The sequence below is a fragment of the Melanerpes formicivorus genome, unplaced genomic scaffold (assembly GCF_026170545.1).
Source record: "Melanerpes formicivorus ecotype bairdi unplaced genomic scaffold, bMelFor1.0.p_v2 SCAF_13, whole genome shotgun sequence".
NCBI classification, from domain to species: Eukaryota; Metazoa; Chordata; class Aves; order Piciformes; family Picidae; genus Melanerpes; species Melanerpes formicivorus.
In genome coordinates, this window is record NW_027142365.1 from 18,919,115 (window position 1) to 18,988,869 (window position 69,755).

The window sequence follows — 69,755 nt, forward strand, 5'->3', positions numbered from 1 at the left end:
CAGCAGCACCACACAGCTTGGTGTCATCAGCAAACCTGCTGAGGCTGCACTCAGTGCCACTCTCCATGGCACCAACAAAGATGTTAAACAAGGCAGGGCCTAGTACTGATGATCACAACAGTGTCCAGACTTGGGGGCTTCCAACTCCATAGGATACTAAGTTGTGTTGCCCCAATATTTCCACTGAAACAAAGCCATTTACTGCAGCTGAATGTTTTGTCCTGTTTTTGTTGGGTTTTTTTGGTACCTGTGCTCAGAGAGGCAGCTGTGCCTCAACACTGCTCCCTGCTCCTTGCAGCCACTGTGATCAGTGCAACTGATTTGGTTTACAGGCTGGCAGCTGCTGTATGGATTTTTCAACAGGAGCTATAGGAGATTGCTGCCACATGCTGAGCACCATGTATCAGCACACAGCACAGCCCTACATGTGCATTTTCCAGCTGTCAGCAGAGCAGGTGTTATAGGAGACAGAATTCTCACTCATTTTAGGTGGATTTTGGTCCTCTCACAAGTAAACTGCAGCAGCACAGGCTGGGAGGTGATCTGCTGGAGAGCAGCCCCATGGAGAAGGACCTGGGAGTGTTGGTGGGCAGCAAGTTCTGCATGGGACAGCAATGTGCCCTGGGGGCCAAGAAGGCCAATGGGGTCCTGGGCTGCATTCAGAGGAGTGTGTCCAGCAGAGCCAGGGAGGTTCTCCTCCCCATCTGCTCTGCCCTGCTGAGACCTCACCTGGAATATTGCATCCAGCTCTGGGCTCCCCAGGTCAGGAGGGACAGAGATCTGCTGGAGAGAGTCCAAGGGAGGGCTACAAGGATGCTGAAGGGACTGCAGCACTGCCTGGGGAGGAGAGGCTGAGAGCCCTGGGGCTGTTCAGTCTGGAGAGGAGAAGGCTGAGAAGGATCTGATCATTATCTATCAATATCTGAGGGCTGAGGGTCAAGAAGGAAGGGACAGAAACACACTTGTGCCCTGGGATAGGACAAGGAGCAATGAATGGAAACACCAGCACAGGAGGCTCCACCTCAGCATGAGGAAGAACTTCTTGACTGTGAGGGTCCCAGAGGCCTGGAGCAGGCTGCCCAGAGAGGTTGTGGAGCCTCCTTCTCTGGAGCCTTTGCAGCCCTGTCTGGATGTGTTCCTGTGTGACCTGTGCTGGATTCTATGCTCCTGCTCTGGCAGGGGGGTTGGACTGGAAGATCTCCAGAGGTTCCTTCCAACCCCTAACATCCTGTGATCAATCTTGTTTTTATGAGCCTTGCTTTTGCTTGTTGAACACAAGTAGGGGTGGTGCAGCAGCTTTAGAGCAGATGTAGATCTGTAGCTCTTCATCCACAGCTTAAGCTTTTGGAGTTCAAACTGTAGTGTCCGTTCATGAGTGCTCTGTAGCAAGCACAACACCATGTTAGAATATAGCAGGCAGCAGATCCTGTGAGCTGGGATGCTTGTGAATTATGGAGAACACAGGCAGGAAAGCAGGATGGTGAATGTGCAGAGTTTCTGTGTTGACCTTATCAAAACCCATGAAAGATTCTGTAGTCTATCAGAGTCCAAACTGCTGCAGCCCTGAGTACAGCTGCTGGCCAGTGACTGAGTGGCAAAGCTGAACACTAAAAGGAAACACCACCAGCACCCTGCAGAAGGAATGGCTTCTAACTCCCTGTAAAATGACACAGCTCAATGAAAATTGGTTTTGCCCAACAAAGAACTAAGCTGAATGGGGCCACCAGAATGCACCCCAGGGAGGTTTCTTTCTCTGCTATTCCCTTCACCATTACTTAACTCACTTGAATCAGAGGATCCTTTCAGTTTGGAAAGATCTGTTAAGATCACCCAGTCCAACCATCCTCTCTCTCTTTACCAAGGCTGGAGCTAAACCATGGCCCTCAGCACCACATCTCTGCCTCTTTCAAACACCTCCAGGGATGAGGTTTCAACCACCTCCCTGGGCAGCCTGTGCTGGAGAACCCTTTCAGGGAAGAAGTTTCTTCTAAGCTCCAACCTAAACCTCCCCTGGGGCAGCTTGAGGCCATTTCCTCTCATCCTATCCCTTGTTACCTGGGAGAAGAGACCAACTCCCACCTCACTCCAACCTCCTTTCAGGGAGTTGTAGAAAGCAATCATAGAATCAAAGAACATTAAAGGTTGGTGTGAACCTCCAGAGATCATCCAGTCCAAGCTCCCTGCCAGAGCAGGGTCACAGAGGGCTGCAAAGGCTCCAGAGCAGGAGACTCCACAACCTCTCTGGGCAGCCTGCTCCAGGCCCCTGGGACCCTTATGATAAAGTTCTTCCTCATGTTGAGGTGGAACCTCCTGTGCTGGAATTTACACCCATTGTTCCTTGTCTTACTACTGTGCACCACCTAACAGAGCCTGGCCCCTTCATCCTGACACCTACCCCTCAGGTATTGATAGACACTAATCAGACCCCTCTCAGCCTTCTCCTCTCCTGACTAAACAGCCCCAGGGCTCTCAGTCTCTCTTCACAGCAGAGCTGTTGCAGTCCCTTTTTCCTCATAGCTCTCCATTGGACTCTCTCCAGCAGGTCTCTGTCTCTCTTGAACTGGGAAGCCCAGAGCTGGACACAGGATTGCAGCTGTGGTCTCAGCAGGGCAGAGTAGAGGGGGAGGAGAACCTCCCCAGCCCTGCTGGCCACACTTCTTGATGCATCCTAGGATCCTGTTAGCTCTCTTGGCCACAGGGGCACATTGCTGGTCTCCCTGCAGCCTCCTTTTCTCCAGGGTAAACATCCCCAGCTCCCTCAACTGCTCCTCACCAGCCCTGTCCTCCAGGCCCTGCATCAGCTTCATGGCCCTTCTCTGGACAATCTTAGAGAAATGAGTTGTAAAAGGCAGCTTTGCATTTGTCCCTTGAGAAGGATTATATAGGGAACTCCTACAGGGCTGAACTTCACTTAGGAAGAGTTTCTACTACTGTTAGGAAGTTCTTCCCCATAAGGGTGGTGAGACAGGTTGCCCAGGGAGGTGGTGGAAGCCTCCTGCCTGGAGGTGTTTGCAGCCAGGCTGGAGGTGGCTGTGAGCAACCTGCTGTAGTGTGAGGTGTCCCTGTCCATGGCAGGGGGTTGGAGCTGTCTGAGCCTTGAGGTCCCTTCCAAGCCTGACAGTTCTGTGATTAGGGGAAAAAAAAGAACCTTTGTGAACTTGAGGGGCTCCTAGCAAGAGTCTTATTTAGTCAGTGGTGGTGGAGGAGGGGAAAGAGTAAAAGCAAGAGGTCTCCAAGAGCCCTCTTCCCATGGAGGCTCTGTAACTGCTGCTACTAGGAACATTTTGCTCTCTGTCGTGGATCAGGAATTAATAGCGGCATTTTCAGCACTCCATTTTTGCTTAAAACTGACCCCAAATTAGATAGAACAGACAAATAGTTGCAGCATCAAACAGCATCAGCCCTGGCTAGGTCCATTCCCTCATCTCCCAGGCTGCCTAACTAGAGGAGCACGTCTATAAGCAGTTCAGATTGTCATGCTGCTTTCTCTCCCACACCTCAGAGGCAGCAGCCGTGCCTCCAGCCGCTGAAGGGTGTGTGAGGAGATGTGAAACCCAGAGTGAATGCTCCATCTTGTGGCAGATCATCGTCTTCCCCGTTGAGAGACGTGTACTTGCAAACCCCAAGATTATGTAATCCTGGTAGCACTGTTGCGTAATTCTCTTCAGACTGAAAATGTGTGTGGGGGGAAAGAGTCTTTTATTCCCCTAGGAGTAGAACAGAAATCCCTGCACATGTGTAAGTGGTGGTAAAAAGCAGCTGCACATTGGAATCCCTAATTTCACAGGATCACAGAACATAAGGAGTTGGAAAGGACCTTGAAAGATCATCCAGTCCAAGCCCCCTGCCAAAGGAGGGTCACCTGAGGCAGGTCACACAGGAACACATCCAAATGGCTTCTGAAAGTCTCCAGAGCAGGAGACTCCACAACCTCTCTGGGCAGCCTGCTCCAGGCCTCCAGCAGCCTCACACCAAAGAAGCTTCTCCTCATGATGAGGTGGAACCTCCTGTTCCAGCCTGTACCTCTTGCTCCTTTTCATATCACTGAGCACCACCAAACAGAGCCTGGCCCCTTCACCCTGACCCCCAGCCCTCAGCTATTGATAGACATTGATCAGATCCCTCTCAGCCTTCTCCTCTCCAGACTAAACAGCCCCAGGGCTCTCAGTCTCTCTTCACAGCAAAGATGTTCCAGTCCCTTCATCATCCTTGTAGCTCTCTGTTGGATTCTCTCCAGCAAGTCTCTGTCTCCCTTGAACTGGGAAGCCCAAAACTGGTCCCAGGGTACTGCTACCTGGGAATCTAGACCCAAGCCTGGAAACAAGGAGCATCACACCTCACAGTCCAAACTGTGAGCCCCCCACCAGCCTTTGGTGCAGCCAGCCCTTCCCTTGTAGGGCAGGCATGGCAGCAGCATGATGTCCAATAGCCATTAGCTGGTAGAGATGGCTGCACCCTGCACAGGAAAACAGCACCAAAGTATGCTGCACTCAGCACTGATGAGGCCACACCTTGAGCACTGGGCTCACTTTGGGACTCCTCACTCCAAGAAATTCATTGAGGTGCTGGAGCAGGTCCAGAGAAGGGCAAGGAAGCTGGGGAAGGGTCTGGGGAACAGGGCTGGGGAGGAGCAGCTGAGGGAGCTGGGGGTGTTTAGTGTGGAGAAGAGGAGGCTGAGGGGAGACCTCATTGCTATTCCTGAAAGGAAGACAGAGCCAAGTGGGGATTGATTTGCTCTCCCTAGTTTCCCTAGTTGCCTTCTCCCAGGCAACCAGCACCAGAACAAGAGGACACAGTCTCAAGCTGTGCCAGGGGAAGTTTAGGCTGGAGGTGAGGAGAAAGTTCTTCACAGAGAGAGTCATTAGCCATTGGAATGTGCTGCCCAGGGAGGTGGTGGAGTAACCATCACTGGAGGTGTTCAAGAGGGGATTGGATGTGGCACTTGGTGCCATGGTCTAGTCATGAGGTCTGTGGTGACAGGTTGGACTTGATGATCTTTGAGGTCTCTTTCAACCTCAGTGATACTGTGATTCTGATTCTGTGTGACTACAGGAGATGGCCTCAGGTTGCACCAGAGGATATTTTGGTTGGACATCAGAAGAAACTTCTTCCCTGAAAGGGTTCTCAAAGCCTGGCACAGGCTGCCCAGGGAGGGGGTTGAATCCCCATCCCCGGAGGTGTCTCGAAGAGGCAGAGCTGTGGTGCTGAGGGCCATGGCTTAGCCCCAGCCTTGGCAGAATTAGGAAATGGTTGGACTCAATGATCTTAAACTACTTTTCCAATCTGACTTTATGGTTCTCTATTCTTTTCCTCTCAGAGTCCTAGACAGAAAAAACAAAACCCAATCAATCAAACAACACAAAAGCAAAGCAAGCCAAGCCACCAACAGCAGAGGAATACTGCCCTGGAGCTATTTCCCGTGTATAGAGTACTGCCTTTAAGGGCTCAAAGCAATATTGTTCTTTGTGGGCTCAGGTTGGTTTATCTCTTCACTCTCAAAGTAATCATTTTCCTTCAAGAGCTTTTGCTTCATCTCCACAAAATGCTTTAAGAGATATCACAGAGAGTGAACACTAAGAACAGTTTAGTTTATCCTCCCTGATAACTCTTGACTGAACACATCAGGCTACATCTGTATTACTGGAGCCTCACCTGCACTACCAGAGTGAAGCCTGGGTTCAGGTCCTCTGCAGCTTGCTGCAGCCATACACCAAGTCTGTGTCAGGGTAAGAGTAACAAACTCCAGTCCCCTAATCACATATTTTTTTCCCCTGCCCCCAAAGATCACACAAATCAGAACTTCAACCTTGGGATTCTAAGGCTTTGCTACTTTTCATTCCCAGTGCAGTGATCATGGAATCAGAGAATGGTTTGGGTCAGGAGGGATCTTAATGATCATCTTTTTCCAACATCCCTGCCTTGGACAGGAACACCTTCCACTAGTCCAGATGGCTCAAGGCCTCATCCAGCCTGGCCTGGAACACCTCCAGGGAGGAGGTATCTGTCTCTGAGTGGAAGGCTGTCCCCACTGTTTCAGATGCTTACATTGTTTTGGACACTTTTGATACTAAGCTACAGTCATCATAGAATTATCTTTTTATAGAGTCACAGAAGCATTCAGGTTGGAAAAGCCCCCTGGGGTCACCAAGTCCAACCACTGACCCTGCTCTGCAAGGGTCACCCCTGAACCATAGCCCCAAGTACCACATCCAAACCACCTGGAAACACAGACAGGCTTGGGGACTCCACCACCTCCCTGGGCAGCCTCTGCCAATCTCTGACCACTCTTGCTGTGAGCAAGTGTTTCCTACTGTCCACTCTACCCCTGCCCTGCTGCAGCTTGAGGTCATTCCCTCTTGTTCTGTCACTGATTACCTGGGAGAAGAGACCAGCACCAACCTCTCCACAACCTCCTTTCAGGCAGCTGTAGACAGCCAGGAGGTCTCCCCTCAGCCTCCTCTCTTTCACACTAACCATCCTCAGCTCCTTCAATCACTCTTCATCAGATTTCTTCTCCAGGCACTTCCCCAGCTTCTTGACTCAGCACCTTGGTATCACCTGTATTGAGGTGCCCAGAAGTGGGCACAGCACTGGACACAAGACTCATGACAACAGCTCACAGCAAAGAACAGCAAGATGGTCTCAAATACTGTAGCTATCTATGAAGTGCCAGGGGTGATCGTGAATGCAGAGTGCAGCTCCACTGCCTACACTGACTGAAAGAAGAGAATTGCACAAAACACCTAAGCCATATCCCCAAGCATCACAGAACACATCCAGTTGAAAGAGACCTCCAAACTCACCCAGGCCAACCTCCACCCAGCACTGCAGGCTCAGCACCAAACCATGGCCCTAAGCACCAGCTCCACACACTGCTTCAACACCTCCAGGGATGGGGACTCCAGCACTGCCCTGGGCACAACATTCCAAGGCCTCAGAACCCTTCCAAGAAGAAATATTTCCTAACATCCAGCCTGAACCTCCCCTGGGGCAGCTCAAAACCATTTCTTCTGGTCCTGAAGCCTTTTTCTGCTAAGCACAGCCTAGATTGGTTTTAGAACCACTTCCTCAACCCCCCAGCTCAGGCCCTGAAGCATTGATTAAAACCGGTGAGGATATCCATCAAGAGCCAGTTTCATTTTTAACACTGCATTTATCCCAGCAATCTCATATGGAAAGTGTGACAAGGACATTTATAACAGGCACAAGGAGAGCACCACATGAGCACTCTGTGATTAAAGCCTCTCAGATATCCAGCACCTGGCCACAGCTCTGAGGTGCTGCACAAATGAGTGTTCAGGCAGGGTTCTGCAGTCAGTGTGATCAGCTGGACACATCCTTCCCCTTGGGCTTGCTCTGCTGCTGGGGGCTGAGAAATTAGATTTCTTTGCCATTCATCTAGTGGTAAATAATTAAGCATTGATCCCAAACCTGTTACCAGGTTTTGCTGAATCTCTTAAGCTCACTGGAAGCCACCAACACTTAGGAAGACCTAAAGTGCAACCAGAACCACAGAATTGTTTTCACTGGAAGAAGACCCTTCAGCTCAGCCAGTCCAACCACTCTAACTCTGCCAAGGCTGAACCATGGCCCTCAGCACCACATCTCTGCCTCTTTGAGACACCTCCAGGAATGGGAATTTAACCACCTCCCTGGGCAGCCTGTGCCAGTGTCTCACCACCCTCACTGGAAAGAATTTCTTCCTAATCTCCAGTCTGAGTCTGCCCTCCTCAAGCTTCAATCCATTGCCTCTCAGCCTCTCACTACAAACTCATCAAAATTCCCTTCCCAGCTTTCTTGTAGGCCCTCCTCAGGTATTGGAAGGCCACTCTAAGTGCTGCCTCCCACCCACACAGTTCTGTTTCCTAACCTCCCTGGCTCTGCTGGCCACACTTTTGTTTATGCACCCCAGGATGCCATTGGCTCTCTTGGCCACCAGGGCACATTGCTGTCCCATGCAGACCTTGCCGACCACCAGCACACCAAGGCCTTTCTCCTTGGAGTTAGAATGGAATGGAATTAACCAGGTTGGAAAAGACCTTTGAGACCATCAAGTCCAACCTCTCACCCAACACCATCTGATCAACTCAACCATGGCACCAAGTGCCTCATCCAGGCTCTTCCTAAAAACCTCCAGGGATGGGGACTCCACCACCTCCCTGGGCAGCACATCCCAGTGGCCAATCTCTCTTGATGGGAAGAACTTCTTCCTAACATCCAGCCTGAACCTCCCCTGGCACAGCTTGAGACTGTGTCCTCTTGTTCTGGTGCTGGGTGCCTGGGAGAAGAGACCAACCCCCACCTGGCTACAACCTCCCTTCAGGGAATTGTAGAGGGCAATGAGGTCTCCCCTGAGCCTCCTCTTCTGCAGGCTAAGCAACCCCAGCTCCCTCAGCCTCTCCTCACAGGGCTGTGCTCCAGACCCCTTCCCAGCTTTGTTGCCCTTCTCTGGACACCTTCCAGCAACTCAACATCTTTCCTAAACTGAGGAGCCCAGAAATAAAACTACTTTGGTGAGTCAATCATGAGCAGAGATGAGAGCTAATGCAGATCAGTGTGATGAAGACTGACAGCCCCATTACCAGAGTAGAGCCATTCTTGGCAGGAAAAAGATTAAGCATGATGGCACAAAATAAAATGGAAGAAAAAGAACTGACCAGTCTTTATAGAACATGGAAGTTCTTGGGCTTCAAAATGTTTATTGAAATCTTCTGCAAACAGAGGCTTCCATGGGGGAAAAAGAAGACAAATCACAGAGGTGTTGCCACCTTCTAATGAAAGGGAAAAAATGTTTATGAAAAGTGTTTTTTAAATTGTTAGTAAAATCTGCTGCAGGCAGAGGCCTCTGTGAATAGAATTAACCAGGTTAGAAAAGGCCTTTGAGACATCAAGTCCAACCTATCACCCAACACCATCTGATCAACTCAACCATGGCACCAAGTGCCTCAGCCAGGCTCTTCCTAAACAACTCCAGGGATGGTGACTCCACCACCTCCCTGGGCAGCACATCCCAATGGCCAATCTCTCTTGCTGGGAAGAATTTCTTCCTAACATCCAGCCTAAACCTCCCCTGGCACAGCTTGAGACTGTGTCCTCTTGTTCTGGTGCTGGGTGCCTGGGAGAAGAGACCAACCCCCACCTGGCTACAACCTCCCTTCAGGGAGTTGGAGAGAGCAAGAAGGTCTCCCCTGAGCCTCCTCTTCTCCAGGCTAAGCAACCCCAGCTCCCTCAGCTTCTCCTCACAGGGCTGTGCTCCAGACCCCTCCCCAGCTTTGTTGCCCTTCTCTGGACACCTTCAAGTCTCTCAATGTCCTTCTTAAATGGAAGGGCCCAGAACTGGACACAGGACTCAAGGTGTGGCCTAACCAGTGCTGAGCACAGGGCAGGATGACCTCCCTGCTCCTGCTGGCCACACTCTTCCTGATGCAGGCGAGGATGCCATTGGCCTTCTTGTCCCCCTGGGCACACTGCAGGCTCATGTTTAGATGTCTGTCAACCACTCCCCCCAGGTCCCTTCCTGCCTGGCTGCTCTCCAGCCACTCTGACCCCAGCCTGTAGCTCTGCCTGGGGTTGTTGAGCAAAAAAAACCAAAGAATAAGAGAGGTTTTGCCACCTCTTAAAGGACAAAAAAATTCTTTATTAAAGTGTTTATAAAATTATTATGAAATGATTATTAAGATCTGCTGCAAACAGAGGCCTCCATGAGGGGAAAGAAAAGAGAATCAGAGAGGTTTTGCCACCTTTTAATGCACGAAAAAATAATGTTCATTACAAGTGTTTATTGATATCTGCTGCAGGCAGAAGCCTCCATGAGAAAATAAAAGGAACTAAGGAGGTTGTGCCACCTCCTAAAGCAAGCAAAAGAATTATTTCCTGCTCTCTCCTACACACATTCAAAATACAGAGGAATTGTTTGTGTAAGAAAGAGGAAACTTAAAATGGGAGGAAGAATAAACAGCTCCCAATTTACTGCAGGCAAAATCAACAGAATGAGAAGATAATTGCTGGGTAAATGCAAACCCCAGCACTGCCAATTAATGATCTAGAATTTAAAGATCATTTTAGGCACAGATCCACCAGAGATTAGTTTAGTGGGCAGTATGGGAAGGACTTGGTCATCATCCAACAGGATGGCATTCAACAAGTCCAAGTGCCAGGGGCTGCACTTTGGCCACAGCAACCCCATGCAGAGCTACAGGCTGGGGTCAGAGTGGCTGAGAGCTGCCAAACAGAGAGGGACCTGGGGGTGCTGATTGACAGCTGCCTGAACATGAGCCAGCAGTGTGCCCAGGTGGCCAGGAGGGCCAATGGCATCCTGGCCTGCATTAGGAAGAGTGTGGCCAGCAGGAGCAGGGAAGTCATTGTGCCCTGTGCTCAGCACTGGTTAGGCCACACCTTGAGTCCTGTGTCCAGTTCTGGGCTCCTCAGTTTAAGAAGGACATTGAAACACTTGGAGGTGTCCAGAGAAGGGCAACAAGGCTGGGGAGAGGCCTTGAGCACAGCCCTGTGAGGAGAGGCTGAGGGAGCTGGGGTTGCTTAGCCTGGAGAAGAGGAGGCTCAGGGGAGACCTCATTGCCCTCTACAACTACCTGAAGGGAGGTTGTAGCCAGGAAGGGGTTGATCTCTTCTCTCTAGCACCCAGCACCAGAACAAGAGGACACAGTCTCCAGCTGCACCAGGGGAAGTTTAGACTGGAGGTGAGGAGAAAGTTCTTCCCAGAGAGAGTTGTTAGCCATTGGAATGTGCTGCCCAGGGAGGTGGTGGAATCCCCATCCCTGGAGGTGTTCAAGAGGGGATTGGATGTGGCACTTGGTGCCATGGTCTAGTCATGAGGTCTGTGGTGACAGGTTGGACTCGATGATCTTTGAGGTCTCTTCCAACCTTGGTGATACTGTGATAAGCTACACGTGGACAGCAATGTGCCCCTGTGGCTAAGGGGTCCAATGGAATCCTGGGCTGCATCAGGTAAAGTGTGGCCATCAGGTCAGGGTTGATCTCCTCTGCCTCTTCTCTGCTCTGCTGAGACCACACCTGCAATCCTGTGTCCAATTTGGGGCTCTGCAGTTCAGGAGGGACAATGATGTACTAGAGTGTCCAACAGGAGCTATGAGGATAATGAAGGGAGTGGGACATCTCAGTTGTGAAGAGAGACTGAGAGCCCTGGGGCTGTTTAGTGTGGAGAAGAGAAGGCTGAGAGGGATCTGATCAATGTCTTCAGTATCTGAGGGCTGGGGGTCAGGATGAAGGGGCCAGGCTCAGTTTGGTGGAGCCCAGTGATAGGACAAGGACCAACAGGTACAAGCTGGAACCCAGGAGGCTCCACCTCAGGTAGTCGTAGAGAGCAGTAAGGTCTCCCCTGAGCCTCCTCTTCTGCAGGCTAAACAATCCCAGCTTAACTTCATGATTGTAGTCCATGACCACTGAAAATAAGTTCACTGCTTTCCAAGAATGGAGATGGAGTCCCCCTGAGCCCATGCTGAGCAGGGGCTCACCTCCTCTCTGACACTTGCCACTCACAGAGAGCTGTACTCCAACTCCATCACAGAATTGTTAGGGTTGGAAGGGACCTCAAGAATCAGCCAGCTCCAACCCCCCTGCCATGGCCAGGGACACCTCACACTACAGCAGGTTGCTCACAGCCACATCCAGCCTGGCTGCAAACACCTTCAGGCAGGAGGCTTCCACCACCTCCCTGGGCAACCTGTGCCAGGCTCTCACCACCCTCATGGGGAACAACTTCTTCCTAATATCTAATCTAAATCTCCCCTCCTCTAACTTGGATCCATTCTCCCCTTGCTGTCACTGCCTGGTAGGACAAAGCAAGAGCAGTCACACACGTCATGAGTATGTTGGTTCAAAGTAAAGACAATTTTTTTTCTATTTGAACAGGCATAACCAATTCTTCAGAAGCATCTAAGAAATAGAGGTACAGCAAGATGAGATCTGAGCTTCACTGCCCATAGCACACTTTACTGTCTGACACTGCCTGCTGTGAGACACAAAACAGGGAAAGGCTAAACCTCTTTATTGTAATCACAGACTCATGGAATGGCTCAGGTTGGAAGGGACTTCACAGTTCAGCTATTCCAACCTCCCTGCCATGGGCTGGGACACCTCTCAACTAGACTTGGCTGCTCAAGGCCTCATCCAGCCCGGTCTTGAACACCTCCCGGGAGGGGACAGCCACAACCTCCCTGGGCAACCTGTTCCAGAGTCTCAGCAGAGACTCACCAGAGTCTCAGAGTCTGACCCTACTGTGTCTCAGCTTCAAACCATTCCCCCTTGGCCTATCTCTAAACACCCTGATGAAAAGTCCCTCTGCAGCCTTCACAGTATCACAGAATCACCAAGGTTGGAAGAGACCTCAAAGATCATCGAGTCCAACCTGTCACCACAGACCTCATGACTAGACCATGGCACCAAGTGCCACATCCAATCCCCTCTTGAACACCTCCAGGGATGGGGACTCCTCCATCTCCCTGGGCAGCACATTCCAATGTCTAACAACTCTCTCAGTGAAGAACTTTCTCCTCACCTCCAGCCTAAACTTCCCCTGGCACAGCTTGAGACTGTGTCCCCTTGTTCTGGTGCTGGGTGCCTGGGAGAAGAGACCAACTCCCTCCTGGCTACAACCTCCCTTCGGGTAGTTGTAGAGAGCAATGAGGTCTCCCCTGAGCCTCCTCTTCTCCAGGCTAAACAACCCCAGCTCCCTCAGCCTTCCTGTAGGATCCCTTCAGGTACTGGAAGGCAGCTCTGAGGTCTCCCTGGAGTCTTCTCTATTCACTTTTATAGAATCATAGAACTCCTGAGGTTTCTCCTCATCTCCACTGTAATAATATAGAAGTCTTGAAAACTCAAAACCTTTACTTAGAAGCTTAGGAAGGAAAGGACAGGACCAAAGAAACAGCAGAAAAACGATTCAGGAAGTGACAAACAAAACTCAGAGTTGAGTCTCCATTTCTTCTGTTTGGTTTGAAGAAGAGGAGGCTAAGGGGAGACCTCCTGGCTCTCTACAGCTCCCTGAAAGGAGGTTGTGGAGAGGTTGGTGCTGGTCTCTTCTCCCAGGTGATTAGTGACAGAACAAGAGGGAATGGCCTCAAGCTGCAGCAGGGCAGGGGTAAGCTGGACAGTAGGAAACATTTGTTCCCAGCCAGAGTGGTCAGAGATTGGCAGAGGCTGCCCAGGGAGGTGGTGGAGTCCCCAAGCCTGGCTGTGTTTCACGGTGGTTTGGATGTGGTGCTTGGGGCTATGGTTTAGGGGTGAAGTTTATAGATCAGGGTGAACAGTTGGGCTTGATGATCCCAGGGGTCTCTTTCCACCTGAATGATTCTGTGATTCTCTTCTCCCAGGTAATTAGTGACAGAACAAGAGGGAATGGCCTCAAGCTGCAGCAGGGCAGGGGTAGACTGGACAGTAGGAAGCTTTGGGGAAGGAGAGGAACCAGCAGGAGGAACAGATGGACTTTCATTTCCTCACATTGTGTATGTAATGAGAAGAAGAAAGCCCTATGAGGCATTTTTCTTCCACCTGGAGAAGCAGGTAACATCCCAAGCACGCATTTCTTTTCCCCTGGTTTATCACTTCAGGCAGTAATAGGCTAGATGTTTGTCAAAGAACTGCAGGCAGGGGAGTGGCTGATATGGTTCCTGAGGAAGGCTGAAGAACTGAGAAGTATAATTAGCTTCTTTATTGTTCACAGCTCCCTTCCTACTAATTAAAGGCAGCAGAATAACAATGCAAACGGAGCTGTATCAGGGAAGGGAATATCAGCTCTGCTTAAGTTTTGTTGCCATTTCCTGTCGCCCAAGCAACACACATCAGTGCTTGCTGGTTAATAAATAATCTTTATCTATTTCTCTTCTCCTCAGCAAGCTTTCAAAGCTTTGATTTTTTCCTCTTTGCTTGTTGCAGAGCTGAGGGTATAAAACCTGTATCACAGTCTGGTGCGGGGACAGGACAATTCTTTCAGGGCTTTCTGCCTTCCTGTGATGCTTTTGACTGATCTAAAGCATCAGTGCTCGTTAAAAACAGACAGGAGAGCTGAAACTTGGGCAGCAGGGGAAAGTGGGCTTGTCAATCCACCTTGGGCTTCTCGTTTTCTCACACAAGGCTGTTGCCATTTTGGGATCCATATCTGTAGCATAAGCTGCAGCAGGCTATTAAGGGCAAAAGTAATTTTTCTGTCATGTTGGCTGCAACTCTTCAGCATTTCATTAAGCCTGCAAGAAATGTTCACAGGTATCTCCCTCTCTTCGTGGGAAAAAAAAGAATGGAGTCCCTTTGAACAGCACCAACTTTGCAATCAATCCTCTCATTGATTTTGTGACAGAGTCTGAAGACTGAAGAGAGAGAGTCATTGTGCTACTGAATGGATGTGACTGGATGCCCTGAATATCTGAGGGCCAGGATAGCATCTAACCTGCAGAGAGGAAGGATGATCTGGTGTGGTACCTCTTGCCTGGCTCTGAGAGGAGAGGCATGTGCAGCTGCTGCTCCTGCCTGCCTCACTCGGGCTGCTGCACCCCAGCCACAAGCAGGACTCAGATGCCAGAGTGGGGACAGACCTTTCCACAGAATCACAGAATCAGCCAGCTTGGAAGAGACCTCCAAGATCATCAAGTCCAAACCATCACCCAACACTAACTAACTAACTAATCAATTAGACCACGGCACTAAGTGCCTCATCCAGGCTTTCTTTAAACACCTCTAGGGACATTGACTCCACCACCTCCCTGAGCAGCACATTCCAATGGCCAATTCCTCTTGCTGGGAAGAACTTTCTCCTCACCTCCAGCCTAAACTTCCCCTGGCACAGCTTGAGACTGTGTCCTCTTGTTCTGGTGCTGGTTGCCTGGGAGAAGAGACCAACCCCCACCTGGCTACAACCTCCCTTCAGGGAGTTGTAGAGAGCAATGAGGTCTCCCCTGAGCCTCCTCTTCTCCAGGCTGAACACCTCCAGCTCCCTCAGCCTCTCCTCACAGGGCTGGCTTCCCAGGAGGGTTCAGGCAGGCAGGGGGGTGAGAGGACAGTGGAGGTAAGGAATGGGGTTAGTTATTTTGTTTCTAATCCAGTGGCTGACTTTGCAATAAAATAAACCTGCTCCTGTTCATGTCAAGGCAGAGGAAGAAAGAAGGCAACGAAGGATTTTTCCTTTTGACTCTGAGATGTCCAGGAAGCCTTGGGGTAAGCATCCTCTCAGATGAGCAGGAGAACAGAGAAGTTCACACAAAAGTACTGCTCAGTTGACCACAAATACAAATCTTGAAAGCTAGAAGCCAAAGAACAAGTTCTGCACCGGGAGGGTGGTGGAACACTGGCACAGGGTGCCCAGGGAGGTGGTTGAGGCTCCATGCCTGGAGATATTCCAGGTGAGGCTGGACAGGGCTCTGGGCAACCTGATCTAGCTGGGGATGTCCCTGCTGAGTGCAGAGGGGTTGGGCTGGATGAGCTTTGGAGGCCCCTTCCAACCAAGCCATGCTGTGATTCTATGAAGAGGTTGTTGGGAAAGGTCAGACTTGCAGGAAACAGTGATCAAAAGCAAAGGGAAAAGACAAACAGAAAGCAGCATGGGAACTACATGGGCACACAGGATCTGGACCTCAGAGGTCTTCCTTAGCTGGTCAGATTTGACCTAGTTTCCACATGTCACAGTTTCACTAAACTTGTCCCACAAGTCACCCACAGCTTGATCAGAGCTACCATGGTAGAATAGTATGGAAAACTAATCTTGTGGGGAACAACTGAAGGGGCTGGAGTTGCTTAGTTTGAAGCAGAAGAGGCTGAGGGGAGGCATCATGGCTGTGTACAGCTCCCTAAAAGGAGGTTGTGGAGAGGTTGGTGCTGGTCTCTTCTCCCAGGTAATCAGTGACAGAACAAGAGGGAATGGCCTCAAGCTGCAGCAGGGCAGGGCTAGACTGGACAGGAGGAAACATTTGTTCCCAGCCAGAGTGGTCAGGGATTGGCAGAGGCTGCCCAGGGAGGTGGTGGAGTCCCCAAGCCTGGCTGTGTTTCAAGGTGGTTTGGATGTGGTGCTTGGGGCTATGGTTTAGGGGTGAAGTTTATAGATCAGGGTGAAGGGCTGGGCTTGATGATCCCAGGGGGCTTTTTCCACCTGAATGATTCTGTGATTCTTTTTGGGTTGGTTTTGTTTGGGTTTTGGTTTATTTTGTTTCTGTGGGCTTTGGTAGGTTGGTTGGTTGGTGTGGGCTTTGGTTTGCTTTTATTTTCTGTTTTATACAATCACAGAGCTGTCAGGGCTGGAAGGGACCCCAAGGATCAGCCAGTCCCAACCCCTGCCATGGGCAGGAACACCTCACACTACAGCAGGTTGCTCACAGCCACAGCCAGCCTGGCTGCAAACACCTCCAGGCAGGAGGCTTCCACCACCTCCCTGGGCAACCTGTGCCAGGCTCTCACCACCCTCATGGGGAACAACTTCTTCCTCACACCCAATCTGAACCTACCCACTACTAGTTTTGCTCCATTGCCCCCAGTCCTATCACTCCCTGACACCCTTGCAGAGCAGGGTCAGTGGTTGGACTTGGTGATCCTGAGGGTCTTTTCCAACCTGAATGTTTCTGTGATAGCTCACATTTCTCCAAGGTTTCTGGCACATCTCAGCAGGCTTAGGCAGAAAACTATGCAAGAGACTCAGCTAGATCCCTCCTGCACTTTGGAGCTTTCTTCCTGGTTTTGTTTTTCAGATTAATTGCCTGTACAGTCCCAACATGCAGATGATAATAGGAGAACAGAGACAGAGAAGGAGGGAGCAGCATCTCCTGGGGTAGTGATGTCTTAGGAGGGAACACACATTAGAGAGAAAATCCTCTCAGCAGCTCTCCTGCACCTGCCAGCCTGAGTTCTCTCAGCAGTTTTTAAATTACCATTGTTGCCTGGTTTTCAGACAGGAAAATAGGTCAGAGAGGTGAAGTGGCATTCACAGACCAAGTTAGCAACACTTGTGACAACAGACACTGCAACTAATATGAGGATCTTCATTACAGTCATTACAGTCATTGATTTTTTTTCCCCTAATTGTAGAATCATAGAATGGATTTGGTTGAAAGACAACTTGATGACCACCTAGTCCTAAATCCCTGCCATGTGGAGGGTCACCTTTCTGCTAGACCAGGCTGCTCAAGGCTCCATTCAACCTGGCTTTGAACACTGCCAGGCTTGGAGGCTCCACAACTTCTCTGGGCCTCACCACCCTCACAGGGAAGAGCACGTTGGAAGGTGTCCAGAGAAGGGCCACGAGGAGGAGCAGAGGGCTGGAGCTGCTCTCCTGTGAGTACAGACTGAGAGAGTTGGGGTTGTGCAGGCTGGAGAGGAGAAGGCTCCCAGGAGACCTAATTGTGGCCTTCCAGGATCTGCAGGGGGCTCCAAGAAAGCTGGGGAGGGACTTTTGAGGGCATCAGGGAGTGATAGGATTGGGAGGGGATGGAGCACAACTAGAAATGGGTAGATTGAGATTGGATGTGAGGAAGAAGTTGTTCCCCGTGAGGGTGGTGAGAGCCTGGCACAGGTTGCCCAGGGAGGTGGTGGAAGCCTCCTGCCTGGAGGTGTTTGCAGCCAGGCTGGCTGTGGCTGTGAGCAACCTGCTGTAGTGTGAGGTGTCCCTGGCCATGGCAGGGGCTTGGACCTGGCTGATCCTTGAGGTCCCTTCCAACAATTCCATGATTCTGTGATTCTGTGAATTTCTTCCTAACGTAATTGTTTTGAGCCTCACTCACCCTAAGGTATTTGACATTTTCTGGGCTAGGTCACAGATATTTTTTGGGGGGGGAAGGTTTGGAAAAGACAGAAATCCTCAATTTGCTCCCAGAAAGTGGTGGAACTGTTAATGTGTTTTAAACTAGCAAACAACATAATTTATTTGCAACTCCCTGCTCCTCCTCTTCTGGGAGCAGAGGCAGACAGAAACCTGCAGGGAGAGAGAGTGACAAAGAGCAGGCCTGCAAACACAGCTGTGTTTGCTCATGATTTTGTTCATTTTTTAAACACAATTCAAATTTCATGCCTCATGCATTTTTAAGGAGGCACTGTCCCTCCAGACAGTATAAAAGCTGCAGTCCCACCAAGCTCAGCACAGCTGCACAGGGCTCAAGTCAGTACCACGGCACAGAGGAAGTTTGTCATACAGAGTGCACCCCACCACCACCCCCACCCCATTTAGCAGGCTCATGGGGGGGGGGGGTGTCACTTGAAGCTATGAATTATACATTGGGTGGCACAGACAAAGCAAATGAAGCAGGTTTTTATTCTTTACCACCTCCTCAGTGATTAAATATGCAGGCTGGCTGTTTAGACTGTTGAAATGGCACTCCAGGGTCACACAGTGAGGCGGATGCCAACTCGCCGTGCCCAAACACAAAAGCAAGGTTGCTTGGCTCTGATCTCAAAGCCTTAGCAGATTCTTGGAGGTTGAGAATTGCTGATAAGCTGAGCTCTGTAGCTCTGTAAGGCAAAGTTAAGACACTGGAAGTAACGCAGCAGATATTTAGCTCACCAACATTACCTGTTGCTCTGCTCCTGTGAGACCACAGCACTGAGTCCAGTTCTGGTGCCCCAGCATAAGAGGGACATGAAAATGTTGGAGCAGTTCCAGATGAGGCCACAAAGATAATCAGAGGGCTGAAGAACCTTCCCTGTGTGGACAGGCTGTGAGAGTTGGGGGTGTTCAGCCTGGTGAAGAGAAAACTCCAGGGAGACCTTAAAGCAGCTTTCCAGTACCTGAAAGAGACTACAAGAAAGCCAGAAAGGGACTTCTAATGAGGGCTGGTGGTGATAGGATGAGAGAGAATGGATTGAAGCTTGAGGAGGGCAGACTTAGACTGGAGATTAGGAAGAAATTCTTTAGCGTGAGTATAGTGAGACACTGGCACAGGCTGCCCAGGGAGGCTGTGGACAGCTCCCTGGAGGTGTTCAGGGCCAGGCTGGATGAGGCCTTGAGCAACCTGGGCTGGTGCAAGGTGTCCTTGCCCATGGCAGGGAGTTGGAACTGGATGATCTTGAAGATGCCCTCCAACCTAAACCACTCTATAAAGCTATGAGCTTACATTAGAAGAGCTTGTAGCAGTAGGAAGAGAGGCAGTGGTTTGAAACTGGAGCAGGGGAAATTCAGGCTGGACATCAGGAGGAAGTTCTGCACAGTGAGGGTGGGGAGACACTGGAACAGATTGCACAGGTTGAGGCCCCATCCCTGCAGACATTCAAGGTCAAACCTGATGGGACCCTGGGCAGCCTGCTCTAGCTGGAGGTGTCCCTGCTGCCTGCAGGTGGGTTGGACAGGATGACCTTTGAGGGTCCCTTCTAACCCAATGCCATCTGTGACTCTGTGTTTCTGTTTTCAACAAATGGTAGAATGCTGCACTTCCCATGGGGATTTAATTGCTTTTTACTGTTTCCCTTTCATTGTGTCCTTAAGTTGATGGTGATAAGCAGAACACCTTCTCTGAGTCGTTTGCTAGCTTGAATATTCTGGTATCCAGCACAAAATATGAACATAGACTCATAGAGTCATTCAGACCCCTGGGATCACCTAGTCCAGACAGTGACCTTACTCTACAAGGGTCACCCCTAAACCATAGCCCCAAGCACCACATCCAAACCACTTTTAAACACCTCCAGTGATGGTGACTCCACCACCTCCCTGGGCAGCCTCTGCCAATCTCTGACCACTCTGGCTGGGAACAAATGTTTCCTACTGGCCAGTCTACCCCTGCCCTGCTGCAGCTTGAGGCCATTCCCTCTTGTTCTGTCACTAATCACCTGGGAGAAGAGACCAGCACCAACCTCTCCACAACCTCCTTTCAGGTAGTTGTAGACAGCCAGGAGGTCTCCCCTCAGCCTCCTCTTCTCCATACCAACCAACCCCACATCCCTAAGCTGTTTTCCAGATTCCTCACCAGCTTTGCTGACCTTCAGCCTCCTCTTCTTCAAACCAACCAGCCCCAGCTCCCCATTGGTGATCATGCAAGGTCACTGACCAGCAACAGGGGTGAAAATCCACAGCCTGAGTGGAAGGGTCACAGGAAGTGAATCAATTTTGGATGATTCTTGTGGCCCATCACATGCAGAGCAAACTGCAAGCTCAGTACACAAGTGCAGATGCTGCCCAGGCATCTGCTGGCTGATGAATTTGTCCTCCAGTGAAAGACTCAACCTATCAATCACTGCTGCAATCCCTGCTCCACAGCAGTCTGGATGTGTTTTCCAGACACTTGACATCTGTAATTTGCACAGTTTGCAGCAGTTAATAGCTTGTTCTCCTAGCTTTTAACTTTTATTGCTGCCAACATATTCAGTCTCAAAGCCTGCCCAATGTATCCCCCAGAGTCCTCCAGTTTACAGAGCTGAAGCCAGTGGACTCAGGCCACACTGAAGGGTCTGTCTCTCTTGTCTTTGTAGGACCTAGGTTCTGGTTTATGCTTACAAAACCTATTTTGCTCTCATAAAAACAAGCACAGGATCACAGAATGCCAGAAAATATCCAGTTGGAAGAGATCCCCAAGCTCACCCAGTCCAATCTCCACTCAGCACTGCAGGCTCAGCACCAAACCATGGCCCTAAGCACCAGCTCCACACACTGCTTCAACACCTCCAGGGATGGGGACTCCAACACTGCCCTGGCCACAACATTCCAAGGCCTGAGAAGCCTTCCAGGCAAGAAAGATTTCCTAGCATCCAGCCTGAACCTCCCCTGGGGCAGCTTGCAACCATTGCCTCTGCTCCTGGCCCTTGACACCCAGGAGCAGAGGCTGTCCCCTCCTCACTGCAACCTCCCTGCAGGGAGCTGCAGAGAGCAAGGAGGTCTCCCTCAGCCTCCTCTTCTCCAGCCTCAACACCCCCAGCTCCCTCAGCCCCTCCTCTAGCCCAGGGGCTCCAGGCCCTGCTCCAGCCTGGCTGCCCTGCTCTGCACAGGCTCCAGCCCCTCAGTGTCCTTCCTGCAGGGAGGGCCCAGAGCTGAACACAGCACTCCAGGGGTGGCCTCCCCAGTGCTGAGCACAGGGGGATGATCCCCTCCCTGGCCCTGCTGCCCACCCTGCTTCTGACCCAGGCCAGGATGCCTTTGGCTTTCTTGGCCCCCTGGGCACTGCTGCCTCCTGCTCAGTGACTGCCAACCAACACCCCCAGGTCCCTCTCCCAGCTGCAGCTTTCCAGCCACACATCCCCAGCTCTGGAGCTCCCATGGGGGTGTTGTGAGCCAGGTGGAATCTAATCTCAGCTGCATTTCCAATGGCATTGATGTTTTCATCCTTTTAAAATCTTGACTTAGAAGCTTGAGAGGTTTTTGCCACATGATTATCATCATCAATATCTTTCATAGGTCAGAAATAAGAAGATCTGTTTTACTGTCTTTCATTGCAACCAGACATGGTGCCCAGCAGAAAAGGGTCTGAGGGTGCTGGCTGACAGCCATATGAACATGAGCCAGCATCATGCTAAGCATCCTGGCCTGGATCAGCTGTTGCTGGGGTGGCCAGCAGGAGAGGGGCAGTGGCTGTCCCTCTGTATCCAGCACTGCTGAGGCCACAGCTTGAGTGCTGGGTTCAGTTTTGGGTGCCTCACTCCAAGGAGGACATTGAGGTGCTGGAGCAGGTGCAGAGAAGGGCAAGGAAGCTGGGGAAGGGTCTGGAGAAGAGGGCTGGGGAGGAGCAGCTGAGGGAGCTGAGGGTGTTTAGTGTGGAGAAGAGGAGGCTGAGGGGAGACCTCATTGCTGTCTACAGCTCCCTGAAAGGAGGTTGGAGCCAGGTGGGGGTTGGGCTCTTCTCCCCAGTATCAGGTGTCAGGATGAGAAGAGTAGTTAATAGTTAATTTACCAAATATCTTTAAACATTAAGCCCCCAGTGCAGGTGGGCAGCATTGATTGCATGCACTACTGAGTGTTTTGCATCTACAAAAGAACAGCCCCATGGAGCAGGAGAGGTTGGGGACTGACCTTTTGGACAGCAGCAGAGAGGGTCCTGGTGAATAGAAAGATGTCCATGAGCCAGCATGCGGCCAAGAAGGCCAAGGGCATCCGGGGGTGCATTAGAAGGGCTGTGGTGAGGAGGTTGAGAAAGTTCTCCTGTACCTCTTCTCTGCCTTGCTGAGGCCATATCTGTGTCCAGTTCTGGGCTCCTCAGCTCAAGAAGGACCTCTGGGAACTGCTTGAGAGAGTCCAGCCCAGAGGCACAGAGATGCTGCAGGCAGTGGAACATCTCCCTGGGAGGCCAGGCTGTGGGAGCTGGGGCTTGGAGCTTGGAGCAGAGGAGCCTGAGGGCTGCCCTCATTGCTGGGGATAAAGATGTGCAGGGCTGGAGCCAGGCTCTGCTCATGGCTGGCCAAGGACAGCACAAGGGGCACTGGGGGCAAGCTGGAGCAGAGGAGCTGCCATGGGAACAGGAGGGAAAACTTTGTCCCTGTGAGGGTGCTGGAGCCTGGAGTAGGCTGCCCAGAGCGGTTGTGGAGTCTCCTGCTCTGGAGCCTTTCCATCCCTACCTGGATGTGTTCTGTGTGACCTGCCCTGGGTGCTCCTACTCTGGTAGGGGGGATTCAACTGGATGATCTCTGGAGGTCCCTTCTGACCCCTAACCTTCTGTGACTCTGTGATTACTAAACAGAATTAAAACCATCCCTGTGCCCTTTGCTCTAGTCCTTGGTTTTGCAAGCAGCAACTGCCTTAAACCTGGTTTTGCCCACCTCCTGTAGACTTCATCCAGCAGAATGTAGGACTGCTGCAGCTATGGAGAAGGAAAAAATCTGTACTGCCTGTACTTACAGAGGTCTCAGTTTATTAAGCCCTATTTTATGTTGAGGAAAGTGTTTAGATGAGAAAGGCATAGGAAATATTGTTTACTTACATGGGAATGGCACTTCTGGTTGTAAACACACAATGCTATTCAGCCAGCCTGATTTATTAAGCTTCTCTTCAGCTCCACTGTAATATAGAGGTCTTGAAAAGATAACTCAAAATCTTCACTTAGAAGCTTAGGAAGAAAAAAACACTCAGGAAATGAGAAACAAAACTCAGAGCTGAGTCTCCATTTCTTCTGTTTGCTTAGAAGAAGAGGAGGCTGAGGGGAGCCCTCATGGCTGTGTACAGCTCCCTGAAAGGAGGTTGTGGAGAGGTTGGTGCTGGTCTCTTCTCCCAGGTAATTAGTGACAGAACAAGAGGGAATGGCCTCAAGCTGCAGCAGGGCAGGGGTAGACTGGAGAGTAGGAAACATTTGATCCCAGGCAGAGGGGTCAGACACTGGCACAGGCTGCCCAGGGAGGTGGTGGAGTCCCCAAGCCTGGCTGTGTTTCAAGGTGGTTTGGATGTGGTGCTTGGGGCTATGATTTAGGGGTGAAGTTTATAGATCAGGGTGAAGGGCTGGGCTTGATGATCCCAGGGGGCTTTTTCCACCTGAATGATTCTGTGATTCTTTTTGGGCTGGTTTTGTTTGAGTTTTGGTTTATTTTGTTTCTGTGGGCTTTGGTTGGTGTTGGGTTTGGTTTGCTTTTATTTTCTGGTTTATAGACTTATAGAATTGTCAGGGTTGGGAGGGACCTCAAGGATCAGCCAGTGCCAACCCCCCTGCCATGGCCAGGGACACCTCACACTCCAGGCATGAGGCTTCCACAACCTCCCTTGGCAACCTGTGCCAAGCTCTCACCACCCTCATGGGGAACAACTTCTTCCTCACAGCCAATCTCAATCTCCCCACTTCTAGTTTTGCTCCATCCCTCCCAGTCCTATCACTCCCTCACACCCTCAAAAGTCCCTCCCCAGCTTTCTTGGAGCCCCCTGCAGATGCTGGAAGGCCACAAGAAGGTCTCCTGGGAGCCTTCTCCTCTCCAGACTGCACAACCCCAACTCTCTCAGTCTGTCTCCAGAGCAGAGCAGCTCCAGCCCTCTGCTCCTCCTCGTGGCCCTTCTCTGGACACCGTCCAACACATCAGAGTTTGTTTTGTTTTGTTGGCACACTATCTATAGAGTACCACCTCTGTAGCTCTACTGCACCCAAAGCTTCCCCTTTTGCCATACACTCCCCAGTTCCACCCCCATGTCCTTTGACAGCCCTTGCTGAGATGAGAAACCCCAGCACTGCAGTAACAGAAATGCAAGACCTCCGAGCCAGAGCTGGCTGTGGGATTCAAAGTATTATTGCCAAAACTTGATCTCCATGAGGTTTTCTTGCCCTGTTATCAGCCATGTGCTGTATAAACCCTGCTGCAGCACAGCAGGAACCATTTAAAGGTTCTTTATGAGCAGCAAAAAGCACCAAACAGCTGTGAGAGTTAGCAGATTTGTGTGTAGATCCAGAGCACACCTGACAGCTCTCCACTGGAAGTTCAAATCTCCTAGAGGATACATCAAAGGTTTTGCTCTAACAAAGACTAAACCAGAACACAGACTCACAAGATCACAGCATGTCAGGGGTTGGAAGGGACCTCTGGAGACCTTCCAGCGCCCCTGCCAGAGCAGGAGCATAGAATCACAGGAATCACAGGAGCATAGGTCACACAGGAACACATCCAGACAGGGCTGCAAGGGCTCCAGAGAAGGAGACTCCACAACCTCTCTGGGCAGCCTGCTCCAGGGCTCTGGGACCCTCACAGGGAAGAAGTTCTTCCTCATGTTGAGGTGGAGCCTCCTGTGCTGCAGTTTCCATCCATTGCCCCTTGGCCTATCCCAGGGCAGAGTGAGCAGAGGCTGTCCCTGTCCCTTCCTTCCTGACCCCCAGCCCTCAGCTATTGATAGACATTGATCAGATCCCTCTCAGCCTTCTCCTCTCCAGACTGAACAGCCCCAGGGCTTTCAGCCTCTCCTCCCCAGGCAGTGCTGCAGTCCCTGCAGCATCCTTGCAGCCCTCCCTTGGACTCTCTCCAGCAGATCCCTGTCCCTCCTGACCTGGGGAGCCCAGAGCTGGATGCAATATTCCAGGTGAGGTCTCAGCAGGGCAGAGCAGAGGACATGGAGAACCTGCTCCTGCTGGCCACACTATTCCTAATGCAGGCCAGGATGCCATTGGCCTTCTTGGCGACCTGGGCACACTGCTGGCTCGTGTTCAGCCTACCATCAACCAGTACCCCCAGGTGCCTTTCTGCCTGGCTGCTCTCAGCCACTCTGACCCCAGCCTGCAGCTCTGCCTGGGGTTGCTGTGAGAAACAGACAGAAATATCACTGATCCTGTGGGCAGCTCTACCAGTTGAAGACTTCTAAGATCATGGAGTCCAACCATCAGCTCAACACCAGCTTGGTGTTTGATTGGGGTTGAATTAATGAGGTGAGAATTACAAAAATAGAGTTACCTTTATTTTGTTTACAAGAGTAATTGTGCAGAACAGTGAGAAGAGGGCAGGGTTTCACCAGAGACATGCTCTGCACCCACTGCAGCAGAAAGGAGATGGGCAACCAAAGGCTGCTGGTGGTGCTGCACACTGGGATCATTTCTGTGCTGAGCACTGCTTACCACTAAAGATGATCTAAACCTTGGCAAGAAAGTGCTGTCTCTATTCCCAGGCAGCCAGCACCAGAACAAGAGGACACAGTCTCAAGCTGTGCCAGGGGAGGTTCAGGCTGGATGTTAGGAAGAAATTCTTCCCAGCAAGAGAGATTGGCCATTGGGATGTGCTGCCCAGGGAGGTGGTGGAGTCACCATCACTGGAGGGAAAATAGAATAGAATAGAATAGGATAGGATAGGATAGGATAGAATAGAATAGAATAGAATAGAATAGAATAGAATAGAATAGAATAGAATAGAATAGAATAGAATTAACCAGGTTGGAAGAGAACTTTGAGAGCATCGAGTCCAACCTATCATCCAACACCACTTAATCAACTAACCCATGGCACCAAGCACACTATCAAGTCTCCTCCTGAACACCTCCAGGGATGGTGACTCCACCACCTCCCTGGGCAGCACATCCCAATGGGCAATCACTCTCTCTGTGTAGAACTTCCTCCTAACATCCAGCCTAAACCTCCCCTGGCGCAGCTTGAGACTGTGGCCTCTTGTTCTGGTGCTCGGTGCCTGGGAGAAGAGACCAACCCCCACCTGGCTACAACCTCCCTTCAGGGAGTTGGAGAGAGCAAGAAGATCTCCCCTGAGTCTCCTCCTCTCCAGGCCAAGCAACCCCAGCTCCCTCAGCCTCTCCTCACAGGGCTGTGTTCCAAGCCCCTCACCAACTTCATTGCCCTTCTCTGGACACCTTCATCAAGTCAACCTCCTTCCTAAACTGAGGAGCCCAGAACTGTACAGAGGTCTCAAGGTGTGGCCTAACCAGTGCAGTGTACAGGGGCACAATGACCTCCCTGCTCCTGCTGGCCACACTCTTCCTGATGCAGGCCAGGATGCCATTGGCCCTCCTGGCTGCCTGGGCACACTGCAGGCTCATGTTCAGCCTACCATCAACCAGCACCCCCAGGTCCCTCTCTGCCTGGCTGCTCTCAGCCACTCTGACCCCAGCCTGTAGCACTGCCTGGGGTTGTTGTGGCCAATGTGCAGCACCTGGCACTTGGATGTGTTCAATCTCCTGCCCTTGGACTCTGCCCATCTGCCCAGCTGTTTAGGAAGAGCCTGGATGAGGCACTTGGTGCCATGGTTTAGTTGATCAGATGGTGTTGGGTGATAGGTTGGACTTGATGATCTCCAAGGTCTTTTCCAAGCTGGTTCATTCTGTCTTCTCCTGTATTCTCCCATGGAAATGTGTGTTGGTGAGACAATAACCATGCTTTGGCTCTCACCAGTTTCAATGACTGCCAACGTGCCCAGAATGCCAACACCCCCCACAGAAAGGACACTGTGTGGAGATAATTGACCTTGCCAGCTAGAAGCACTCCTCTCTTTTCCTTGGAACATTTAACTCATAGATGCAGTCCATTACCTTCAGGTAGTGTCTGCTTCAAGGGTTTTATTGCTCTCTTCCTTAGAAATGGAATAGATTTAGTGGTCCAAGTTAACTCTGCTTTGCCTGAAGTCCCAGTGGCACTTTGGCATCATTCTAGCAGCATTAAAACTCCCTCTGATCCTTGTACTAGGCTTTAAAATCAGTGCCACTGAAATCTGTGTTTCAAAACAATCCCACATTGATGAATCTTGTGTTCTTCTGTCCCCAACCCTGGCTCCACTGACATGCAGATTGAGGTAGATTTACAGGTTCAATGCCTAAGTTTTGCTTCTCACATCGTTAGTGCATGGCCAACCTTTAATCTAAAATGGTGTGTCCACCTCATAACTGCTGGAAGAGTCTAGGGGTCCTTGGATTAAGCCAGGCAGAGTGAAATCAGGGCAACTGTGTGCCTTGGGTTACTACTCTGTCACCAACAGCATCTCTGCTTAGGAATCTTAAAGTGAGAGTTCAGTGCTGAGCAATCCCAGCTGGCAAGAAGTCACAAAATGGTCTGGGCTGGAAGGGACCTCCAAAGCTCATCCAGTCCAACCCCCTGCAGTCAGCAGGGACATCCTCAACTAGATCAGGGTGCCCACAGCCCTGTCCAGCCTCACCTTGAATATCTCCAGGCATGGAGCCTCAACACCTCCCTGGGCAACCTGTGCCAGTGTTCCACCACCCTCCTGGTACAGCACTTGTTCCTCACATCCAATCTCAATCTGCTCTGCTCTACTTTGAAGCCATTGCCCCTGCTCCTGTCCCTGCAGGCCTTTGCAAACAGTCTCTCTGCAGCCTTCTTGTAGCCCCCTTCAGGTACTGGCAGGCTGTTCTTAGGTCTCCCTGGAGCCTTCTCTTCTCCAGGCTGAACACCCCCAGCTCCCTCAGCCTGTCCTTGGAGCAGAGCTGCTCCAATAGAATAGCAACTGAGAAGAGAAAGATTGGAATGCAAAGCCCATGGCTCACACCTGGTCCCTTCATCTAGCACTTGCTCAACACAATTAGAAAACCTCCAAGTCCCTTCTCTCCCAAAGAAGCTTCTAAAAAACCACAGGAGAAAGCAGATACAGATTCACACGAGGTAAAAATGGCCTGACCTTAGAAGAGAGCTGTTGCACCCCCTCTGTGTTCCATCTCACATGTAGAGTCATGGAATAGAATCACAAAACTGTTCCAGCTGGAAGAGCTCTCCAAGGTCATCAGGTCCAATCTCCAGCTCAACACCACCATGACCATTACACCATGTTCTGAAGTGCCACCTGGTATGTGCCACGTGGAGCACCTCCAGGGATGGAGACTCCACCACCTCCCTGGGCAGCCTGTTCTGATTCTTTCAGCCTAAGCATTCTTTCATTCAAGGAATTTCCCCCAATCTCCAACCTACCCCTCCCCTGGCACAATTGCAGGCCATTTCCTCTCCTTCTGTCACCTGATACTAGGGAGATGTGACCAACCCCACCTGGCTCCAGCCTCCTTGCAGGGAGCTGCAGAGAGCAATGAGGTCTCCCCTCAGCCTCCTCTTCTCCACACTAAACACCCCCAGCTCCCTCAGCTGCTCCTCCCCAGCCCTCTTCTCCAGACCCTTCCCCAGCTTCCTTGCCCTTCTCTGGACCTGCTCCAGCACCTCAATGTCCTCCTTGGAGTGAGGCACCCAAAACTGAACCCAGCACTCAAGCTGTGGCCTCAGCAGTGCTGGATACAGAGGGACAGCCACTGCCCTGCTGCTGGCCACACCGGCAACAGCTGATCCAAGCCAGGATGCTTAGCATGATGCTGGTTCATGTTTTCCAGACCCTTCCCCAGCTTTGTTGCCCTTCTCTGGACCCTGTCCAGCACCTCAATGTCCTTCTTGGAGTGAGGAGCCCAAAACTGAACCCTTTATGAAGCTATACAGAGCCCAACCAACAGAGTCTTGACTGCACGGAAGAGACAATCAGCCCAGGAACTGACAGCAGAAGGCAATGAATTTAATTGCTTGTTGCCCACATAGACACAAGTCATTCTAGCACAGGATCCCGTTTGCATTGCAGCTGAAATGCAAAGCAAAGCAGAAAAAAAAAGAGAAGAGGATTCACAAGCAGCAGAAGAAACTGTCTGCAACAGCACTTGCAGAGAACCAGAGCCTGGAACTGCCAGCAGCCCAATGTCTTGGTCATTAACTCCTAAATAGATAGCTCTGCAAAGAAGAGGGAGCACAGCTGGATTATGGATCCTGCTGCAAGTCCCCAGCCACTTCCCTTATTGTTTATTTGCACAGAAGTGAGGGGATTTAATTCTGCAGTAATTACCTCCCCGTGGCCCTCCGGAGCAGGAGCAGATTACACTTCCCTCTAAACTCAAAGCAGATTCTAGCAAGTAGCTGCTGTCCTGCAGCTTACTGACACCAGAGCAAATGGAAAACCATAGAGCCACAATCTTAGGGGTTGGAAGTGACCTCCAGAGGTCATTCAGTCCAACCCCCCTGCCAGAGCAGCATCACTCAGGGCAGGGCACACAGGAACACATTCACGGGGGATTGGAAAGTCCCCAGAGCAGGAGACTCCACAACCTCTCTGGGCAGCCTGCTCCAGGCCTCCAGCACCCTCACACCAAAGAAGTTTCTCCTCATGTTGAGGTGGAGCCTCCTGGGTTCCAGCTTGTACCTCTTGTTCCTTGTCCTATCCCTAGGCACTACCAAACAGAGCCTGGCCCCTTCACCCTGACCCCCAGCCCTCAGCTACTGATAGACATTGATCAGATCCCTCTCAGCCTTCTCCTCTCCAGACTAAACAGCCCCAGGGCTCTCAGTCTTTCTTCACAGCAGAGGTGTACCAGGTCCTTAGTCACCCTTGTAGCCCTGTGCTCGACTCTCTTCAATATATCCCTGTCCCAGGGGGCACAGAAGGCCAAGGGCATCCTGGCTTGTGTCAGGAGCAGTGTGGCAGCAGCAGCAGGGATGGAATTCTGCCCTGTGCTGGGCACTGCTGAGGCCTCACCTGGAGCTCTGTCTGCAGCTCTGGGCCCTCACTGCAGGAAGGATCTTGAGGTGCTGCAGCAGGTCCAGAGGAGAGCAACCAGCCTGGGGAAGGGACTGGAGGGAAAGGCTGAGGAGCAGAGGCTGAGGGAGCTGGGGGTGTGCAGCCTGGAGAAGAGGAGGCTCAGGGGGGACCTTAGCACACTCTACAACTACCTGAAGGGAAGCTGTAGCCAGGTGGGGGTCAGGCTCTGCTCCCAGGCACCTGGTGACAAGAGGAGAGGGCATGGCCTGGAGCTGTGCCAGGGGAGGGTTAGGTTGGATGCTAGGAAGCACTTCCTCAGGGACAGGGAATCAGACACTGGGATGGACTGCCCAGGGAGGTGGTGGAGTCACTGTCCCTGGAGGTGTTTAAGGAGAGATTGGATGTGGCCCTCAGTGCCATGGTGTGGTTGGTGTGGTGGTGCTGGGTCACAGGCTGAGCTGGATGAGCTCAGAGGTCTCTTCCAGCCTCAATAATTCTGTGCCTGTGAGCAGGCCAGAAACTGGGAGGGTGTAAAGAAATTGTCCATATTTTTCTTAAAGCTATGCAAGATTTGGGTGAGTATTAGCCAGTTAGTGAGTTAAGCAACCATCACTTTCAGCAGCCCTATTTTTGAACCCTGTGTTCTGAGGTTCTTTGAAAGAACTCAGCAAGACAGTTTCCAGGTCAGTGGTTCCCTCCCTACATCTTAACCAATATTCTCAGTACCTTTTATCTGTGTACCTTTCATTTCAGTCTCACGGTGCTTCCTTGCCTCATCCCAACCTTTCCTTGCCAAGCAGTACTTCAACATGACATCTTTGTTCTAGTTTCTCCTCCTATCCCAATCTGAATTTCAGGGAAAGAAAATCTTGCAGGAACAATTGTGTATGTAATGAATCACAGAATAATTTGAGTTGGAAGGGACCTTAAAGGTCATCCAACTCCACTGACATGGGCAGGGACATCTCCTACTAGCCCAGCTTGCCCAAGGCCACATCCAGTCTGACTTTCAGCACTTCAGGACCTGAAGTCTCCACAACACCTCTGGATAACCTGTTCCAGTGCCTCACCATCCTCATAAGGAAAGAATTTCTTCCTCATGTCTAATCTAAACCCAGCTTCATCCACTTTGAACCCATTGCCCCTTGTGAAGAATTTGCAGCCTGAAGCCATTTTCACAACTGTGATTAGAATCACAGAATCACAGAATGGTCAGGGCTGGAAGGCACCTCAAGGCTCAGCCAGCTCCAACCCCCCTGCCATGGCCAGGGACACCTCACACTACAGCAGGTTGCTCACAGCCACATCCAGCCTGGCTGCAAACACCTCCAGGCAGGAGGCTTCCACCACCTCCCTGGGCAACCTGTGCCAGGCTCTCACCACCCTCATGGGGAACAACTTCTTCCTCACAGCCAATCTCAATCTCCCCACTTCTAGTTTTGCTCCATCCCCCCCAGTCCTATCACTCCCTGACACCCTCAAAAGTCCCTCCCCAGCTTTCTTGGAGCCCTCTGCAGATACTGGAAGGCCACAATTTGGTCTCCTGGGAGCCTTCTCCTCTCCAGCCTGCACAACCCCAACCAATGAGCCTTGCCAACATTTGGTACCACGATGTATGCCTCAGCTCTCTAATTTCATACATTTTTTGTAAACACTGTGTCACTTGGCCCCAGGTGTGCAGAACAGTGAGAAGAGAGCAGGGTTTCACCAGAGACATGCTCTGCACCCACTGCAGCAGAAAGGAGATGGGCAACCAAAGGCTGCTGGTGGTGCTGCACACTGGGATCATTTCTGTGCTGAGCACTGCTTACCACTAAAGATGATCTAAACCTTGGCAAGAAAGTGCTGTCTCTATTCCCAGGCACCCAGCACCAGAACAAGAGGACACAGTCTCAAGCTGTGCCAGGGGAGGTTCAGGCTGGATGTTAGGAAGAAATTCTTCCCAGAAAGAGGAATTGGCCATTGGGATGTGCTGCCCAGGGAGGTGGTGGAGTCACCATCACTGGAGGTGTTTAGGAAGAGCCTGGATGAGGCATTTGGTGCCAAAGTTTAGTTGATCAGATGGTGTTGGGTGATAGGTTGGACTGGATGATCTCAAAGGGCTTTTCCAACCTGGCTAATTCTGTGATTTTAGCCTCAACATGTGTACCTGAAGCTGAACACAGAACCAGGTGTGTCAGAGGTACAGCTGAGAGTTTGGATATTGTAGAGTCCAAATGTTGCCTGCACATCTGTCTTTGCAGAGCCTTAGAGGTGCAACTCTCAGTCATAGATTCATAACATGGGTTGGAAGGGACCCTAAAGATCCAGTTCCACCCCCCTGCCATGGGCAGGGACACCTCCCACCAGCCCAGGCTGCTCAAGGCCTCATCCAGCCTGGCCTTGAACACCTCCAGGGAGAAGGCAGCCACAGCCTCCCTGGGCAACCTGTGCCAGAGTCTCACCATCCCTACTGCAAGGAATTTCTTCCTGCTATCAAGGGGCAGTGGTGGAAGCTGAGGCAGAGGAAGTTCCATATGAACATGAGGAAGAGTTTTTCCCCTGTGAGGGTGATGGAACAGTGGAACAGGCTGCTCAGGGGGGTTGTGGAGTCTCCCTCTCTGAAGATATTGAAGACCTGCCTGGATGTGTTCCTCTGTGATATGCTCTAAGTGATCCTGCTCTGGCAGGGGGGTTGTACTAAATGATCTTTTGAGGTCCCTTCCAACCCCTAACATTCTGTGATTCTGGGATTATCCAGTCCAAATCTCCCCTCTTCAAGCTCCAATCCATTCCTTCTTGTGCTATCACTACAGGCCCCTGTAGAAAGTCCCCTCCTGGCTTCCCTGCAGCCCCACTCACCAAACCTCAAGAACAAAACTGCCTGTCCTGGGCAGCAGACTGCTGCACAAATGAAGTATGTCAGGAACTGTTTTCATGCTCTTGTCTCCAGAGCAGCAATAAAAGGTGTAGAAGACAATTCTAATCTTAAGTGGTGAAGACAGAATGCTTTTAATCCATAGAAGTGGACATCAAATGTATTTAAAACTCACCATGAGCTTCCCTCCCCCCAGAAGGGATTCAACTTTTCTCTCTCTCTGTTTTTTTTCCACTCTACCTGGGCATGGTTCCCTCGATGCAGCTGGTGATCCCCAAGTGTTTCTCCCAGGTGTTTCTAACCCCCCTCCGGTGGATGCTGAAGCAGCGTTGAGGCAGGCTTGGCACTCCTGCAGTGATCCTTTCCTGCCATCTAGGGGACACACACTGGTGTGTAAGTGGAGAAGCAGGAGTGTCCTCAGTCAGGTGCAGGAAATGTGTAGGAACTGCTCATCCCAATGCAGGGAAGCAAAAGTCAAAGTGAGTGAAGAGTAGCATTTCATGAGAGGCTATAGAGGCACAGAATTGTTTCAGGTGGAAAAGACCATTAAGATCACCCAGTCCAACCATTCTCTAACTCTGCCAAGGCTGGGGCTAACCCATGGCCCTCAGCACCACAGCTCTGCCTCTGGGAAACACCTCCAGGGATGGGCATTCAACCTCCTCCCTGGGCAGCCTGTGCCAGTGCTTCAGAACCCTTTCAGGGAAGAAGTTTCTTCTAAGATCCAACCTAAGCCTCCCCTGGTGCACCTTGAAGCCATTTTCTCACCTCCTATCCCTTGTTACCTGGGAGAACAGAATAGAATAGAATAGAATAGAATAGAATAGAATAGAATAGAATAGAATAGAATAGAATAGAATAGAATAGAATAGAATAGACCAGACCAGGTTGGAAGAGACCTTCAAGATCATCGAGTCCAACCTATCATCCAACACCACCTAATCAACTAACCCATGGCACCAAGCACCCCATCAAGTCTCCTCCTGAACACCTCCAGTGATGGTGACTCCACCACCTCCCCAGGCAGTCCATTCCCATGGGCAATCACTCTCTCTGTGTAAAACTTACTCCTCACCTCCAGCCTAAACCTCCCCTGGTGCAGCCTGAGACTGTGTCCTCTTGTTCTGGTGCTGGCTGCCTGGCAGAAGAGACCAACCTCTGCCTGTCTACAGACTCCCTTCAGGTAGTTGTAGAGAGCAAGAAGGTCTCCCCTGAGCCTCCTCTTCTCCAGGCTAGGCAACCCCAGCTCCCTCAGCCTCTCCTCACAGGGCTGTGCTCCAGACCCCTCCCCACCTTTGTTGCCCTTCTCTGGACACCTTCCAGCAAGTCAACCTCCTTCCTAACCTGAGGGGCCCAGAACTGGACACAGGACTCAAGGTGTGGCCTAACCAGTGCAGTGTACAGGGGCACAATGACCTCCCTGCTCCTGCTGGCCACACTCTTCCTGATGCAGGCCAGGATGCCATTGGCCCTCTTGGCTGCCTGGGCACACTGCTGGCTCATGTTCAGCCTACCATCAACCAGCACCCCCAGGTCCCTCTCTGCCTGGCTGCTCTCAGCCACTCTGACCCCAGCCTGTAGCACTGCCTGGGGTTGTTGTGGCCAATGTGCAGCACCTGGCACTTGGATGTGTTCAATCTCCTGCCCTTGGACTCTGCCCATCTGTCCAGCCTGTCGAGGTCTCTCTGCAGAGCCTCTCTGCCCTCCAGCAGATCAACTCCTGCCCCCAGCTTGGTGTCGTCAGCAAATTTACTGCTGATGGACTCAATGCCCTCATCCAGATCATCAAGAAGAAACCAACCCCCACCTGGCTCCAGCCTCCTGTCAGGGAGAGAGCCAGAAGGTCTCCCCTCAGGCTCCTGTTCTCCAGGCTGAACAGCAGCAGTTCCTCAGCCACTCTTCAGAAGATCTGACGCAATTTAATTCTAGCATAACCCCAAAAGCCTCTGCAGAAAACTTCGGTTAACTGTCCAGGGAAGACATCAGTGGACAACTGAACTTTTGCCTTTATGAAGCATCCACATCTTCTGAGCTACTCAGCTGTGGGAAAAGCCTTTTGATTTTCCTGGATACCTCCAGAGAGTAAGTTCTCTGCTGCTGTGGACAGTGTGTGGCTGTCAACAGTCAACAGAGGGAGAAACATGAGGGCTTGAGATGTCTGTGGTCCCAGAGAGGGAGACAGCCAGAAACATCAATTTTGCATCATACTGCATATTAAGAAGACTCAGCCCAGCATCAGAACTTCCCTTTTAAGCCAGAATTTATACAAACCATAACTTGCTCAGAGCTTCCTTCTGCTTCCTTGGTAGCCAAGAAGGCCAAGGGCATCCTGGCCTGCATCAGGAAGAGTGTGGCCAGCAGGAGCAGGGAAGTCATTGTGCCCTGTGCTCAGCACTCCTCAGGCCACACCTTGAGTCCTGTGTCCAGTTCTGGGCTCCTCAGCTTAGGAAAGACGTTGAGATGCTGGAAGGTGTCCAGAGAAGGGCGACAAAGCTGGGGAGGGGTCTGGAGCACAGCCCTGTGAGGAGAGGCTGAGGGAGCTGGGGTTGCTTAGCCTGGAGAAGAGGAGGCTCAGGGGAGACCTTCTTGCTCTCTCCAACTCCCTGAAGGGAGGTTGTAGCCAGGTGGGGGTTGGTCTCTTCTCCCAGGCAAGCAGCACCAGAACAAGAGGACACAATTTCAAGCTGTGCCAGGGGAGGTTTAGGCTGGAGGTGAGGAAGAAATTCTTCCCAGCAAGAGAGGTTGGCCATTGGGATGTGCTGCCCAGGGAGGTGGTGGAGTCACCATCCCTGGAGGTGTTTAGGAAGCAACTGGATAGGGTGCTTGGTTTAGTTGATCAGATGGTGTTGGGTGACAGGTTGGACTCAATGATCTCAAAGGTCTTTCCCAACCTGGTTAATTCTATTCCATTGTATGGTATGGTATGGTATGGTATGGTATGGTATGGTATGGTATGGTATGGTATTCTATTCTATTCTATTCTATTCTATTCTATTCTATTCTATTCTATTCTATTCTATTCTATTCTACTGCTCTAACAAGCAAAATGCAGGCAGACTCCCTGCTGAGAGCTCACAAAGGGAATTTTAGAACCATGTAAAGGTTGTTCCCAGCTGCAAGTTCCCACTGCTAGCATCAGCATCATGGTCACAGCTTTCATATTTGCTCTCTTCACTGTGGCCTCCCAGGCTCTTTCACATGGCAGAGCCTACAAAGGGAAAGAGCAAACTCAGCCAGATGCTAAGCAGAGCCAGATGCACACAGGGAAATCTAAACAAGCTTTTTTCCCCACTTGCTTTGCTCTTACTTTGAAAGGGAACAGCCCACTCAAACAAACACCCTTCACTAAAACAAACAAAGGTTCCTGCTTCCCATGGCTCAAAATCTTTCTAGGATTAAAGTTGGATCTTCTCCCAGGACGAAAGGAAGCAGGTGTCCAGCCAAGACATTTCATGAACTGACTAAAGTTGCAGCAGATGCAGAGATGTGGTGCTGAGGGCCATTGCACCTGTACTCTGCAATGGTTAGGCCACACCTTGAGTCCTGTGTCCAGTTCTGGGCCCCTCAGTTTAAGAAGGACATTGAGAGACTTGAAGGTGTCCAGAGAAGGGCAACAAAGCTGGGGAGGGGTCTGGAGCACAGCCCTGTGAGGAGAGGCTGAGGGAGCTGGGGTTGATTAGCCTGGAGAAGAGGAGGCTCAGGGGAGACCTTCTTGCCCTCTACAACTCCCTGAAGGGAGGTTGTAGCCAGGTGGGGGCTGGTCCCTTCTCCCAGGCACCCACCACCAGAACAAGAGGACACAGTCTCAAGCTGTGCCAGGGGAAGTTTAGGCTGAAGGTGAGGAAGTTCTTCCGAGACAGAGAGGTTGGCCCTTGGGATGTGCTGCCCAGGGAGGTGGTGGAGTCCCCATCCCTGGAGGTGTTTAGGAAGAGCCTGGATGAGGCACTTGGTGCCATGGTTGAGTTGATCAGATGGTGTTGGGTGATAGGTTGGACTTGATCTCTGAGGTCTGTTCCAGCCTGGTTAATTCTGTATTCTGTACAGCAATTTCTTTTAACCAAATCAACACCTGAAGGGCTACACATCCTGACAGGGGTTTCTGTAACTATTCAAGGACCACTCTCTCACTGCCCCAAAAAACAAATGTAAATCACTAAGTGAAATTAAGTGCCCAAGCAAGAATCTTGATTCACAGTACAACTTTATTGTGGTTTCCCCTCAGCATGGCTTCCCTCAGGGCAAACCGAATCTGCTTTGCAGACGCTGGACCAGTCGTTGGTACGGGCACTGGAGCAAGAAGCTGGAGGATCTGGTTCAACCTTGCCTTGCATTCCTCTCTTCTTCCAGCACCACTTTCTCAGTGATGTGAATTGTTTGCTGAGTGCTCTGAGATGACACTCAGCTTGTTCTGCCCCCCATGGGATTTTTTGTTAAGCAGCATTAGCATCTACCTTCACGCAAGCAGCCACTCCTGCCCCCTGCATGCACAGTCTGCTCTGGCACACAGGGCACTTGCTGGGATTTCCAGCATGTCTTCCTTCAAAGAAAAACCACAGAACCATAGAATTGAGTTGGATCAAGACCACCCAGTCCAACCTTCAACTTAACACCGCCCAGTGTCACAGCATCACAGTATCGCCAAGGTTGGAAGAGACCTCGAGGATCATCCAGTCCAAGCTGTCACCACAGACCTCATGACTAGACCATGGCACCAAGTGCCACATCCAATCCCCTCTTGAACACCTCCAGGGATGGGGACTCCACCACCTCCCTGGGCAGCACATTCCAATGACTAATGACTCTCTCTGGGAAGAACTTTCTCCTCACCTTGAGCCTAAACTTCCCCTGGCACAGCTTGAGACTGTGTCCTCTTGTTCTGGTGATGGTAGCCTGGGAGAAGAGACCAACCCCCACCTGGCTACAACCACCTTTCAGGTAGTTGTAGAGGGCAATGAGGTCACCCCTGAGCCTCCTCTTCTCCAGGCTTCCACTAAACCATGTCCCCAAGTGCCATGACTACACATCTCTTGAAGACCTTCAAGGATGGGGACTCCACCACCTCCCTGGGCAGCCTGTGCCAACCCCTGATCACTCCTGGCAGCAAAGAAATGTTTCTCCAACCTCCCCTGGTGCAACCTGAGGCCATTTCCTCTCATTCTATCACCTGATACCAGGGAGAAGAGACCAACCCTCACCTCAGTAGTGCATGCAATCAATGCTGCCCACCTTCACTGGGGGCTTAATGTTTAAAGATATTTGGTAAATTAACTATGAGCTACTCTTTTCATCCTGACACCTGATACTGGGGAGAAGAGACCAACCCCCACCTGGCTACAACCTCCCTTCAGGGAGCTGCAGACAGCAATGAGGTCTCCCCTCAGCCTCCTCTTCTCCACACTCAACACCCCCAGCTCCCTCAGCTGCTCCTCCCCAGCCCTCTTCTCCAGACCCTTCCCCATCTTGGTCGCTTTTCTCTGGACCTGCTCCAGCACCTCAATGTCCTTCTCAGAGTGAGGGACCCAAACCTGACCCCAGCACTGAAGGTGCAGCCTCAGCAGTGCTGAGGGCAGGTGGAATGCAATTGAAATTCAGAAAACTAAAGATTTTATTGAAGGTGAGCATGCTGGAATGAGTGAAACCAGATCCCTCATCCATGCTGGGCTATTCAAGCACTCTGATCAAGCACTCTGGTCAAGCACTGTAACCAGGCTCTGAGTGCTTTTTAAGCACTCAAAAGCACAGAAAGGTGCTTCTGGAAAGCCTGCAAAGCATTGATGTAGGTTAGAGCCTTGACAGCTTCTGGGATTTCAGTAGGAACTGAGTGTTCATATTTTCCCCCTCAGAGCAGCAGTGGGTGTTTTTTTTGTGTCTAATCTTACTCAGTTCCATCCATAGCTTTAGAGGCTGGAGTGAGGCTGGGGTTGGTCTCTTCTGCCAAGCAACCAGAGCTAGGAGGAGAGGAAATGTGCTGAAGCTGTGCCAGGGGAGGGTTAGGTTGGAGAGGAGGAAAGATTTCTTTGCTGGAAGAGTGGTGAGGGGTTGGGAGAGGCTGCCCAGGGAGGTGGTGGAGTCCCCATGCCTGGAGGTGTTGGAGAAGCTGTAGAGGTGGTGCTGCAGGATGGAGTTCAGTGGTCAGGGCAGCTGGGTTAGGGTTGGACTCAGTGATCTTAAAGGTCTCTTCCAACCTCAATGATTGTGTGACTCTCTTTACAGATCTAACTCACTCCCCTTCACCCTGGACAATGAGTTACTAGGCCAGGTCTTTTGGCACCTCTTTTCCAACAGAAGGCCTCTACTGTTGCAAACTTTCATTTCCTAAATTGCAGGTGAGTTACTCTGCCTTGAGCACCAACAAAAGTTCTCTGCTTCTGCAGACTGGAAGAACAGGGATTCAGATGAGCCATTAAGAGGAAGTTCTTCCCCCTGAGGGTGGTGAGGCACTGGAACAGGTTGCCCAGAGAAGCTGTAGAGGTTCCAAGCCTGGAAGTACTCAAAACCAGGTTGGATGGGGCCTTGAGCAAGCTGATCTAGTAGGTGTCCCAGTCAATGGCAGGGCCTTGGGACTGGGTGATCCTTAAGGTCCCTTCCAACCCAAGCCACTCTGTGCTTCCATGAAATAAGACTAATGCAAAAAAATTAAGGCAAAATACTTTTAATGAACACAATCTGAAGATGCATTTGATAGTAGGCAAACAAATGTCAAGATTGGCCTCACTGTGAAGTCTAGAGATGCAGCACCATGATTTTGTTCTGTTTATGAATCTGGCTTCCCTTTTGCTCTTGCCCTCATTTAGCAAAGAGCACTCTCACTGGCAGGTGAGGAAGGCTCACATCTACAGGAGTGGAAGCTGTAACAGTCTGCACAACAACTGGCTGCCCTGGCTCCAAATTCCCACCCCAAGAAGTTTCTTTTTAAAAGGCTTTCAAGTTTTCCATGACTCAGTCAGCACTCAGCAGAATTTTTATCCACCACACAGAGATGTAGTTTCAAGTACAAGGAAAAGAATCACATCCTAGGACTACTTACCAGGGCAACTGAGAAGAAAGGAAGGAGATCTCTTTTAAGGCAGAAGTTGAGTTACACATCAGGTTAAAAGCCACCATAATATTAACTACCACTAAGTGTAAAAATTGGCATTCATCATCATGAACTCCTGTGCTGGCCAGAACTCTGCTGATGATCCAAGGAAGCTTACCTGGAGCTGTGTTGACCCTTAGAGGCTAAAGCTGTGCCAGAGCCAAGTCAGCCTACCCTGACAGAGCCTAAAGCTGTGCCACAGTCAAGTCAGCCTACCCTGACAGAGCCTAAAGCGTGCCAGAGTCAAGTCAGCCTACCCTGACAGAGCCTAAAGCGTGCCAGAGTCAAGTCAGCCTACCCTGACATAGCCTAAAGCTGTGCCAGAGCCAAGTCAGCCTACCCTGACAGAGCCTAAAGCTGTGTCACAGTCAAGTCAGCCTACTCTGACAGAGCCTAAAGCTGTGCCAGAGCCAAGTCAGCCTACCCTGACAGAGCCTAAAGCTGTGCCAGAGTCAAGTCAGCCTACCCTGACAGAGCCTAAAGCTGTGACAGAGTCAAGTCAGCCTACCCTGACAGAGCCTAAAGCTGTGACAGAGTCAAGTCAGCCTACCCTGACAGAGCCTAAAGCTGTGCCAGAGTCAAGTCAGCCTACCCTGACAGAGCCTAAAGCTGTGCCAGAGTCAAGTCAGCCTACCCTGACAGAGCCTAAAGCTGTGCCAGAGTCAAGTCAGCCTACCCTGACATAGCCTAAAGCTGTGCCAGAGCCAAGTCAGCCTACCCTGACAGAGCCTAAAGCTGTGCCAGAGTCAAGTCAGCCTACCCTGACAGAGCCTAAAGCTGTGACAGAGTCAAGTCAGCCTACCCTGACAGAGCCTAAAGCTGTGCCAGAGTCAAGTCAGCCTACCCTGACAGAGCCTAAAGCTGTGCCACAGTCAAGTCAGCCTACCCTGACAGAGCCTAAAGCTGTGCCAGAGCCAAGTCAAGTCAGTTCCCTTACTAACCAGGCCACGTTCACTGCAGTTAGTTAAGGTCTGTAAAGTATTTAGCCAAGGAGTGAGACACTGACAATGACAAAGCAGATCTTGCAGAGCCATCACTGCACAAGGCAGAATGCAGAGGCAGAGGGATCCCACTGCTCAAGGCCAGGTTCACAGAGGTTCATCCAGCTGGAGGTTAGTGTATTAAAAAAAGGTAAGAAAATACTTCTGTGTCTCAGTTCAGCCACGCTTGATTCAAGCACGGCTTGGGTGTTGGCTGATATATAAATTAAACATGGTCACTGCCTTGCAGCAGCTGGGAGGAAACAAAAATGTACAGGGGCAGAGGATAAATAGAAGTCTCTTCTTTTGAGGAAGATTAAAAAAAAGGCAAGACAGCAATGAACCAATGCAGCTATCTCACTCCGATACGAGAGGTCATCCACTCCAACCCTTGGCACAACCTGCAAGAGAAGAGATGGGAGGCTGCTCTTAGTTCTGCTCCCAAGTATTTTCTACTGCTTTGTAGGCTTAAAAACCTTTAAAGTAAATGAAATCAGCTGGAATTAGGATTGAAACTTGAACAGAGTAAACAGTGCTTTAAAGCAAGTCTGGAGAGAAGCCAGCAGTCTGGCCGAGAAGGCCACCAGCACCCCGGCCTGTATCAGCAACACTGTGGCCTGCAGGACCACAAGCCCTTGGCAAAACTTCCCCTCCCCCCCCCACAGCTCTCCTGTAGCCCCCTTCAGGTATTGGAAGGCTGCTCCAAGGTCTCCCTCAAGCCTTCTCTTCTCCAGGCTGAACAGCCCCAACTCTCCCAGCCTGTCCCCACAGGGGAGGCTCTCAGCCCTCTGAGCATCTTTGTGGTCTCCTCTGCACCCACTCTAACAGCTCCATGTCCCTCTTGTGCTGGGGACACCAGAGCTGGAGGCAGTACTGCAGGTGGGGTCTGAGCAGAGCAGAGAGGCAGAATCCCCTCCCTGTGCTGCTGCTCTCCCTGCTCTGGATGCAGCTCAGCACACAGCTGCCTGCTGGGCTGCCAGGGACCACTGCTGGCTCCTGGGGAGTTTGTCACCAACTGACACCCCCAAGGCCTTCTCCTGCAGGCTACCCCGGAACTCCAGTAAGCAGAAAAGGCTTTACCCTTCTCCTGTTAAAGCACAGCAGGACTGAATGTGCCAGGGGTGGTCCTTGATGGAGCTGAGGGTGAGGTATGTGGATATCTCAGCAGCTGTCATGCAACCTTTCATGTCCTGCTTGTTGGCAAAGATGAGAACCGCAGCCTTCCGCAAGTCCTGCAAGGAAGGCAGAGGCAGGAGAGTCACCAGAAACAACTCAAAGGCCAGGCAACTGACTGAAGGACTGCACTCAACTTGATCTACAAGGACACAGCAGCATGGAGCTTCAACACATGTACTGCATTAAAAATTGATTCCATGAAGACAGAAGAATCCAATTTCTACCCAAGTGTTCTCCACCAGCTGTCATGGACAGGTCCCAGAGGGCTGGAAGCTGCCAGCGTGGTGCCCACCCACAGGAAGGGCAGGTTGGAGGAGCCAGGGAATTCCAGACCTGTCAGCCTGACCTCAGTGCCAGGAAAGGTTATGGAACAGGCATCTTGGGGGCATTCACAGCACACCTCAGGATGGCCAAAGGCTCAGGTCCAGCCAGCATGGATTTAGGAAGGGCAGGTCCTGCCTGACCAACCTGATCTCCTTCCATGCCCAGGTGACTGCCTGGTGGATGTGGGGCAGGCTGTGGATGTGGTCTACCTGGACTCCAGCAAGGCCTTTGACACCATCCTCCACAGCAAACTGCTGGCCAAGCTGTCAGCCCCTGGCTTGGACAGCAGCACTCTGAGCTGGGTTAGGAACTGGCTGGAGGCTGAGCCCAGAGAGTGGTGGTGAATGGTGCCACAGCCAGCTGGCAGCCAGGCACCAGTGGTGTGCCCCAGGGATCAGTGCTGGGCCCTGTGCTCTTTAACATCTTCATTAATGATCTGGATGAGGGCATTGAGTCAGTCATCAGCAAATGACACCAAGCTGGGGGCAGGAGTTGATCTGCTGGAGGGTAGAGAGGCTCTGCAGAGGGACCACGACAGGCTGGGCAGATGGGCAAAGGCCAAGGGCAGGAGATTGAACACATTCAAGTGCCAGGTGCTGCACATTGGCCACAGCAACCCCAGGCAGTGCTACAGGCTGGGGTCAGAGTGGCTGAGAGCAGCCAGGCAGAGAGGGACCTGGGGGTACTGGGCGATGGCAGGCTGAACATGAGCCTGCAGTGTGCCCAGGCAGCCAGGAGGGCCAATGGCATCCTGGCCTGCATCAGGAAGAGTGTGGCCAGCAGGAGCAGGGAGGTCATTCTGCTCTGTGCTCAGCACTGCTGTTCTTCCCAGCAAGAGAGATTGGTCATTGGAATGTGCTGCCCTGGGAGGTGATGGAGTCCCCATCACTGAAGGTGTTTAGGAAGAGCCTGGATGAGGCACTTGGTGCCATGGTTTAGTTGATCAGATGGTGCTGGGTGATAGGTTGGACTTGATGATCTTGGAGGCCTTTCCACCCTTGTTAATTCTATTCTATTCTACACTGTGGCTAGACTTCTGGGGCTGACCCTCAGGTTCCTATTAGATGAAGTACTGCACACTGCTCCAAACCAGCCAGCAGAACATCTACACTGGACACTCTTCAAAAGGAAGCACCTGCTACATGAAGCACATGCTCATGAACCTCAGTAAAAGTAAGTGCAGAGTCCTGTAGCTGGGGAGGAAAAAACTGTACAGACTAGGGGTTGTCCTGCTGCAAAGCAGTTCCATGAAGAAAGGCCTTGGACTGCTGGTGGGCAGCAAGTTCTGCATGGGACAGCAATGTGCCCTTGGGGCCAAGAGAGCCAATGGCATCCTGGGCTGCAGCAAGAGAAGTGTGGCCAGCAGGGCTGGGGAGGTTCTGCTGCCCCTCTGCTCTGCCCTGCTGAGACCACAGCTGCAATCCTGTGTCCAGTTGTGGGCTCCCCAGTTCCAGAGAGACAGAGACCTGCTGGAGAGAGTCCAGTGGAGAGCTATAAGGATGATGAAGGGCCTGGAACAGCTCTGCTGTGAAGAGAGACTGAGAGCCCTGGAACTGTTTGGTCTGGAGAGGAGAAGGCTGAGAGGGATCTGATCAATGTCTATCAATAGCTGAGGGCTGGGGGTCAGGATGAAGGGGCCAGGCTCTGTTTGGTGGTGCCCAGTGACAAGAACAGTGGTTTTAAGCTGGAACCCAGGAGGTTCCACCTCAAGATGAGGAGAAACTTCTTTGGTGTGAGGGTGCTGGAGGCCTGGAGCAGGCTGCCCAGAGAGGTTGTGGAGTCTCCTGCTCTGGACAGTTTGAGAACACACCTGGATGCGTTCCTGTGTGACCTGCCCTGGGTAATGCTGCTCTGGTAGGGGGGTTGGACTGGATGATCTCTGGAGGTCCCTTCTAACCCCTCCCATTCTGTGAGTCTACATACCACTCCCCTGCCATGACTTTCAACTTCACTGAAGAAGTTCTGCAGCAGCTGAAGCAGTACCAAATTGAAGGAAGTTCTCTAAATTCCTGTAGGTTTCATCCTACTGCTCCACAAAGGGAGCTCTAAAAGTGCTGCTGCAGCAGCTTTGGTATGGTATGGAAATCAGGATTCAACCCAGCAATGAGACAAGAAGTGGGAGGTGTGGTTTGGGGAGTGCAGAAAGGTAAGCAAATACAAAACTCTGGCAGCTGGCAGTTGCAATTAAAAGCCCAAAGTCAAAACCTCCTGCAGGTAGTCCAGTGTAGGCCTGCCAGCTGTTTTCAAGGGATGGCAGATCACAACCCCATCAGAGGGGCCATCACTAGAAAGAAAGCACATTGCAAACCCTCACCACAAGTCCACCTTTTTTGCTAGAGCATTTCATAAAAATCAGAGGATGGTCTGGGTTGGAAGGGATCTTAAAGGTCACCTAGTTCCAAGCCCTCTGCCCTGGGCAGGAACACCTATTAAACCAGGTTTAGGCTGGAGGACCTCTGCTATGAGGATAGGCTGAGGAAGCTGTGTTTGCTCAGCCTTGAGTAGACTTCAGGGGACCTTCTAGCTGCCTTCCAGTACCTGAAGGAATCCTCCAGGAAGGCTGCAGAGAGACTTTTCCTGAGGGTGTCTAGAGACAGGACAAGAGGGAATGGTTTGAAACTGAGGCAGAGCAGGGTTAGACTGGAGATGAGGAAGTTCTTCAGTAGGAGAGTGGTGAGACTCTGGAACAAGTTGCCCAGGGAGGCTGTGTCTGCCTCCTACCTGGAGGTGTTCAAGGCCATGCTGGATGAGGTCTTGAGCAACCAAGTCTAGTTGAGAGCTGTCTGTGCCCATGGCAGAGAGCTTGGAGGAGATGATCTGCAAGGTCCCTTCCAACCTGAGCCATTCTATGGACTTCTAAGCATTTAGCTGAAAGGCAGACAGTGGTGGAGAACAAGAATAGGCTCTTACATTAAGTTTGAGACATTCCACATGTTCAACATGTACAAAGTGGAGAGGAAGCTGACTGCAATCAAGCCCTCGAAGTGCTCTTCCCCATGGCTTTAAAAGCATAACCAAAATACAGGCAGAGAGAGGTTTTTGGAGCCAGTAGGATTTTTGCTGCCATGGGGAGCCTGTAACATTATCTGAGTACTGCAAAGAAGAGGCAGCTCTTCCCCCAGCTCCCCAGCATACCTCATGAGCCAGCATTCTGTACAGCTCCTCCTTTGTGATGGAAAGCCGCTCCCGGTCGATGCTGTCCACAACCAGGATGATGAACTAGGGGAAAAACACAGAGAGTGCAGCATGGAAGAGCACAGGCAAAACCACAGCAAGCATCTCCTCAAGAGGCCACTGCCACAAGCCTCCCTCCACACTTTCAGAACACACCAGAAAACAGATCCAGAGGTTTGGTGCAGGCTTTTGCCAGAGCCTTGAGGATCCGACACCAAGAGGGAAAAAAGCTCAACATGACAGAATCAGAGAATGGTTTCTGCTGCCTGCAGCTGCCTGAGAAAGCACTGGGGAGGATGGAGCCAAGCTACAGGAGGGGAGATTCACATTAGACATTAGGAAGACCAGGAGACCTTCTTGTGGCCTTCCAGGATCTGCAGGAGGCTACAAGAAAGCTGGGGAGGGACTTTTGAGGGTGTCAGGGAGTGATAGGACTGGGGGGGTGGGGAGATTCAGATTGGCTGTGAGGAAGAAGTTGTTCCCCAGGAGGGTGGTGAGAGCCTGGCACAGGTTGCCCAGGGAGGTGGTGGAAGTTTGCAGCCAGGCTGGATGTGGCTGTGAGCAGCCTGCTGTAGTGTGAGGTGTTCAAGAGGGGATTGGATGTGGCACTTGGTGCCATGGTTTAGTCACGAGGTCTGTGGTGACAGGTTGGACTCCATGATCTTTGAGGTCTCTTCCAACCTTGGTGATTCTGTGTGATCCTGTGTCCCTGGCCATGGCAGGGGGGTTGGAACTGGCTGAGCCTTGAGGTCCCTTCCAACCCTAACAATTCTGTGATGGAGTTGGAGTACAGCTCTCTGTGAGTGGCAAGTGCCAGAGAGGAGGTGAGCCCCCGCTCAGCATGAGTTCAGGGGGACTCCATCTCCCTTCTTGGAAAGCAGTGAACTTTGTTTTCAGTGGTCATGGACAATTGTGAAGTTAAGCTGGGGTTGTTTAGCCTGCAGAAGAAGAGGCTCAGGGGAGACCTTCTTGCTCTCTCCAACTCCATGAAGGGAGGTTGTAGACAGGAAGGGGTTGGGCTCTTCTCACAGGCATCCAGCACCAGAACAAGAGGACACAGTCTCAAGCTGTGCCAGGGGAGGTTTAGGCTGGAGGTGAGGAGAAAGTTCTTCCCAGAAAGAGTAACTGGCCATTGGAATGTGCTGCCCAGGGAGGTGGTGGAGTCCCCATCACTGGAGGTGTTCAAGAGGGGATTGGATGTGGCACTTGGAGCCATGGTTTAGTTGTCAGAAGGTTTTAGGTAACAGGTTGGACTTGATGATCTCTGAAGTCTTTTCCAACCTGGTTGAGTCTATGATTCTATTATCATCGAGTCTCAACCCCCCTGCCAGCAGAACAGAGTAGAGAGGCAGAATCACCTCACTTGACCTGCTGGCACCACTGCTGTGGGTGCAGGCAGGGCACAGCTGGCACACATTGCTGGCCCAAGGCTGCCTCCTCCAGGCTGCTCTAAGCCACTCCTCACCCAGCCTGGATTTGTGCTTGGGATTGTCCCAGCCCAGGTGCAGGACCTTGCACTTGGCCTTGTTGAACTTTATGAGGTTGGCTTGAGGCCCACTTTCCAGGTGCCTCTGCATGGATCCCTTCCTTCCAGCCTCTCAGCTGCACCACACAGCTTGGTGTCACCAGCAAACCTGCTGAGGGTGCCTCAGTCCCACTGCCTGTGTCACTGACCAAGGTGTTAAACAGCACTGGTCCCAGCACTGACCCCTGAGGGACCCCATTCACCACAGGTCACCGTTTGGACATGGAAGCATTCATTGCAACTCTGAGAGTAGCCATGCAAGCAGTTCCTTATTCAGCACATGGTCTGTCCATCAAATCGGTCTGCTTCCAATTTAGAGAGCAGGCTGTCTTGCAGGGCAGTGCCAAATGCTTTACACAAGCCCAGGGAGATGCCATCAGTTGCTTTTCCCTTGCCCACTGATGCTGTGACCCCATCATAAGTCACCAAGTTTGTCAGGCAGGATTTGCCCTTGATGAAGCCATGCTGGTTGCCACCAACCACCTCTTTGTTTTCTGTGTGCTCTAGGCAGAGCCTTCAGGACAAGGGGAAATGGGTATGAACTACAGCACAGGAGGTTCCACCTCAGCATGAGGAGGAATTTCTCCCCTGTGAGGGAGCACACTGGAGAACTCTCCACAGTTCCTGAGCACTGGAGCAGGCTGCCCAGAGAGGTTGTGGAGTCTCCTCCTCTGGAACCTTTCAAGCCCCATCTGGATGTGTTCCTGGGTGACCTGTGCTGGATTCTATGGTCCTCAAAGATCTCCAGAGGCCCCTTCCAACCCCTAATGGAGCAGATCCTGTGATCTGCTCCATTATCTTGCCAGGCACAGAGGTGAGCCTGAGTGCCTTGTAGTTCCCTGGGTCCTCCTCCTCTGCCCTCCTGAAGATGGGGCTTGTTTCCCCTTAACCAGTCAGTGGGAACCTCTGCACACTCTTTCTGATCCAGGCCAGAGGCTGCTGTGTGAATCTCTTCAGCACAAAAATCTCTCACTTTCAGCTTAGCAGTGTGGCCAGCAGGACCAGGGAAGTGATTGTGCCTCTGTACTCAGCCCTGGGGAGGCCACAGCAGGAGTACTGGGTTCAGTACAGCTTGAGACCTCCTTCTCCTCTCTTCTCCCCACACTTCTTTTGTCTCTTAGCCTGTCCTAACATTCTGTCTGTAAGAACACTGACTCCTACACCAGAACCAGCCAGGTGAGGTTTAAGCTAATTAGGACAAGCATGCCCTGAAAAAGCTTATCTGTGGTTTTGTCGTAGTTTGGGCTGGGTGCCCTCTGTTACAGGGATGCTTCCTGTGTCCAGAAGTCCAGCCCAGTGGGTGGACACAGGAAATTAAGTTATTTCCTACCACGATCCCTTGCACCACTATAAATTTTATGGCAGGGTCTGGCACTTCCTCTTTCCTTTCCTCTCCGACACCCGGTAACTGGGAGAGAGATCTCCCGGCCACGGGCCTGGCTAGGCCTAAGGCCACGGGGGGGATGGGCAGTCTCAGATCTGGCCAGCTGAGACTAGCCTAGCAGTGGGAGGGGGAAGGAGGAGCCCTGGAGGTTTTGGGTGCACCCTCAGGTGGGGATGGGATCTCTCTGGGTCTGTTTTGGGGTCTCTCTTGTCACTGTGTTTCTAGCTCTCTGCACGCACTCACTGCTCTCTATTTAAACTTTCCATCACTTTTGCAATCCCATTGTCTGAGTCGTCATTTCTGCGCGTGGTGGGGAGGGGGTTTGCCCCAACCCATTACATTTGGCGCCCAACGTGGGGCTGGCTGTTGTGCCCACTCTGCAGATCGATTGCAAAGGATGGAGAGTTTAAATTCAGTTCTGGGTGTCGGTTTGGGTTTGGCAGTTGGGGCTCAAGTGTTGTTGCTGGGGCAATCGTGTGAGTTCTTGTGGATCGCGGGGGGACACCTGGTGCGGGGCCAGTGGCACGAAGCCCCTCCTGCTGTTTCAAGCAGGGGTGGCTCTCGACCACCGGCATCGGGGTGGTCACCGCTTGACAACGTGTAACCTGCCCTTCCTCTGCGGCGGGGAGCAAAGTGGTACACCGCTTGACAACGTGTAACCTGCCCTTCCTCTGCGGCGGGGAGCAAAGTGGGGGACAGGCAGTGGTGAGCAGATCTGAGTCAGGCCCGTTCTCGCTGCAGGGATAGAGCCAGCCACGGCGAGCCAGCTCCTGGAACCCTGGGGGGCCGACGGGGACTCCAGCTGGAAAGCCGTTTTCAAGGGCTCTGAGAACGCGTGTATGGCTTTCGCTGGAGAAGCCGTCTGAGTGTCCAAGGGGTGGAGGTGATTTTGATTCTGTGCTGCGGTGGTAGAGGTGGGCGGAGCCCTGCTGTGTGCCAAGCGGCAGCGGCAGGGGGCCCAGCCATGTTCTCAGAGGAGCGGTGGCGGCAGCCCTGGCCGTGTGCTCAGGCTGCAGTAGGGCCGGCTCCAATCTCTTTCCCCGATATTTTTGGATGAGTTCCGAAAGTGGCGCCGAGTGCCTGGTTCCACCTCCCTTCTTCTCAGTGGGCTGTGGTGCAGCCCCTCCCTTTCCGGGGGGGTGTGCAGCCAGATGCTGTCATGCCTCGGTACGGGTACGCCTAGTGGGGGGGCAGAGTACGTCGGACATGCATCCATGTGGTTTTGGACCACAGTTGGAAGCGGTTGGTTGCGGCACCCTGGATGGATTGCAAAAGGCAGTCGTGGAGTTGGATTGTTTCGACTGGCCTGCCCCAGGGGTGGAGAATATGCCGCCGAGTAAACACAGATGAGAGTAAAGGCTTGGCTGAGAAGTTGTGAGGCTCTTCCAGGGGACCAGGATGTCCAACGGATCCATGGAGAACTTGCACCGCAGGAGAATGAGCTCTGCATCACCGGGAGGTTCCATTGGATGAAGGAAGAAGAACTGGAATGACAGACACTTGAGCCTGAATGAGAGACTGTTTGGGTGGACACCCAGATGAAGACACGGACTTCGCTGGACATGTCATCGGAAGTTCTTCTGATTTGATGATGTGTTTGGGTGCAGGGATTATGGTATGAAATAAGGAGTGGCTCCTGTCATAGTTTGGGCTGGGTGCCCTCTGCTACAGGGGTGTTTCCTGTGTCCAGAAGCCCAGCCCAGTGGGTGGACACAGGAAATTGTGTATTTCTACCATAATTCCCACACCACTATAAATTTTACAGTGGAGTCTGGCACTTCCTCTTTCCTTTCCTCTCCAACACCCGGTAGCTGGGGGAGAGATCTCCTGGAGGGGAGATGGGCAGTCTCAGATCTGGCCAGCTGAGACTAGCCTAGCGGGGGGGTGGGGGTAAGGAGGAGCCCTGGGGGTTTTGGGTGCACCCTCAGGTGGGGATGGGATCTCTCTGGGTCTGTTTTGGGGTTGTTCTTGTCACTGTGCTTCTAGCTGTCTGCACGCACTCACTGTTCTCTATTTAAACTTTCCATCACTTTTGCAATCTGTTTGAGTCGTTATTTCTATGCATGGTGGGGAGGGGGGCCTGCCCCAACCCATCACAGTTTTTTACATTACTGCAAAGATGTTCTTTAGATTTCTTCAATCCACAGATAAAAGAGAAGAGAGAGAGAGAGAGCAGCAAAAACACCAAGCAGGATTAAAAATCATTGCCAGAATCTTCCAACATATGCTCCAAATTCCTTTGCCTTGTAAGATGAAGGAGATTCATTACCCATTGAAAATGACCACAAAGTATGAAGAACTAAGGCAATTTAATGCTGCTGTGACTTTGAGACGTGCAGCAGATGAGGAGGAACAGTAAAGGAATTATTCATATCAAGGAGGCTAGGATTGGCATACTAAACAGATGCCTCTTCTCCTCATCTGTTCCCAGCAGACAAAGCTGGGAGTGAAGGCAACACTCTCTGCAAGCACTGGATTTCAAACACTCACTACTAAGCCAGAACATGCTGAAGACACTCAGAACATTAGGGTTTGGAAGGGACTTGGAAAGATCATCCAGCCCAACTCCCCTGCCAGAAGAATAAGCCAAAAGGAATGAAATTAAGCTTGAAGACCAACAGCTGTTTTCTGTCTGCACTGCTGTAAGGCCTTGGACACAGCCCCCACAACATCCTTCTCTCTAAGCTGGGGAGATAGGGACTGGATGGGTGGACTGTCCAGGGGAGAAGGAATGGGTGGATGATCACATCTGACAGGTAGTGGCTCAAAGCCCAGATGGAGATGGGTGCCCCTCAAGGGTCTGTATTGCTGCCACAGCTGTTCAATATCTTCATCAGTGATACAGACAGCAAGACTGAGACACCCTCAGCAAGTTTGCTGGTGGTACCAAACTGAGTGGTGTGGTTGATAGACTGAAGGATGGGATGGGAGCCAGCCAGAGGGACCTGGACAGGCTGAGAGGTGGCTGAGGAGAATCTCATTAGCTTCAATAAGGCAAAGTGCAAGGTCCTGCACCTAGATCAGGGCAACCTTCAATATCAATCCAGGCTGGGGCTGATGAGATTGAGAGCAGCCCTGCAGAGAAGGACTTGGGGGTGCTGGGGGGGGAGAAGTTGGACAGGAGCCAGCAATGGGCACTGGCAGCACAGAAGGCCAAGGGCATCCTGGGCTGCATCCAAAGCAGTGTGGCCAGGGATGGAGAGAGAGGATCCTGCCCCTCTGCTCTGCCAAGTACTGCAGGGCTGGGTCCAGCTCTGGGGCTCCCAACACAGGCAGGACATGGACCTGAGGGAGCAGGTCCAGAGGAGGCCACAAAGATGATCAGAGGGCTGGAGAACCTCTCTTAAGGCTGGGAGGGCTGGTGCTGTTCAGGCTGGAGAAGAGAAGGCTCCAGGGAGACCTTAGAGCTGCATTTCAGTATCTGAAAGGGACCTAGGGGAATGCTGGGGACGGACTGTTCAGAAGGGGCTGTGGGGATAGGACAAGGGGCAATGGTTTGAAACAGGAGCAGGGCAGAGTTAGGTTGGACATCAGGAGGAAGTTCTGCACAGTGAGGGTGGAGAGACACTGGGACAGGTTGAGATGTCCTCACCAGGCTCTCTGAACATCTGGGGTGGATGACTTCAATCTCCATTCTCTCAGAGTCAGGACTGAAAAATCTCATTTTAGAGAAGGATGGAATGCCTACACAGCAAGTAATAGATACGAGACCTCTGCTTCTAGAAATAGTAAAAAAATGAAACCTAGAAATCTTCCATCTCACTTAAAACAAGGCTATAGAGATCTCTTAGGTGCATGTTGTGTTCAGAGTCTTTTGGCATCAAAAAACCCCACAAAACCCCAGCATAAAAGCCAAACTCCCACAGAGAGCTGTGGCCAAGTTCCACTCCAACCTTTCCAGCAGTGGCAGTTTTACCAGTACCTCATCAGTACTGCACAGCCAAACTTACCCTCATCCTTTGGGTAACAGCCACAAGCTGAGCAGCTTTTCCTTAGGAGGTGACAGAATCACAGAAACATTCAGGTTGGAAAAGACCCTCAGGGTCACCAAGTCCAACCCAGAACCCTACTCTACAAGGTTCACCCCTAAATCATAGCCCCAAGCACCCCATTCAAACACCTCAAGGGTTGGTGACCCCGCCACCTCCCTGGGCAGCCTGTGCCAATGTCTGACCACTCTCTGTGAACAAATGTTTCCTAATGTCCAATCTAAACCTGCCCTGCTGCAGCCTGAGGCCATTCCCTCTTGTTCTGTCACTAATTACCAGCACCAACCTCTCCACAACCCCCTTTCAGGTAGCTGTAGACAGCCATGAGGTCTCCCCTCAGCCTCCTGTTTCACACTAACCATCCCAGAACAAGAAGACACAGTCTCAAGCTGTGCCAGGGGAAGTTTAGATTCAAGGTGAAGAGAAAGTTCTTCACAGAGAGAGTTGTTAGCCACTGGAATGTGCTGCCCAGGGAGGTGGTGGAGTCACCATCCCTGGAGGTGTTCAAGAAGGGATTGGATGTGGCACTTGGTGCCATGGTTTAGTCATGAGAACTGGGTGACAGGTTGGACTTGATGATCTTTGAGGTCTTTTCCAACCTTATTGATTCTATGATGCCCAGCTCCTTCAGCTGCTCTTTATCAGTTTTCTTCTGCAGGCCCCTCACAGCTTCCTTGCCCTCCTCTGCCCTGGCTCCAGCACCTCCACATCTCTCTCTCTTGTGCTGAGGTGCCCAAAACTGAACACAGCACTCCAGGTGTGGCCTCAGCAGAGCTGAGTACAAGCAACACTGAAGTAACACAGCTTAGAGAAAGCTTCATTCCTCACCTTTGATTATCATCACCTCCAAACCAGACACAGGTTAACCACTGCAAACCCACACCAAACTTGTAACTACACTGCAAACCTGTCTTTTTATTCTACTTGCAAGAACCCCATTTGGCCTGAAATGGAGTCTCACACAACAAGGAAAAAACAATTAACTCCAGTTTGTGTCACAGTTTAAGCAACATTTAAAGGAGTGGATGATCTTAGAGGCCTTTTCCAACCCAAACAATTCCCTGATGCTATGAAAACAGTTCAAATATTACCAGAGAACTGGCTACATGGATCCTAGGCCTGCCCTGGGGCTCTTACCCCTCCTGGGCCTGCCCTGGGGCTCTTACCCCTCCTGGGCCTGCCCTGGGGCTCTTACCCCTCCTGGGCCTGCCCTGGGGCTCTTACCCCTCCTGGGCCTGCCCTGGGGCTCTTACCCCTCCTGGGCCTGCCCTGGGGCTCTTACCCCTCCTGGGCCTGCCCTGGGGCTCTTACCCCTCCTGGGCCTGCCCTTCCTCAGAAAGGTTGAGGCACAACACAGCTGCAGTATTTCTAAACCCCCACCACCATTCCTAATAAATAAAGAAACATCATTTCAAGCAAACTCCCTGAACTTGGGGACTTGGCAGCAGCTTCTCCTACCTCTGTGTTTGAGTAGTAGGTGTTCCAGGAGGAGCGCAGGGATTCCTGCCCTCCAATATCCCACATCAGGAAGTGAGTGTTCTTCACCACGATTTCTTCCACATTGCTTCCTATGGTTGGAGATGTGTGAACCACCTCATTCATCAGGCTGAGGGAAAGAAGAGCGCACCATAAAGACCAGGCAGTAAAACACACCAGGCTTGTCACAGCTCAGTTATAACAACCCTGAGGGAAATATTTAACTCTGACCATAGGAGAGTAACCAAAAAGAAGCCTACTTCAGAACTCTGTGCAGTTGGATTTGGAGAGAAATAAAGCAAAGGCCTGAGGGCTGGGGGTCAAGAGGGAGGGGACAAGCTCTTAGTTGCACCCTGGGATAGGCCAAGGGGCAATGGATATGAACTACATCACAGGAGGTCCACCTCAATATGCAGAGGAGAGGCTGTGCAGAGGCTGCCACTGCAGTATCCAAACCAGATCTCTGTACATCTAGTCTAAGGTAGTGGCTGAGGCAGCCTCCAGCACAGTGGGCTGGGGAGCCACCACACTCTGCTGACACACCAGCTCACCCTGGCAGCACGTTGGCCACAACAACACCAGGCAGGGCTACAGGCTGGGGTCAGAGTAGCTGGAGAGCAGCCAGACAGAGAGGGACCTGGGGGTGCTGGGTAACACCAGCTTAACATGAGCCAGCAGTGTGCCCAGGGGGACAAGTAGGCCAAGGGCATCCTGGCCTGCATCAGGAACAGTGTGGCCAGCAGGAGCAGGGAGGTCGTTGTGGCCTGTACTCAGCACTGCTCAGGCCACACCTTGAGTCCTGTGTCCAGTTCTGGGCACCTCAGGTTAGGAAAGATGTTGAGATGCTGGAAGGTGTCCAGAGAAGGGCAACAAAGCTGGGGAGGGGTCTGGAGCACAGCCCTGTGAGGAGAGGCTGAGGGAGCTGGGGTTGCTTAGCCTGCAGAAGAGGAGGCTCAGGGGAGACCTTCTTGCTCTCTCCAACTCCCTGAGGGGAGGTTGTAGCCAGGTGGGGGTTGGTCTCTTCTCCCAGGAACCCAGCACCAGAACAAGAGGACACAGTCTCAAGCTGTGCCAGGGGAGGTTTAGGCTGGAGGTGAGGAAGTTCTTCCCAGCAAGAGAGATTGGCCATTGGGATGTGCTGCCCAGGGAGGTGGTGGAGTCACCATCCCTGGAGGTGTTTAGGAAGAGCCTGGATGTGGCACTTGGTGCCATGGTTGCGTTGATCAGGTGGTGTTGGGTGATAGGTTGGACTCCATCTCAAGGGTGTTTTCCAACCTTATTAATTCTATTCTATTCTTCACTGTGAGGGTCCCAGAGGCCTGGAGCAGGCTGCCCAGAGAGGTTGTGGAGTCTCCTTCTCTGTAGCTTTTCCAGGCCTGTCTGGATGTGTTCCTGTGTGACCTGTGCTGGATTCTATGCTCCTGCTCTGGCAGGGGGGTTGGACTCAATCTCCAGAGGTCCCTTCCAACCCCTGACATCCTGTGAGCTGTGATCTAAGAGCAGTTCTTCAGGAAAAATAAAATCAGTTCAATCTGAATTGAAACTAAAAACTGGTTGGTGACTTTCTAGCATGCTTTTGCAGCAGAGTCTGTAGAAATGCTTGAAGGTATCAGCAATGGGGGAAAGAAAAGCACATTAAAGGCTTCTAAGAAATGGGCAGGCATCTGTGTTGTAAGAAGCTCCTCTTTGAAAGGGCCCCCTTCAAGAGAAACTTACAAAGCACTCATTTCAAAGGAGAAGCTGCTATGCTAGACCCCACAAAAGGGAAGCAACACTCTACAAAGTCTAAGGCAGAAGGTGGTTTTATCAGAGCCCTCAAGTTACTCATGCAATATTGAAACAAATTCCAAAGGGCTGTTTTCATAGCTGGAAATGGCTCAGTTCTACCTTTCAGCTTTGTCACAAGCACTGAGGGGAAAAAAGGGCTCTCTGGAAGACATCCTCTGCTGCAGAGATGAATATTTGGCTACACTCTCCCCCCTCTCCACAGTGGCAACAGTCATTATGTTCCTGAATTTAGGCTCTTGAATCTATCACAGCTCTTCTTGCAACGCTGCCAAGATTTGGGAGCAACACCACCACTGAAAATGCTTAAGGTAGGACCCAGGCAAGATTAAGCACTGCTCTGAGGAATCCTCCATCACTCATTTTAGACACTGGAGTCAGGAAGCACTTGCAAACACTCATGGATTTTTGTGGAGCAGCCAGACTTTCCCTTCATTTACAAATCATTCCTCTCTGCAGTTCTTGGCACCTGGACTAATTCTCTGTTTACAAATCAAGAGAGGCTTTGATGGCAACAGAACCTGCAGCTCACCTTCTGCATGTGTGTACAGCTTTGTTCAACTTCCAGGCCCATTTTAACACACTGCAGCTCCTTCAGTTAGCAGTTCAATATTGACTCCCTTCACAACCACTAACAGCATCAATGTACAGGCTGGGAGCTGGAGTTTTAGTGACTCTGCCCAATTGCAAAGCTGAATTTTCCATGATGAAGCCACACCAAACAGTAAAAGCCAAGCAGAAAACCAAAGCAGCTGAGATACTTACAACTGGTAGAGAATAGTAGTCTTGCCAGCATTGTCAAGTCCCACTATGATTACTTTGTGCTCTGTACAGACACAAGAAGAATCAGTTAGTGGAAACAGCAATAATTACAACTCAGATTATCAGCTTTTCCTCAGTGAAGGAAGCAACAGTTTGTTTGTCTTGTTTCAACAGTTTACATAAACCACTGGTGAATCACAGAACTGTTCCCCTTGGAAGTGATCTTTAAGATCTTCAAGTGCAACTATTGACCTAACACCACCAGGGACACCAAACCATGACCTCCAGGGATGAGGACTCCACCACTTCTCCCTGGGCAGCCTGTTCCCATCCCTGACCACTCTTGCAGCCAAGAAATGTTTCCTAATCTCCAACCTAACCCTCCCCTGGCACAATTGCAGGCCATTTCTTCTCATCCTGTCACCTGATACTAGGGAGAAGAGCCCAACCCCCACCTGGCTCCAACCTCCTTTCAGGGAGCTGTAGAGAGCAATGAGGTCTCCCCTCAGCCTCCTCTTCTCCAGACTAAACACCCCCAGCTCCCTCAGCTGCTCCTCCCCAGCCCTCTTCTCCAGACCCTTCCCCAGCTTCCTTGCCCTTCTCTGGACCTGCTCCAGCACCTCAGTGTCCTCCTTGGAGTGAGGCACCCAAAACTGAACCCAGCTCTCAAGCTGTGGCCTCAGCAGTGCTGGGTACAGAGGGACAGCCACTGCCCTTCTCCTGCTGGCCACCCCAGCAACAGCTGATCCAGGCCAGGATGCTCAGCATGATGCTGGCTCATGTTCATATGGCTGTCAGCCAGCACCCTCAGACCCTTTTCTGCTGGACACCATGTCTGGTTGCAATGAAAGACAGTAAAACAGATCTTCTTATTTCTGACCTCTGAAAGATACTGATGATGCTAATCATGTGGTAAAAACCTCTCAAGCTTCTAAGTCAAGATTTTAAAAGGATGAAAAACATCAATGCCATTGGAAATGCAGCTGAGATTAGATTCCACCTGGGTCACTACAACCCCATGGGAGCTCCAGAGCTGGGGATGTGTGGCTGGAAAGCTGCAGCTGGGAGAGGGACCTGGGGGTGTTGGGTGGCAGTCACTGAGCAGGAGGCAGCAGTGCCCAGGGGGCCAAGAAAGCCAAAGGCATCCTGGCCTGGGTCAGAAGCAGGGTGGGCAGCAGGGCCAGGGAGGGGATCATCCCCCTGTGCTCAGCACTGGGGAGGCCACAGCTGGAGTGCTGTGTTCAGCTCTGGGCCCTCCCTGCAGGAAGGACCCTGAGGGGCTGGAGCCTGTGCAGAGTAGGGCAGGCAGGCTGGAGAAGGGCCTGGAGCCCCTGGGCTAGAGGAGGGGCTGAGGGAGCTGGGGGTGTTGAGGCTGGAGAAGAGGAGGCTGAGGGAGACCTCAGAGACTTCCCTGCTCCTGCTGCCCACACTACTCCTGCTTTGAGGACAGGAATAAAAAGAGAAAAATACTAAGAATCCACAACCCCTCATAGTCTCTTGAGGCTACAGATTGAGCAAAAGTCAGAACTGGAAGTCTTCAGAAAGGAATGGTTACTGGCAAGGCTACTTCATGAAAAACAATCCAATAGCTAGTTTTGGACAGGAAAGGACAATGGAAAAAACCAACAGAGCTGTGTATCATCTTGAGAACATCACCAAACAGTCAAAGACTGCAGAAAGCATTCACCTAGCATTAGAGGCACCATAACCACCACTTGGTAAAGCCCCATCAGCACTTGCACAGTAAAAACCTCAGAACCAGCAGTGTTTTGAATAAATGCCATTTCTGACCTGAAAAGTCACAGAATGGTGGAGATGGGAACAAACTTGGAGGCCATCTGGTCCAACCCCCCACCTCTGCACTGAATCAAGGACACCTGGAGCCAGCTGCCCCAGATCAACACCCAGACAGCTTTTGAGTATCTGCAAGGATAGAGACTCCACAACCTCCCTGGGCAGCCTTTGCCAGCATTCAGCCATCCTCACAGTGCAAACCTGTTGTTCAGAGGGAACCTCTTCCATTTCAGTTGGTGCCCACTGCCTCTGCTCCTGTCACTGGGCACCACTGAGAAGAGCCTGGTTCTGTACTCTTTGTGCCTTCCTTTCATCAAATAAGTTTCTTCTAATCTCTAACTTAAACCTCCCCCAGAGCAACTTGAGGCCATTTTCTCTCACTAATTGCTTGGGAGAAGAGACCAACCCCCACCTCACTGCAGCCTGCTTTCAGGGAGCTGTAGAGAGCAATGAGGTCTCCCCTCAGCCTCCTCTTCTCCACACTAAACACCCCCAGCTCCCTCAGCTGCTCCTCAGCAGAGCTGCTCTCCAGACCCTTCCCCAGCTTTGTCACCCTGCTCTGGACCTGCTCCAGCCCTCAATGTCCTTCTTGGAGCAAGGGGCCCAAAACTGAACCCAGTCCTCAAGGTGTGGCCTCACCAGTCCTGAGTACAGGGAGACAGTCACTGCCCTGCTCCTGCTGGCCACACTCTCGCTGATCCAGGCCAGGATGCTGGCGGCCTTCTTGGCCACCTGGGCACACTCTGGCTCATCTTCAGCCAGCTGTCAATCAACACCCTCAGGTCTTTCATCTTCTAGGCAGTTTCCAGCCACTCTGCCCCAAGCCTGGAGCGTTCACAGGGTTGTTGTGAGCCACATGCAGGACCCAGCACTTGGCTGTGTTGAAGCACATACAAGTGGCCCGAACTCATTGATCCAGCCTGGCCAGATCTTAATACAGACACCAAGAGATTTTCTTCTGCTGTTTACAGAATGCAAATGGGTTACATGCAGTGACAAGGCTGTTCAGTGGACATCAGGTGCACCTGCTTCCAAGACTGTATTGGTGACAGAGTGCTGCACAGAAAGTACAAAAACGTCCTGAATTTTTTATTCAGCATTTGCACCAAGTTTAAAGCCAGGGAATAAAGGCTGCACTTCACAAACTGATGAGGGAACAAACAGCATCACCATCAGGCTGCCTGTGCCAAACTCAGCCTCGAGGCAAAACCTCTACAAACAATAAACTGTCTGTTTTATTTGCTAAGCAAAGGAGGGCAGGTAAGCCAGAGTCTTTGCGCTAAATCCATTAGTAGATAAAGGGGAATTTGCCGTTTAATGTAGCTCTCTGAGCTGAAGGTGGTGGCAGCCACAAGAGCTGAGCTCAGCAGGACCCGTTACGGCGGGGCTGAGCGCGGCAGGCAGAGAACGGAGAGCTGTCCCCCGATGACCTTTTTGCTCTTCCCTCGAGAAGCGACGTTCGTGGGTCAGTAACTGCATTTAACTACCGCCTTCGCCCAAACACAAACAGACCTTCACCTCAAAGGCCCCAGCACAAGCCTGGTGGGTTTGGTGTTTTTGTTTTGGTTTGGGTTTTTCGGTAACTGACGTTAAGGATAAAAATAGCGAGAGCTCAGCGGAGGCTTCGACTGAAAACCAGGAGAGTCTGCAGAGACAAAGACGACCTTCATCGCCCATCAAAGCCTCAGCCGCTACGGCAGCGAAACAAAAACATGTCCGAGGCAGCAGCAGCATTCCTGGGGCTCGGGAGGGAGCACAGCGCTGGAAGCGCTGCCCGGAGCCAGCCGAGCGCCCGGCGCGGCCGGGGAGAGCAGGGACCCGCCTCAGCCCCTCAAACAAAGCGACTCCCAGCCTCGGGAGCCGCACGAAGCGCACCTTGTGCCTGGCCGCGCCCCGAGGGGACCGGGCCCCCGACCCCCAGCCCCGCGCCTCCACACCCGCCCGCTCCCCTCAACCCCGGCCCGCCGCTCCCCCACCCGCCCCGCGGCGGCCGGCTCGGGCCCCCGTGCCCACCTTGGCTGCCGAAGAGATTCCACAGCTTGGCGAAGATGAGGCCCATGCCTGGCCTCGGGTTACCAGCAAGCCCCCAGAGCACCCAGGCGGCAGCAGCTCCAACGGCTCGCTCCGGACGGACGCAGCCCGCAGCGCCCAGCTGTGGAGGGAGGAGGGGGCGGGCAGATGGCGCCTCTCGGCCAACGGCTGCGCGGCTGCTCTGCGCGTCACGGCGTGCGTCACCACGTACGCGCGCAGGGGGAGGCGGCGGGACTCGGGGTGCGGTGCCCGCTGCCGGCGCTCGGAACGGGCAGCGTCTGCGGAGCCAGCTGCAGGGACGGGACGGGACGGGCTTGTGACGGAATCATGGAATCCAACAGGCTGAAAGAGACCTCCACGATCATCAAGTCCAACCAGTCACCCAACCCTAACGAATCAACCAGACCATGGCACCACGTGCCTCATCCAGGCTTTTCTTAAACACCTCCAGGGACGTCGACCCCACCACCTGGGCAGCATATTCCAATGGCAAATCTCTCTGTGAAGAGTTTCTTTCTAAGATCAAGCCTAAACTTCCCCCTACACAGCTTGGTCCTCTTGTTCTGGTGCTGGCTGCCTGGGAGAAGAGACCAACCCCCACCCGACTACAAACTCCCTTCAGGGAGTTGTAGACAGCAGTGAGGTCTCCCCTGAGCCTCCTCTTCTGCAGGCTAAGCAACCCCAGCTCCCTCAGCCTCTCCTCATAGGGCTGTGCTCCAGACCCCTCCCCAGCTTTGTTGCCCTTCTCTGGACACCTTCCAGCATCTCAACATCTTTCCTAACCTGAGGGGCCCAGAACTGGATAGAATTGGAATAGCATAGCGTAGCATAGCAAAGAATAGAATGAACCAGGTTAGAAAAGACCTTCAGGATCATCAAGTCCAACTTATCACCCAGCACCATCCGATCAACTAAACCATGGCACCAAGTGCCTCAGCCAGTCTCTTCTTAAACACCTCCAGTGATGGTGACTCCACCACCTCCCTGGGCAGCACATTCCAAAGGCCAGTCTCTCTGGGAAGAATTTCTTCTTCACCTCCAAACTAAACCTCCCCTGCACAGCTTGACACTGTGTCCTATTGTTCTGGTGCTGGGTGCCTGGGAGAAGAGATCAACCCCCACCAGGCTATAGCCTACAACTGGGCTGTGCTCCAGACCCCTCCCCAGCTTTGTTGCCCTTCTCTGGACACCTTCCAGCATCTCAACATCTTTCCCAAACTGAGGAGCCCAGAACTGGACACAGGACTCAAGGTGCCCTGGCCTCAGCAGTGCTGAGCACAGGGCACAATGACTTCCCTGCTCCTGCTGGCCACACTATTCCTGAATCAAAGCAGGATCACCTAAGGTAGGTCACACAGGAATGCATCCAGGCTGGTTTTGAACATCACTTTAGAAGGAGACCTTCTGGGCAGTCTGCTCCAGGGCTCCCAGCACCCTCACTGTAGAAAAGTTTTTTCTCATGTTGAGGTGGAATTTCCTGTGATTGAGTTTATGACCTGTCTCTGGGCATCACTGAAAAGAGCCTGGCTCCTTCATCTTGACAGCCATCCTTCAGAAATCTGTAGACATTGATAAAGTCTCCTCTCAGCCTTCTCCAGAATAAAGAGCCCCAGGTCTCTCTGCCTTTCCTTGTAAGAGATGTTCAAGTCCCTTCATCATCCACGTATCCCACTGAGAACTCTCTCCAGTAGTTCCCTGCCCTTGAGCTGGGGAGCTCAGAACTAGACACAGTGCCATATTCCAGATGTGGTCTAACTAGGACTGAGTAGAAGGGGAGGATAACCTCCCTTGACCTGCTGGACACACTCTTCTCAATGCATCCAAATATGCTATTGACCTTCTTGGCCATCAGAGCACATTGCTATCCCATGGATCAATGAAGCTTCCAAGGTCCTTCTCTGTGGAGCTACTCTCCAGCAGGTCAGCCCCTAACTGGTGCATGGTGCCAGACTCTGTACTCATCCTTGTTCCCCTTTGCCCAGCTCTGCAGCTTGACCAGCGCTCACTGAATGGCAGCACAGCCTCTGTCCTGTCAGCCACTCCTCCCAGTTTTGTATCATCAGCAAACTCGCTGTTACATTTTCCTCAAGACTGGTGAAGAACTGAGGCTGAGAGAGGAGTCTGGGGTCCAGCACCAGCCTGCATGGGAAGGGTGTAGCAAGGGAATGCTTGTCCCTGCCCCGCAGTACAAGCAGCCCAGGCTGCAGTGGTCAGCCCTGGAACAGAAATGCTGGCAGTGGCCTTTCCCTGTCACTGGGTGACTGTGGCTGGTCTGCAGCCTTCATTGTGCTTGGGAAGGGCTGGTGGGCTTCAGGGGGCTTGGTTCTTTCCTGTGTTGTAAAGGACTTCCAATGAGCAGGCTCCTTTGTGGTGCTGTGCCCTGCCCCGGGTGCTTGTGTGTGGAATTCTCACCCGGGTGCTCCTGTTTTCTCTCGGCAGCATCTCGGGGAAGGTGGTGAGCACAAACCCTGCAGGGCTTGCAGTGATAGGACAAGAGAGAATGAAGTTTCAGGAGGGCAGATTTGGACTGGAGATTAAGAAGAAATTCTTTAGAGAGAAGATGCTGAGACACTGGAAGAGGTTGCCCAGGGAGGTTGTAGATGCCCCCTCCCTGGATGTGGACGGGGCCTTGAGTAACCTGGGCTAGTGGAAGGTGTCTCTGCCCATGGCAGGTGGTTGGAAGTAGATGATCTTTAAGGTCTTTTCCAACACAAACCATTCTGTGATTCTATGAATCTGCTCCCAGAGCAGAGGTGTGAGAGGTGTGGAAATAGCAACCTGTTCTGTTAACCCACTCAGCATCATCTCATCTTACTCCCTTTGGGGAGGACCAAGGACACAGGACACCCCACTGACAACAGTGTGATGTCAAATGGGTTTCTTTGCATCCTGAAGCTGCACTTTGAACATGTGGCCTGAGCTCCTGCAGTACCACAAGGTCATTGCTTCCCCAACATGTTACCCAAGGGAAACTTGGTAATATCCTGGGTTACAGTGACACTGTTTGAGCTGTTTGGTGTTCTGATGCACATCAGGAGCTTGATAATGTAAATTAGTTGGTTAGTCTGTATAGACAATGCAAGTCTTGCCAGGGACTGTAGCACTGAGGAGGAGCTCAGAGATTGATGATGCCTGGACCTGTGTTGGAAATTCCCACCAAAGTAAGACAAAAGGCTGTAAGAAGACACCAAGGCTAACAAGACCTAAAGGGGGTGGGGAATAAAGAACTTTTCAAAGGAAGAAACTTTTATCAGCAAAGTATAAAGATGCAACACTGTTGCAACATCTGTTCCTAATGAGTGAAATTTAATGTGTCATGGTGAGACTCTGGAATAGGTTGCTCAGGGAGGTTGTGGATGCCTCTTCCCTGGGGGTGTTCAAAGCTGGGTTGGATGAGCCCCTGAGCAGCACCTTTACTTCAGATTCTAAGCCACAATACTTCACCTTGTGTTCTGTTCAGGCTCCATAAAGGACCTGGCTCAAAACTGAAAGTGTCAAACTCCACCAAACCAAAGTGCCAGCACTGAATGCTGTTGCCCGTCCTTGGAAGCCCTTGACATCCATGTCATAGCACAAACAAATCCGGGGGTACCCCCTCTAGCTTAGAACTTGCACTGTTTCACTCTGTCTTCTTCTGGAGCTCTGTGAAGACCTGGTTAAAAACTCATTGTGTCCTGTTCTGTCTCCACCAGGGAACGTGGCATCACTGAATGCTCTATGCCATCCTTACAGTCTCCTGGCCACTGTTTCACAGCCCGAAGAAATCTGGGGGTACCTCCTTTCCTTTAGCTTGCAACCTGCGCTTTGTGCTCTATTCTGGCTCCTCAAAAGCCCTGGCTGAAGTGTGAGAAGGTCCTCTACCAGGAGATGGAGCTCCAGCTCCACCAGAGAAACTGCCACTGGCACCGGGTGTTGTCCACCCTTGAAAACTCCGGCAACCATTGGAAAACCTTGGCGAGTATTTCACAGCATCTGTACCTGAGAGCAATGCAGGGGCAATGGTAATCTCTCTGCTTGTGACTGAGGTGGACAGGGGGTTCTTGGAGCCAGGGAAGCCTAAGGGAGAGTGGAGAGACCTGGCAGGAGCCAGCTGCCCTTGAACGTGAAGCTGTATCAGAGCAGTGCACACAGGCAGAGCTCAGGATTGCAGTGAGCAGGGTGTGTGGAGAGGAACTGCAGCTCTTCCTGCTCAACAGCTGAGCCTATTGGTGGTTGCCAGGCCTTCTGGAAAGCACAGGTATGCTAGTGGGCTAGAGGACATCCCAGGAATGGTGGAATGCAGCTGGGACAGCGATGGACTAGAGGAAAGCCCAGCAGGAGCCCTGGCCCTGTTGGAATGCTGCAGGGCCACTGGTGGGCTATTGGAAATTCCATTGGAAGCACCAGACACCCTGGAATACAGCAGAGCCACTGTTAGGCTCCTGGAAAACACAGTGGAAGCCCTAGACCTACTGGAATGAATCCAGGACCACTGGCAGGCTAGTGGAATGCCCAATGGCACACCCAGACCAGCCGGAGGTAGGAGGGTAACCCATGGCCTCTACTGGAAATCCCTTTGGAAATGCCAGGCCAAGTAGAACACAGCAGAACCCATCAATTCCCAGGCCTCCTGAAATGCTGCAGGCCACCAATGGGCTCGTGAAATGCTCAAGAGAAGCCCCAAGTCCATGGGAATACAGCAGGGCACTGTGGGCTAGTGGAATGCCCAGTGGAAGCCCCTGGCCCACTGGAAGGCAGCAGGGGCACTGCTGCAATACAGAATAGCCTAATGGAAGCCCAGGACCTGATGGAAGTCTGCAGGGACATTGGTCATGGAAACCCCATCAAAGGCTTTGAGCCTGCTGGAAGGCATCAGTGCCTCTGTTGGGCCAGTGGAAATCCTGCAGGAAGCCTTGGGCTTCAGAATCCACAGCTGAGCTAGTGCAAAGCCCAACGGGAGCCCAGAGCCCACTGCAGTTCTGCAGGGACACTTGGGGGCAATGAGTAGTCCATCCTCAAAAGTCCATGGAAAAGATTTCATAGCCCCATGAAATTTTGGGGGTACCATCTTGACTTTAGCTTCTGACCCATCCTGTTAGCTTGTGCTCTGTCTGGTAAGAGCTCAAGTTCAAAACAGAGAATGTCCAGTTCCTGCTCCAACAGGGAAAGTGCCAGCACTGGATGCTGTTGTCCAGCCTTGGACCTCTTCTCCAGACCCTTCCCCAGCTTCATTGCCCTTCTCTGGACTTGCTCCAGCACCTCAAGATCCTTCTTGAACAGAGTGGCCCAGAACTGAAGGCAGTATTACCTATAGGAATAGGTAGGAGGAGTATGTTAATCCAACTTGGCCTGCATTAGGAATAGTGTGGCCAGCAGGAGCAGGGAGGTCATTGTGCCCTGTGCTCAGCACTGGTTAGGCCACACCTTGAGTCCTGTGTCCAGTTCTGGGCCCCTCAGTTTAAGAAGGACATCAAAACACTTGAACATGTCCAGGGAAGGGCAACAAAGCTGGGGAGAGGCCTTGAGCACAGCCCTGTGAGGAGAGGCTGAGGGAGCTGGGGTTGCTTAGCCTGGAGAAGAGGAGGCTCAGGGGAGACCTCATTGCTCTCTACAACTCCCTGAAAGGTGGTTGTGGCCAGGAAGGGGTTGGTCTCTTCTCCCAGGCAGCCAGCACCAGAACAAGAGGACACAGTCTCAAGCTGTGCCAGGGGAGGTTTAGAGTTGAGGTGAGGAGAAAGTTCTTCACTGAGAGAGTCATTTGTCATTGGGATGTGCTGTCCAGGGAGGTGGTGGAGTCCCCATCCCTGGAGGTGTTCAAGAGGGGATTGGATGTGGCACTTGGTGCCATGGTCTAGTCATGGGGTCTGTGTTGATAGGTTGGACTCGATGATCCTCGAGGTCATTTCCAACCTTAGTTATACTGTGATATTGTGATACTGTGAACTTGTATAAATGTGTGAAACGTTGCAATTAGTCTGAGCTAGCTCTGTGGGAACCCTGCTCTAGCTTTGTGCAAAGTTAAGTGTGTGATGTTGGCTTCTGCACAGCGGGTGAAGAGGATAAGGCGGGGACACATTGTGTCCTGGGCTGCAGCAAGAGAAGTGTAACCAGCAGGGCCAAGGAGGGGATTCTGCCCTTCTGCTCCACTCTGCTGAGACCACAGCTGGAGATCTGGGGCCAGTTCTGGAGCCTCTGCCAGGAAGGATCTGGAGGGGCTGGAAGGTGTCCAGAGAAGGGCCACGAGGATGAGCAGAGGGCTGGAGCTGCTCTGCTGTGGAGACAGAGTGAGAGAGTTGGGGTTGTGCAGTCTGGAGAGGAGAAGGCTCCCAGGAGACCTTCTGGTGGCCTTCCAGTATCTGCAGAGGGCTCCAAGAAAGCTGGGGAGGGACTTTTGAGGGTGTGAAGGAGTGATAGGATTGGGGGGAATGGAGCAAAAGTAGAAGTGGGGAGATTGAGATTGGCTGTGAGGAAGAAGTTGTTCCCCATGAGGGTGGTGAGAGCCTGGCACAGGTTGCCCAGGGAGGTGGTGGAAGCCTCATGCCCTGGAGGTTTCTAAGGCCAGGCTGGATGTGGCTGTGAGCAACCTGCTGTAGTGTGAGGTGTCCCTGGCCATGGCAGGGGGTTGGAACTGGCTGATCTTTGAGGTCCCTTCCAACCCTGACAGTTCTATGATTCTATGACATGAGTCCCATTGAGGTCAGGCAACCGCGATGGCGATCACGACCAGGGCCGGTCGCTCCCCGGCCCCGCTTGCCGTGTCTGGCTCCCACCGTCACACCCGAGCCGGTTACGGCGGCGCCCAGCCCCCGCCCTGCTCCCGGGGCGCAGGGGAGGAACTTCCTGCCCTGCCCCGGAGGAGGAGGGTCCGGGCTGCGCCGCGGCGGTAGGTGGGGAGGCGGCGGCGTCCGCTCGGGGGGCTGTCCGTGCGCTGCTGCGGGATGGGGGACTGCGGATCGGCCCCGCTGCTGCCTGCTCCGGCCCTGGCGGCGGCCCGGGGACTGTCTGCTGCTGGCGGCGGCGGAGGCTGAGCCGCGCCGGCTCCCGGGTACCACAGGGCTTGGCTTGAGGGCCCCGGAGAGACTGCGGGGAGCTGAGCGCCCCTGCACACGCGTGGGAGGTGTGGGGGCAAGAGAAAAGGAGAGAGTCTGATTCCGCTCCCCACGGCAGCGAGCCGACGGAGTTTGTGCTGGTGTGGGAAGGGATGGGGAGAGGAGGTTTGGGTGCTCCATCGGCACCTCGGTGCTCCTGGGCTGCTCGTCGGCATGCTTGCGAGCGCAGCTGGAGCGGAGCCCTGGGCCAGCATCGCAGCCCCCGCCGCAGCTCGCAGCAGAGGGACAGGGAGAGCCCTACGGAGGTGGTGAACACGGGAGACCTCAGGGGCTCTCTCCTGAGGCAGCTTTCCTGGGGCAGGGTGTGCTGCCAGGTCTGTGAAAAAAAAAACCACAAACCCAACGTCTTTTTTGTTGTGTTTCAAACCTGCCTCCACCTGGTTTTGTTCAGTGCTTTTACTTAAAGAGGGACAGCCTCCCCCACAAGCATTTCTGCCACGTCTGGCTTTAGGAACTTTTATTCTCTCCCCCCTCAGCTATGTGTCCTGGAAGACTGCAGACTGTTTAGTTCTATGTTACTTGAAAGCCATTTCTTTCCAATGGGTGATCACCTCTCCCTGAACCTTTCCAAGCTTTGTATCCTTTCTGGGGTGAAGGGAACTGAACGATGCAGGTTGTGTGGCTGTGCTCTGAACCTCCCCTTTCTATGGGTGTCAAATTTCCAGGATGCTTGCAATGTTTTTATCCTTACAGCTGCTCTTTTAAACTGAGGAGTTGCTTCTCAGTTGTGTGTTGCTCCTCTCCCTGAGCTAAGCACAGGGACAGTGCTTTCTGCTCTAGGTCATTGGGATGCATGTGTTTGGGTCCACATGCATTGGAATTGCTGTCACAGAGCAGTTCTTCTGCAGTAACTTCTCCTGCCAGGCCCTAGGAACCAGTCAGAGCCAATTCTTAACTTCTGGTACACATCCACTGATTTCCTAAAGTGTTGGTTGACCAGGGTTAAAAGCACAGAGGTTGGCATCATGCATGCTTGTGTAGCATCTACTCTGTCTGCATGGAGAGAAGTGAAATCTCCTTGGTTTATTCTTGTTTTTCTTGAACATCTCTCCTATGAAGGAAGACTGAGAGCCCTGAGGCTGTTTAGTCTGGAGAAGAGAAGGCTGAAAGTCATCAATGTCTACAAATACCTGAGTGTGGGTGTCAAGACAGGGTGAGGCTCTTTCTAGTGGTGTCCTGTGATAGTGCAAGGGGCATTGAACACAAACTGGAACCCAGGAAGTTCCACCTCATCATGAGGAGAAACTTCCTATGGTGTCAGTGCTGGAGGCCTGGAGCAGGCTGCCCAGAGAGGTTGTGGAGACTTTCCAAACCCTCCTGGATGTGTTCCTGTGTGACCTGCCCTGGGTGGCCCTGCTTTGGCAGGAGGGTTGGACTGGATGATCTCTGGAGGTCCCTTCCAACCCTTCCCATTCTGTGATTGAAAGACTATCTCTAAAAATGAACAGATATGATGATGTAATAGGAGGAGGGTCGGGTGGTGGGCCATGAAGATGATCAGGGGGCTGGAGAACCTCCCCTATGGGGACAGACTGAGGGAGTTGGGGATGTGCAGCCTGGAGAAGAGAAGGCTCTGGGGAGTCCTTAGAGCAGCCTTGCAGTATTTGAAGGGTGCTAGGGCAGAGCTTGAGAGGTACTTTTGACAAAGTCATGGAGTGACAGAAGAAGGTGCAATGGCTTCAAACTGGAAGAAGATGGATTTAGGTTAGACATAAGGAAGAAATTCTTCCCTGTGAGGGCTGGTGAGCCCCTGGAACAGGTTGCCCAGAGAAGTTGTGGAGGCTTCAAGCCTGGCACTGTGAAAGCCAGTGTTGAAAGGTTGAATGAGGCCTTGAGCAAAGCTGGCTTAGAAGGAGGTGTCCCTGTCTGTGGCAGGGGGTTGCAACTAGACTATCATTAAAGTTGCTTCCAACCCAACCCTTTCTGTGATTGGAAGAACTTCAAAGATTGGACTTAGAGGAGTCAAAAATCAGTTCTGTGTGGAGCCTTTGTGAGTAAATTCTAAGGTTAAAGAGCCAAGTGCTCTCTAAGGACAGCTAGGGGAACTGCAGCCAGAAGGGATGGGGAGGTGGTGGCACTTTGTTCACCTTTCAAACAGTGCTACAGTAGCCTTGGAAGGTATGGCTGGGAAGGGTGGGCTAGGCAGGACACCAGCAGCCTCACTGTAAGGTGACTGCAGATGCTAAAGGTGCTAATGAACATGTTCTGGAATGTAATTAACAGTGGTGACACAGCCATGTCCTGAGCAGTACTGGGAATGTTGAGTGCACTATTCCAGCAGAAGAATCAGAAACTGCAGCTTAGTTGGTGGGTGCATCTTATGTTGCACTTATGAACTTGCCCAACATGATTAAAACCACTAACAAAATGTTTTCCTTCTTTCAAGCCTTTCCCAGCTGCTCCAAGCTGAAGGAAGATGTCTTTCTTCCCCAAAATCTCTTTCCAGAGGGAAGTTGAAGAGTACCTCACCAAAGTGTTCAGAAATAATGAGGTGAGT

At 51.9% G+C, this 69,755-nt stretch overlaps 2 protein-coding genes across 8 annotated transcripts in view; one reads left to right on the plus strand and one right to left on the minus strand.

Moving 5' to 3' along the window:
- Window positions 1-39,328: 39,328 nt before the first annotated feature.
- ARL5B (ADP ribosylation factor like GTPase 5B) lies at window positions 39,329-60,301 on the minus strand. The gene is made up of 6 exons (XM_068146346.1): window positions 60,153-60,301; window positions 56,349-56,409; window positions 53,781-53,928; window positions 45,386-45,469; window positions 41,831-41,982; window positions 39,329-41,151 (listed from the first exon to the last, which is right to left on the minus strand). Exons 1-6 carry the CDS (start codon window positions 60,196-60,198, stop codon window positions 41,103-41,105), a joined length of 540 nt encoding a protein of 179 aa, XP_068002447.1. The 5' UTR covers window positions 60,199-60,301; the 3' UTR covers window positions 39,329-41,102.
- Window positions 60,302-67,007: 6,706 nt separating this feature from the next.
- NSUN6 (NOP2/Sun RNA methyltransferase 6) overlaps window positions 67,008-69,755 on the plus strand; it is a 38,306-nt gene continuing 35,558 nt past the window's right edge. For 2 of the 7 annotated variants that reach the window (XM_068146350.1, XM_068146353.1), the window contains exons 1-2: window positions 67,085-68,411; window positions 69,645-69,749. In XM_068146350.1, coding sequence (XP_068002451.1) covers window positions 69,675-69,749 — 75 coding nt within the window. In that variant the 5' untranslated portion in view covers window positions 67,085-68,411; window positions 69,645-69,674. Of the gene's footprint in view, window positions 67,033-67,082; window positions 68,412-69,481; window positions 69,566-69,644; window positions 69,750-69,755 lie in introns of those variants that run through there. The other 5 variants (XM_068146349.1, XM_068146347.1, XM_068146352.1 and 2 more) reach the window with 5 other exon arrangements.

What these genes read in the sequence shown, in the direction of transcription:
- ARL5B (XM_068146346.1), bottom strand. Translation starts at nt 60,198, where the DNA reads ATGGGCCTCATCTTCGCCAAGCTGTGGAATCTCTTCGGCAGCCAAG. An exon ending in GAATCTCTTCGGCAGCCAAG is followed by an intron (nt 56,410 to 60,152) that starts GTGGGCACGGGG and finishes GTGTCTGTACAG; the next exon opens with AGCACAAAGTAATCATAGTG. An exon ending in ACTACTATTCTCTACCAGTT is followed by an intron (nt 53,929 to 56,348) that starts GTAAGTATCTCA and finishes TCTTTCCCTCAG; the next exon opens with CCTGATGAATGAGGTGGTTC.